Below are 71,668 nucleotides of genomic sequence, written 5' to 3' on the forward strand. Positions count from 1 at the left end.
GCTAGCAGCGAAAGGCAACAGAAAAACTATTTGAGTCTGTTTGTGATGAAACAACAAGAGGCTGAAACTCTGCGGGAGTTTGTCCAGCGCTTCAAGAGTGCAGCGCTGGAAATACCAGCGGCTACCCCTGACATCATGATAAGTGCCTTTACACAAGGACTGAGGGGAGGAGAGTTTTTTAGGTCGTTGGTCAAGAAGCCTCCGTCGAGCTATGATGATCTGTTGGCTCGAGCTGAGAAATATGTAAACTTGGAAGATGCTCAACGGTGCAGAAGGATGGAGAACCGGCCTGGGGGAAGTAGAGTGGAGGGAGCGGAGAGAGGAGGAAGGAAGAGGGGTACGGGGGAAAGAGAGGAGGATAGAACTAGAAGTAGAGGACAATTATCGTCACATGTTCTTTGAAATAGGAATCGGGATAAAGTGATGGAGGTGAGGGAGTCAAGGGAGAGGGGGGATTAGTCGCAAAGGGTTGAGAGCAGTGCTCGGTCTCCGTCGTCAGGGAAGGAACTGAGATCTCGCCCGTATTCTAAGCAAGGTCGAGGCCCTCCGTGGATAAATCAGAGGTTCGAGGAGTCGAGGAGAGAAGGTCGAGGTCAGGATGTCCCTCGGGAGCCCATTGAACCGAGGAGGAGAACGAATGAGGATAACCACCATACAAGAGGAATTATTCATATGATCTCGGGGGGTGCTACTGATGGAGATTCTGGGCGAGCTCGGAAAGTGCGTGGGAGGAAGTTGGAAAGTTTTGAAATATCTAGGGGTGCGGACTTACCCTAGGATCCTGTTATCAGTTTTGGGCCCGGAAGACGTCCGAGGCATTGTGGCTCCCCATAATTATGCCTTTGTGGTGACGGACACAATTGCCAATTATGATGTGGCACGAATCTTTATTGACAATGGAAGCTTTGTAAATATCTTGTCCAAGAGCACTTTGGATCAGATGAATGTGGAAGGATTTGAGTTCGAACCGATCTCTACTCCTCTATATGGGTTCACGGGACATGCCACTCTACCGCTGGGTCAGATTACTCATCCCCTATCTTTGGGATGCGACCCTCGACGGATAACAAAGATGATAACATTTACCATGGTGGATACCCCCTCATCATATAATGGAATCCTGGGACGGCCAGCCTTGAAAGATTTCAGAGCCGTAGCTTTCACGTATCATCAAAATTGAAGTTTCCTGTGGGGAAGGAGGTGGGAGTCTTGTGTGGAGAGCAGAAAGTTGCGCGACGATGTTATGAAGTAATAGTGAAAGAAGAGGGAAAGAAGGTGCATGATCGAGCAAAACTTGCACTGTGAATTCCCCAATAAAATATGATTTTGTATGCTCAAAAAGTAATCGCAAGTGCACGATGTCAAGTAATAATATAGTGTATGTGAATACGAGTATCGTTCCGCTGAAGACTGTATTTAACAATTATTATTTTAGTTATTAAAACTTTAGCGACGAAAGGTGATTGGTTGTGTTATGACTAATAAAATGCAAGAAAATTAAATAAACAAGTTCAAAGACTAAATGATAAAATATGATTGCTAAATCGATTGATTAAATTTCAAATGATAAAAGAATTTGTTGGGAATTCTGGTTCACCTACCCCTTATTAATTAATTAATTCGTTCGATTGTGTTCTACGCTTCCGACAGGATTTCCTATTCAATTGAACACACTCTCTCGAGCTATGCCAAACTAATTCACTCAATGAAGTAATTAAATGTCTTTAATTATTTATCAAGAATGAATCGCATTTCGATTGATGAAATCCCCTAGTTTTCGACCCTAAGGACTATGACTATCGGCACGTATCCAATTTCATATATCTATGCAAATTGTAGATCCGCGAATTATACTACTAGTTTTTATCACAAGTTATTCTCTCGAACTCACTCGCGATATAAAAACGGTGTTAAAGTTAGCTACGCTCTAACAACACAATAAAACAATAGTATAACCAAGAACAAATCACAAATCGAAATATGAATTAATCAGATCAAAGTTTTGGGGTAGGATCCCCTTTAATCCCAACAAATATGAAAGTTTAGCTACTAGAATTCATAATTAAAATAAGCAAAACAATATTTAAATAAAGGAAAATAAACTAGAAATACGAGACGTGACGAAATTTGCGAAGAACGATGCCCGGAAACCGTCGAATCTTCAATCCAAGTGCCAAAGCTCTCTCCAAACTCGATCCCCGCTGCCAAAAATCCTGAATGATCCTCAAAAGTCGACCAATAATCTTTCCATAGCAGCCACACTCCCAAATTAAGGTAAGAAATCGCGCACAATAATCTTCCAAAAGTAGGCGGCGCTCGGGCGGTAGAAAAGTACCGCTCGAGCGCCACACTCTCTGTAACTTCCCTCGGCTGGTGCGGCATTCGCGCTCGGGCGGTAGAAAAGCACCGCTCGAGCGCCAACTTCCTGTCTTGGCACTTCAACTTCTCGTGCTCGAGCGGTATAAAAGTACCGCTCGGGCGCCAACTTTCTGTAAGGATGACTTCGGAGGCATTTTCTCGCGCTCGGGCGGTAGAAAAGCACCGCCCGAGCGCCAACTTTCTGTCTTGGTCCTTCAGTTATTCACTTCTCGCGCCCGGGCGGTAGAAATGTACCGCTCGGGCGCCGCTTGTTCTGTCCAAATTCTTGAGTCTTCCACCTTTCGCTTTGATTTTCGTTCTCCAACCATTTTTTCCTGCAGATTCATCACACACAAGTGAGACATGATAAAATGCAAATAATTACTATAAAATGAACAAAATGTAAATGAAATGCATGCATGCACAATGTAAACACAACTAAAACTAATGCAATAAACACGTAAAAACACCACCTATCAACCCCCTCATACTAACCTTTTGCTTGCCCTCAAGCAAAATAGGTTACAAACCATAACCAATCATTACGAAACAGACTCAAAACGAAGGTATGAAGATAACGAAAGTGATGGTGAATTATCAAACTGACATCCTGCCTCAGCTGGTTTGTGAACCACATACAATTAGTCAAATCACAACATTCATCAACGCCCCTTTCAAAGCACCTTATAGCAATTTGATTTTGACCAGAAAGTGTGGTCGTGTGTGTGCTGTGGGTCTCACTAGCTCGTGCTTCAGACAGTTTCATTTGCAAATCATGCGAGCCACCAAATCAACAGTTCAATGCAAGTTTCCCTATCCCGAGTTCTGTTTCTAGTCGTGACCAACAAGTGAACACAAAGCGGCTGATTTTCAAGGTTGTACACCAGGAATTGGGAATTCAATTTCATGAGGTTTCGAACGGCTAAAGAAGATGGGACGTACACTGATCATTTTCATTATGCACTTGTCAGAATTTTTATCTGACATTCCTCAACGCCTTACTTCTCCATCTATTTAGCCTTGGGATATGATTTCATCCCTTTTTGGCTCCCCCACACCTTACATCCCCTTTTTTCATTTACAACACTCTTGTTGTAATACTTCTCATTTTTTTTTTTTTTGGTGCATAATTTTCTCAAGTGTACTCCCTAACTTTTGAGTATATGGAATGCTTGTTTAGTTGGCTTAGGGATAACTCTTGAGGTAGTATGCACAATTGGGACGAAAGTTATTCCGGTGGGTTCAAATGATCTACGCTATTTCATGTTACTGGTCGGTCGCTACTGTCAACACAATTCATTCAAGTTCGACTTGCATCTCATGTTATTTCAGTTCCTACCACAGATTCTTAAACTCGACTATCGTGTACACTACTAATAATACCCACAATGTACGCATATAAAATAAACATTTCATTTCACTGGGGTATTCATAACGTGTGATACGACTAAGTAACATGCAGTTCATTCATCCCACAATCATCATCGGCTACCAATTTACTAATGTCACCATCACTGCTACTCATGCAAGACACAGACGAATGCAAACAACGAAGAAGACGTATAACGACCCCCTCATACTAGACGTGTGCAATGTCCCCATTGCACAAAAGACTAAAACATAGACATGCAAACACAAATGCAGACTAATAAACATGAAAGCGAATAAACATGCTAGACGGAAACAACGAAAAGAAAGAAAAAACAGGAAACAGCTAAAAGGAAAAAAATAAATGTGCAAAAGAGGGGAAACAGTAAACTCCCCTGATCAAGTGTCATCCTCATCGTGCTCCGGCGGTGGCACTCCTGCGGCCTCCCCATGTTGAGAATAATCATACTGGAACTGGAATGGGGGGGGGGGAGGTAGCGGAGTCGGTGGAATGGTCGACGGGTCAACGCCCCCGTGCACAAGCATCGAGCGCATCATGTAGTCCAGATGAGGCAAATGGTCTGCGACGTATGAATCGAACTGGCCCTGATGAGCTTGGAAGGCTAGATTTTCATCCATTTTATCATTTGTCGTTCGCCTGCGGGGTTGTGATGGGCGGCGGCGTGGAGCGGCGGCGCTAGAGCCACCTAAATTTTCCTCCTCAGTGGGGAAGTCAATCTGTCGCTTGGCATGCTTTCGCTTATCGTTTTCGATGGAAATCGGCTTCATGGGTTGAATCCACTCCTCGTCGTCCCGGAATAGAACTCCCGCACGGGCACACAACTCGGATATAATTGTCGGGAAGAACAGACCGACGTGACTGTTGCGAGCACACAACATGATTTGAGAGTGGATAAGTGTGCCCACATTCACGTCGTAGCCGTGAGTTAACGCAAAAAGGAGAACTGCTCGTTCCTTTTGGACCTCGCTCTTATGCGAGACCGGCATCATCCGTCGGGCCACAAATAAGTACCACATGGCAGCGTCAACGGTCAAGAATTTCTCGTCGAAACAGCTCGGCGGTCCGCCCACTGGTTTCCACATCGCACCCGCACCCGGATGGCATAGCGCGGTGATAATCAAGTCATAGTCCGGGTCAGCAGCTAAAGCCTCAAAACGAGAGTTGTCGACCTCCGCCGTTTCCAACAGTGCATTGATAGTTGCCGAGTCACACGGGACATGTACACCCCGAACAAACACCGTCCCATTTCTCCCCTCCATAGCATTCGCGTAAAATTCACGCACCACCGAAACTACCGCCACCTTAGGTTGATTGGAAAAAGTTTCCCATCCACGCCGTTCCAATTCTATCCGAGTTCCTATGTGCCTATCGGCAGATTCTTTTCGGAATCCCCTCTCTACTATCGGATTTCTATTTATCTTGGCATGCTCATACCTAACCCGAGCTCCCTCACTAATAAAGCGATGCCTATCAAAAGTCGAAGAAGAGGAAGAAGCGGAAGTACCTCTTTGTTTCTTCTTTGGAGTCATGGTAGTGGATGAGAGAGATTTTGGGGGAATCGGAGAAGATGACGCTTGAATTCCGAAGGAGGAGCTTGCCCACGATGCTTGAGTCTTGATGGTAGGAGAGATTGCCTGCAAAAATTTGAGAGTAGAGTGGAAGAGGGTTAGGGATTTGGGGAGAAATTGGGGGAGATGTGCGCACAGAATGAAGAAAAGGAAAGGAAATCGCGCATATAAAGTAATCGCGCTCGAGCGGTAAAAAATTACCGCTCGAGCGCCAACCTCTATGGACGTAAAAGTCAGAGGTAAGCGGGCGCGCTCGAGCGGTAGGAAATCACCGCCCGAGCACCAACTTTCTGTAAGCCAAGGGAAGTTTCGCGCTCGAGCGGTATAAAAATGCCGCCCGAGCGCCAACATTCTGCCAGAATCGAGATTTTTTTTTTTTGAAACAAAATTGAAGAACAAGAAACGAGATTAACAATAAATACGAATAAAGATGACAATAATCGAAATTGAATTAAATGCAAGATAAGGGAAAAAGAAGAGTTCTCAATTTATAGTCGAGAGCTTGACTGTCGGTCCGTCTCAGTTCGGATTCTCTTGGAACCGTGTGATTCCAAGTTGTGGCTCAACTGTGCCACCCATGTAGTGCTTTAGGCGCTGGGCATTGACCGTAAATGTCCCATCTTTTCCATCTTTCAATTCCACAGCTCCCGATGGATAAACTTTCGAGATCACGAATGGACCGGACCATCGCGGCTTCAATTTACCGGGAAACAAGCGCAACCGGGAGTTGTAGAGCAGAACACTTTCACCCTCCTTAAATTCTCTCTCGATGATTCTTTTGTCATGAGCCTTTTTGGTTTTCTCCTTGTAAGACAGTGCAAGATCGTAAGCCAAATTGCGGAACTCCTCCAACTGGTCCAATTGAAGCAAACGCTGTTCACCTGCATCAGTAAAATTAAAGTTCAGCTCTTTTGTTGCCCAATATGCCCGATGCTCCAACTCGACAGGTAAATGACATGCTTTACCAAATAACAACCTATACGGTGTAGTGCCTAAAGGTGTTTTAAAAGCAGTCCTATATGCCCATAGAGCATCATCTAACCTCACCGACCAGTCTTTCCTACTGACGCCTACCACTTTCTCCAGAATTCTCTTTATCTCTCGGTTCGACACTTCCACTTGACCACTCGTCTGGGGGTGATAAGGGGTAGAGATCTTATGTGTGACACCATATTTGCTTAAAAGTTTTTCAAAGAGTTTGTTGCAAAAATGAGTGCCACCATCACTAATGATTGCTCGTGGTGTTCCAAAGCGGTTAAAAATGTTTTTCTTCAAAAATTTTAGAACCACTTGAGCATCATTAGTGGCGTATGCTTCCGCCTCTACCCAATTAGACACATAATCCACCGCCACCAAAATGTATTTTTTCGTGAAAGAGCTGGGAAACGGTCCCATGAAATCTATTCCCCACACATCAAAAACCTCACACTCAATGATATTATTTAAAGGCATTTCGTGACGGTTAGAGATGTTACCTGTCCGTTGGCATTTATCACATGCTAGCACATAAGAACGAGCATCTTTAAAGAGGGTTGGCCAATAAAAGCCACATTCGAGTACCTTAGATGCCGTCCTCGTTGGTCCAAAGTGACCACCTACCTCACGGTCATGGCAATGAGTAAGAATCGATCCCATCTCTTCCTCCGCCACACATCTCCGAATCATAGAATCTGCACAAATCTTAAACAAGAAAGGTTCCTCCCAAAAATAATATTTCACGTCCGAAAAGAATTTCTTTCTTTGGTGAAATGTTAGATTTGGGGGAGGTGAGCCTGTAACAAGAAAATTCGCAAGATTTGCATACCATGGACAATTTTTTATCTCAAACAACTGCTCATCCGGAAACCAATCATTAATCGCATCAGTCACACAATCATTACTGATAAATTCTAATCTAGACAAATGATCTGCAACCACATTCTCAACACCCTTCTTATCTTTTATTTCCACATCAAATTCTTGCAATAATAAAATCCACCGAAGTAAGCGTGGCTTTGCATCTTTCTTTGCAAGTAAATATTTAAGGGCAGAGTGATCAGTAAACACAATTACTTTCGACAAAACAAGATAAGCATGAAACTTGTCAAGTGAAAACACTACTGCAAGTAACTCTTTTTCGGTGGTGGCATAATTCAATTGTGCTTCATCTAGAGTCCTACTTGCATAGTATATGGTGTGAAATACCTTGTTTTGTCTTTGTCTGAGGACAGCACCTACCGCAGTATCGCTAGCATCGCACATGATCTCGAAGGGTAGATCCCAATCCGGTGCCACCAAGACAGGAGCCGTCACTAAGCGCTCTTTCAACTTCTCTTATGCCTGCAAACAATCAGAATTGAAATCAAAAGGCACATCTTTCATGAGTAAAGAAGATAAAGGTTTTGCAATTTTAGAAAAATCTTTGATGAAACGTCGGTAAAAACCGGCGTGGCCTAGAAAACTTCTAACTCCCTTTATGGACGCCGGAGGTGGTAAGTTCTTGATAACTTCAACTTTCGCCTTATCCACCTCTATTCCGTGCCCCGAAACCTTGTGCCCTAGGACAATTTCCTCTTGTACCATAAAGTGGCATTTTTCCCAATTAAGCACCAAGTTTGTCTCCTCACATCTCCTCAACACTACCTGCAAGTTCTGCAAACAATCATTAAAAGACGAGCCAAAAATCGAGAAGTCATCCATAAATATCTCAAGAAAAGTTTCAATCATATCATGGAATATAGCAGTCATGCATCGCTGAAAAGTGGCAGGGGCGTTACACAAACCAAATGGCATCCGTCTAAAAGCAAAAGTGCCATAAGGACAAGTGAAAGTGGTTTTCTCTTGGTCCTCGGGCGCAATCATGATTTGGTTATACCCAGAATACCCATCTAAAAAACAATAGAACTCATGACCCGCTAACCTCTCAAGCATTTGATCAATAAAGGGAAGGGGAAAGTGGTCTTTACGGGTAGCATCATTCAATTTCCTATAATCAATGCACACACGCCATCCCGTAACAGTCCTAGTGGGTATTAATTCATTATTTTCATTTGTGATAACAGTAATCCCACCTTTATTTGGCACACACTAAACAGGACTTACCCATGCACTATCAGATATAGGATAGATAATACCTGCGTCGAGAAGCTTAATTGTTTCAGCCTTTACTACCTCTTGCATCTTTGGATTTAATCGTCTTTGAGGTTGCACAAGAGGTGAGTACTTCTCTTCCATCAAGATCTTGTGCATGCAGACGGATGGATTTATTCCTTTGATATCTGCCACCTTCCACGCAAATGCACCCTTGTGCGCTTTCAAAACTTCCAACAGCTTGTCCTCCATCACATCTGTCAAAGCAGCAGAAATAATGACAGGTAAAGTGTTATTCTCACCTAAGTATACGTACTTGAGGTGTGGAGGCAACGGCTTTAGCTCAAGCGTTGGTGGATCCTCGATGCTTGACCTTTGAGGGGTCAAATCTCTTCGTTCCCCTAGATCCTCCAATCGCATCCTCATTGGCCTTCTCCATGGTTGGTTGGCATTAAAGTGTGCCACAATTTCAGCTCTTTCTTCGTCTAACTCCTCTTCTCCCAATTCAGTATTGATAGTGGCCTCCAAAGGGTCCCTAAGAGCATCCTGCACATAGTTGGATACAAGAGAGTCAAAAGCATCAATTATAAAACAACTATCAGAATGCAGTGTGTGCTTAAGTGCATTAAAAACATCAAATGTAATCTCTTCTTCGCCCACTCTCAATCTCAACTTTCCCTCTTGCACATCAATAAGTGCCTTGTCAGTCGCAAGGAATGGTCTCCCCAAAATGAGAGGCATCTCGGTATCCTCCTCCATGTCGAGCACCACGAAATCGGCCGGAAAAATGAATTTGTCCACCTTCACTAGCACATCCTCAACCACTCCGCGGGGGTACTTGACAGATCTGTCAGCCAGTTGCAAGGACATCCTCGTCGGCTTAGGCTCTCCCAACCCAAGTTTCCTAAACACAGAAAATGGCATCAGATTAATACTTGCACCAAGATCACATAGTGCTTTATGAAAAACAACATCACCAATCATGCAAGGAATAGAGAAACTCCTTGGGTCTTTTAGCTTAGGTGGGATTTTGTTTTGCACCAAAGCGGAGCAATTTTCAGTTAAGTTGACTGTCATATGATCCTCCAACTTCCTCTTATTTGCTAAGATATCCTTCAAAAATTTAGCATAACTAGGCATTTGCATTAGAGCATCGGCAAAGGGAATATTGATATGCAACTTTTTAAACACCTCGAGAAACTTACCAAATTGTGCATCTAGTTTTGCTTTTTTCAATGCAGCAGGAAAAGGAGGAGGTATAACAATTTTTGGTTGTGTAGTGGGTGCTAGTGTAGGGTTAGAAGACTTACCTTTAGATGTCGCCTCTTGTTCATCCGGCACTTGGCTTTTCTCTTTTTCTCTAGGCTCCAAAACTTTCCCGCTCTTCAACTCAATGGCCTTCACTTGCTCTTTTGGATTAGTCTCGGTATTACTTGGCAAGGTGCCCGGCTCTCTACTTGCTATCATCTTGGCCAACTGTCCAATTTGATTCTCGAGCCCCTTTATCGATGCATCTTGGTTTTGGAGTCGAGTTTCAGTAGAAGAAATAAACTTAGACATCATTTGCTCCAAGTTGGACTTTTCTTCTCTAGGAGAATCGGATCTGTATATCGGTTGTTTGCCATATTGTTGTCCTCCTTGCGGTCTATTCTGGCTGTTTTGACCGCCCCACGAGAAGTTGGGATGTTGCCTCCACCCAGGATTGTATGTGTTCGAATAAGGGTCATTCCTTGGGCGGTTTTGGACTCCCACTTGATTCACCGGTGCCTCATTTTGCACATAGAAGGGATTTCCATCTTGACAGTCTTTCACATAGTTCTCACAGAATATCTCTTGAAGACGCATAGCCGTGCCACCCATATTCAAGCCGTCTATTTTCCTGTTTAAAGCATCAAGTTGTGCAGTAATAACAGAAAAATCAGTTACCTGGTGAACTCCGGCACTTCTCCGCTGGTTGTTCCTGTCAGATTGAGGATGATAGCTGCTAGCAGCCATCTCCTCCAACAACTCATACCCTTCTTCTGCAGTCTTCCTCAAAAGGTTCCCACACGCAGCAGCATCTATCATAGTACGATTAGGAGTAAGTAAGCAAGGTTTGAACGACTAACCCAAGTGGCAACTCGTGATGTGGGCATCTTCGTAATAGATCTTTGAAACGCTCCCACGCCCCATATAGTGACTCTTGATCGAACTGAGCAAATGTTGTGATGTCTGCCCGCAGCTTCATGGTCTTCGATGGAGGAAAGTATTTGATGAGAAACGCCTTCGCCATGTTCTCCCATGTAGCGATCGAACCTACAGGTAAACAATTCAACCAAGCTTTAGCTTTATCACGCAAAGAGAAAGGAAATAAACGCAGTCTAACAGCATCATCAGAAACTCCATTAAATTTAAAAGTATCGCAAATCTCAAGAAAATCCGCGATGTGTGTGTTTGGATCGTCCACAGCAGTTCCTCCAAATTGGACGGTGTTCTGAATCATCTGGATAATGGCTGGTTTGATTTCAAATTGGTTTGCCCGCACAATCGGCCTCACAATGCTGGGGCGTGCACCATCCAAAGAAGGCTGGGCATACTCTAACATGGGTATGCGGCGTGGCATCTCAATTCGTCTCTCGTTTTGGCGCTCCGCCTCCTGCTCTTGTTCGTGCCTCTCCATCAGTTCCTTAAGTCTTTGCTGTTGTCTTCGCCTGCGGAAAGTCCTTCAATTTCAGGGTCACACTCAAGCTCCAAGTCAAGTGACTTTGGCATGCACCGGAAAAGATATCTGAATTAAAATATGGAGTGTTAGTTCAATAGAAATAAAATACACTAAAGAAAATAACTAAAAATATAATTGTAGATTAACAGTCCCCGGCAACGGTGCCAAAAACTTGATCGAGCAAAACTTGCACTGTGAATTCCCCAATAAAATATGATTTTGTATGCTCAAAAAGTAATCGCAAGTGCACGATGTCAAGTAATAATATAGTGTATGTGAATACGAGTATCGTTCCGCTGAAGACTGTATTTAACAATTATTATTTTAGTTATTAAAACTTTAGCGACGAAAGGTGATTGGTTGTGTTATGACTAATAAAATGCAAGAAAATTAAATAAACAAGTTCAAAGACTAAATGATAAAATATGATTGCTAAATCGATTGATTAAATTTCAAATGATAAAAGAATTTGTTGGGAATTCTGGTTCACCTACCCCTTATTAATTAATTAATTCGTTCGATTGTGTTCTACGCTTCCGACAGGATTTCCTATTCAATTGAACACACTCTCTCGAGCTATGCCAAACTAATTCACTCAATGAAGTAATTAAATGTCTTTAATTATTTATCAAGAATGAATCGCATTTCGATTGATGAAATCCCCTAGTTTTCGACCCTAAGGACTATGACTATCGGCACGTATCCAATTTCATATATCTATGCAAATTGTAGATCCGCGAATTATACTACTAGTTCTTATCACAAGTTATTCTCTCGAACTCACTCGCGATATAAAAACGGTGTTAAAGTTAGCTACGCTCTAACAACACAATAAAACAATAGTATAACCAAGAACAAATCACAAATCGAAATATGAATTAATTAGATCAAAGTTTTGGGGTAGGATCCCCTTTAATCCCAACAAATATGAAAGTTTAGCTACTAGAATTCATAATTAAAATAAGCAAAACAATATTTAAATAAAGGAAAATAAACTAGAAATACGAGACGTGACGAAATCTGCGAAAAACGATGCCCGGAAACCGTCGAATCTTCAATCCAAGTGCCAAAGCTCTCTCCAAACTCGATCCCCGCTGCCAAAAATCCTGAATGATCCTCAAAAGTTGACCAATAATCTTTCCATAGCAGCCACACTCCCAAATTAAGGTAAGAAATCGCGCACAATAATATTCCAAAAATAGGCGGCGCTCGGGCGGTAGAAAAGTACCGCTCGAGCGCCACACTCTCTGTAACTTCCCTCGGCTGGTGCGGCATTCGCGCTCGGGCGGTAGAAAAGCACCGCCCGAGCGCCAACTTCCTGTCTTGGCACTTCAACTTCTCGCGCTCGAGCGGTATAAAAGTACCGCTCGGGCGCCAACTTTCTGTAAGGATGACTTCGGAGGCATTTTCTCGCGCTCGGGCGGTAGAAAAGCACCGCCCGAGCGCCAACTTTCTGTTTTGGTCCTTCAGTTATTCACATATCGCGCCCGGGCGGTAGAAATGTACCGCTCGGACGCCGCTTGTTCTGTCCAAATTCTTGAGTCTTCCACCTTTCGCTCCGATTTTCGTTCTCCGACCATTTTTTCCTGCAGATTCATCACACACAAGTGAGACATGATAAAATGCAAATAATTACTATAAAATGAACAAAATGTAAATGAAATGCATGCATGCACAATGTAAACACAACTAAAACTAATGCAATAAACACGTAAAAACACCACCTATCAGTGCATGTGGAGGTCAATATGATTAGAAGGGGGCAAAGCGGGTTGCCCGTGGTAAGGAACGAGGTTCCAGAAGTGATGGAAGAAGAACCGGAGGTCATAGCACTGGGACCCAAGAAGAAGATGCTCAGAATAGCCCCTGAACTTGACCCAAGGGTTAGGGAGGAACTCATTAATTGCTTACATACCAATCTCACCGTGTTCACTTGGTCAGCTCAAGAGCTCACCGGGACGACCCCAGGTGTGGCAGAGCATCGGTTGCACATCTTGCCGAATGCTCGCCCTGTAAAGCAGAAAAAGAGACATTTCGAGCCCGAGAAGGACAGAGTTATAAAGAAAGAGGTGGGAGAATTTCTAAATGCTGGGCACATTCGAGAGGTACAATTTCCTATTTAGCTCTCGAATGTCATCCTTGTTCCGTAGAGTTCAAGGAAATGGAGGATGTGTGTGGACTTTAGAGATCTCAACAAGACATGTCCTAAAGATTGTTATCGTTTGTCCCGGATAGATCAATTGTTGGACTCCATAGCTGGACATCAATACTTGTGCATGCTGGACGCTTATCAGGGGTACCATCAAATTCCCTTGGCTGTGGAAGACCAAGATAAAGTGAGTTTCATCACCTCTGAAGGAACTTTCTTCTACGTGGTTATGCACTTCGGACTCAAAAATGCCGGAGCCACGTATCAACGATTGATGGATAAAGTATTTTCTGAGCAGGTGGGAAGGAACATCGATGTGTATGTAGACGACATCATGGTAAAGTATAAAAACTCAGCTCAGCTTGTACCTGATTTGGTCGAAACCTTTGCCACCCTCAGATCCTACGAGCTGAAGCTGAATCCTCAGAAGTGTGTCTTCGGGGTGAAGAATGGAAAGTTTTTGGGTTATATGGTGACAGAGAGGGGGATTGAGGCCAACCCCGAGAAATTTCAAGCTATCCAAGATATGGTCTCTCCCCAGGGACCTAAAGATGTTCAGCAGTTGACAGGGAGGATTGCTGCTCTGGCACGTTTTATCTCGAGGTCCGCTCACAGAAGCTTACCATTCTTCCGGACCTTGCGTAAGGCAAAAAAATTTGAATGGGGTCTGGATTGCGAGAAAGCTTTCACAGAATTGAAGGAGTACCTATCTCATCCAAGCCAGGTGAGCCTTTGTGGGTATATTTATCTGCAACAGAAGGGGCTGTGAGTTCAGTCCTTGTCAAGCCAGAAGGATCAGTTCAGCAGCCGGTTTACTATGTTTCGCATGCACTCAAGGGGAAGAGATCAGATACTCAGGGTTGGAAAAATTGGCTTTGGCTTTGGTGATGACAGGGAGGCGTTTTAGGCCCTACTTCCTATCTCATCCAATTGTGGTACTCACCAATAGTCCATTGGACGGAATCTTAACTCATTCCGACATGTCTGGCCGTTTGGTAAAATGGACTACTGAGCTGGGAGAGTATGACATCCAGTATGAGCCAAGAACAACTATTAAAGCACAAGCATTAGCCGATTTTCTGGCTGAGACCGTGCATCATGAAAATGAAGACCCTTGAAAAGTGTATGTTGATGGTTCGTCTTCTAAGGATGGAAGTGGAGTGGGGGTAGTACTGGTTTCGCCAATGAGAGAGGAAGTTAAGTTAGCGGTTAGGTTGGATTTTCGAGCATCCAACAATGAGGCAGAATATGAGGCTGTGTTGGCAGGACTTCAAGCAGCCAGAAATGTGGGAGCTACCCGAGTACATGTTTTTTCTGATTCACAGTTGGTAGCGCAGCAGATAATTGGATTGTATTATGTGAAAGATGAAAAACTTATTGAGTATGATCAAGAATTGAACAGAGTTAGAGAAAAATTCATAGAGGTCACGTTCGAACAGATTCCCAGAGAAGAAAATTAGAAGGCAGACACTCTAGCCAATATGGCTGGGACAATAGGAAGTTGGAAGACTAGAGACGTGGTCTTTCAAGTCGAACTCACACCTCACACGAGTTCACCTGCAGTTGAGCAAGAAGAAGAGGATTGGAGAACCGCTATAACTAATTATTTGAAGGAGAGAAAACTTCCTGTCGACCCTATGAAAGATCGTAAGTTGAAGATAAAATGTTCACGCTATGTGCTAATCGGAGAAGTGCTGTTTAGAACGTCTTTTGCAAGGCCGCTTCTTCGGTGCTTGAGTTATCAAGAGGCTGATTATGTGCTCCGAGAAGTTCATGAGGGATGTTGTGTTGAGAGAGAAAATTTCTTGTGATAGTTGTCAACGTCATGCCCGGTTGCATCACCAGCCGGCCGCGATGATGAAGGCTATCACGGCCGCCTGTCCTTTTGACCAGTGGGGAATGGATATTGTGGGACCTTTTCCTATAGCTCCTTCTCAGAAAGAAGTTTCTATTGGTAGCAGTTGACTATTTTTCAAATGGGTGGAAGCAGAACCTTTGGCCAGAATCATTGAGAATGACGTCCTGAAGTTCTTTTTGAAGAGTATATATGCAGATACGGGGTACCTAGGAGACCGATATCGGATAATGGGAGACAATTCCAAATGGACAAGATCCAAGCTTGGTGTAAATAGATGAAGATCCAACAAGTCTTTACTTCTGTAGCATACCCGCAGAGTAATGGTCGGGTGGAGGTGACTAATCGGACGCTGGTGCAGGGTCTAAATGTTCGACTTGGCAAAGCTAAGAGCAATTGGGTGGATGAGTTACCAAGTGTCTTATGGGCATACGGAACCAATCCGAGAGAAGGAACCAAAGAAACTCCTTTCAGTTTGGTCTATGGTAATGAAGCAGTGCTCCCGGCTGAGATTGGGTTGGAATCGGCAAGGGTAGTGTTTTATGACGAGGACAATGGTGCGAGACGCGCTACTGACCTTGATCTTTTGAGAGAAAAAATAGAGGCTGCCATCATTCACATGGAAGTTTATAAGAACCGCATTGCACAGTCTTATAATCGGAGGGTCATTTTAGAAAAACTTCCAGGTAGGTGACTTGGTCCTGAGGAAGGTGCAAAAAGAGCATAGAGGAAAGCTGGACCCAAAGTGGGAGGGTCCCTTCAAAGTGATCGAGAGGCTGAGCTCTGGAGCCTATTACTTGGAGAATGCGCAAGGCAAGGCTTTGAAGAGGCCTTGGAATGATTATTACCTTAGGAAGTATTATTCTTGACTCTATCATCAATGTATTTTATTTTCTCAATTTTCCTATGTAATCCATTGGAATTCGATAAAATCAAATTCTTCTTTTCAGTTCATGAATGTTGTTGTATAGTGAGATTGATAAAGAAAAATTTTATTTTCCTACTAAGGCATCGCCTAGTAGAGGAGTAAAGTACAGGAGAAAAATTAAATTTTCCTACCAAGACATCGCCTAGTAGAGGCGCAGAGTGTTGGAGAAAATTAAATTGTCCTACTAAGACATCGCCTAGTAGAGGAGCGGCGTGTAGAAAAAAATTAAATTCTCCTACTAAGGCATTGCCTAGTAGAGGAGCTTAAATTCTCCTACTAAGGCATCGCCTAGTAAAGGAGCAGAGCGCAAGAAAAAATTAAATTTTCCTACAAATACATTGCCTAGTAGAGGAGCAGCGTGTAGAAGAAAAATTAAATTTTCCTACTAAGGCATCGCCAGTAGAGGAGCAGAGTACTGGAGAAAAATTAAATTTTCCTACTAAGGCATTGCCTAGTAGAGGAGCAGAGTGCAAGAGAAAAAATTTTATTTTCCTGCTAAGGTATCACCTAGCAGAGGAGTTAGAGAGCGAGTGTGTTGAATTTTTATTTTCCTCACCTAGCAGAGGAGTTAGAGAGCGAGTGTGTTGAATTTTTATTTTCCTGCCTAAGGTATCACCTAGCAAAGAAGTTAGGGGGCGGGGGTATTAAATTTTTATTTTCCTGCTAAGACATTGCCTAGCAGAGGAGTTAGAGAGCGAGGGCGTTGAATTTTATTTTCATACTAAGGCGTCGCCTAGCAGAGCGGTTCGCACTCTGTCGATTTTTTTCACCCTAGTGGTTTAAAAGCATCAGAGATAAATTCAGAAGAAGTAGTGAATGCAAACTCAAAATACTCAATATGACAGAAAACGAGTTCGTACATACCAAAAGTGCACAAAAACGAGAGATGTAAACGTCATAAATCCATAGTCGCATAATAATATGAAAAGTAAAGCAGTGCAGAAAATAACAGAATATGGCCCGAAGGCATACAATGTCTGCGTAAATGAAAAATAACATATGTAAAGGAGCTCGGTCTAAGAATAGGGTGGGGGGGGGAGACTCGCTATGAAACCATCAAGGTCGATGAAGTCAGTTGGGGCGTCTGGCGGAGGATAGCCCTGAGCCTTGAATAGGCAGACTGCACCCTCGAAACCCACCTCCAGGAAATGATAAGCTTTGGGGGCGTAGATATCGTTGAACTCCTCGGACTTGAGGAATTCTTCCTTGAATGCAGAGGCTTCGGAAGCATGTTGCGCTTTGGCATCCTTGAGTTCCCTACGGATTTGTGCTGCTTCAGCTTGAGCATTCTTGGACTCTTCCTTCAGCCTCTAGTTCTCCTTCGCGTGGTCTTCTGTTAGTCGCTGAAGCTCCCGTTTCTCTTTTAGAAGCTCCTGTTTCTCCTTCAAAAGTTCGTCACTTTGAGCTTGGGACTCCGAAAGCTCCTTAGCGTGCGTCACTTTCGTCTCATCGATGGTAGCCTGGAGCTGTTCAAGAAGAGCCTTGCCCTCGCGTAATTCTTGGCAGACGCTAGATCGAGTGTCATTAGCGTGCTCCACAAACTTCCCTACGTACATCGTGCCCTGGATAAGTAGCCTAGAGTGAAATGACGACAAGAAAATCATACATGTATTGGACACCAATCTAGAGACTGGAGGGAGAAATATACCTCAGTGATACTGCTGCATGTCCGGCGAGTGAGTTCAGACCAACCCAGTGAACTCATCAACGCTGCATCCGCATTGGAAGGAAGCTGATACATTATCTTCTGAGTCAGTTGAGTAGGACCCCGCCCCACGATGGCCGAATCTGAGGTGTAAGAGGATGTACCCCCGATTCAGGGGGAGGCCCCCTCATCCGACCCTGACCGTTCTGCAGAAGAGACCGACACGTCTGAGATCTCAGAAATCTTGCGCTTACCGTGATGCGGAACTAACAGACTAGGATCACTGGACTCCTTCTTCTTGCTAGACGGAGGAGGGGACTTGTAGGATCAGTGGACTCCTTCTTCTTGCTAGACGGAGGAGGGGACTTGGCTTGAGGAGGTGGAGAGGAGGCTCGCTTTGGGGCAGAGGAGGATGAGCCTGCCTTCTTCTTCACAGCAGTAGGGGAGCTAGCAGGTCTCTTCGCAGTAGTAGAGCAAGAACATGTTTTCTTCTTCTCAGCAGCATAACAATCTCCCTTTGCAGTCATCGTGACTGCTGGAACAACCGACTTCTGGGGGGGCGGATGATGAACTCCCAGCCTTTTTTTTTCGCAGCCTCGCGAAGCAATGCAAAATTCATGACTCTAACACCTGCAAATAAAAACAGTGAATCGAATGAGAATATTATCAAATAAAGCAAACAAAAGAGAAACAGAAGGGGTGAAGAGAATATAATATCTACCGGAGTCCTCCTTTAGCTTAATTTTCGCGGGACTTAACCCGGCATGGCACAAGAGATCTTCAGATAGAAGTTGGGGAATGCTAAAGCATCGGTCTCCTAGTGCACTCAATATCTCCAGATACTCCTTATCCTTCTTGTAACCCTTGGAAGGTTCAGGCTTGGTGAAAGTATGGTACCAATCGGTATAACAAGTCAATTCTTGGGGTGGCTGGATAAAGAAGAAGTATTTTTTCTAGCCCTTAACATGACTAGGAGCCCACTCAAAAACCTTGTGGCTAGACCGCGAAGTCACATAAAATGGTCTTTTTTTTTATCTGGACAGAACTAAAAAGTAGGAGAAAGTGGTGCAATTCAAAGGGAGGCCTAGGGCCGGAATAACACAGCGAAACAACTTATCAAGCGGAGAGCATTGGGATTGAGCAAACCTAGATGTACCTGATAGTACTTTCTCAATTATTGGAAGAAATCGCAAAGGGGAAAACGAAGATTGGCATCAAGGTGGTGTTGAAAGAAGGTGTAGTATCCCTTAGGAGCTAGGTAAGGTCGGTCCTTAGAGGTAGGGATGATGATCTGATGGGAGAGAGGAATGTGCCACAAAGTTCTAATTTTGACTCGCTACCAGGAGGGATGTGGGATGACAAATGACCGTACCATAAGTTATCTGCTTCAAATATGTTCATTTGTTGGGTCACGTGACGAACTTCCTTACCAGGACGACTGTGGTTGGTGACTTCCTCCTCACGGGAATCAAGGGTAAATTCAAGATCAACTAGGGAAGTCCTACTCTGGCTAGACTTGCTAGACCCGCTGGACCTCTCCGAACCACTAGAGGAACTAGACTCGGAATCGGAAGAAGACATAAGTGTTATGGATAATCAAACAGTAAAAGGAGAGAACTTATTCGGAAGAGACGTGAAGGAATACTCAAAAAGCGGCAAGGATGAGCCAGTGACGAGCACAAGTGTGGTGCACGCTCGTGCGGGGCGAGGGCGCGCCGAGCGAGCGTGCGCTATCGAGGCACTCGGCGAGCGTGGTGAGGGTGAGGGGAGAGCTGGTGCTCGGACGCTGGGCGAGGGTGAAACACTCGGGTGTTTGACGACGATATGGCGCTCGGGCAAGCGTGGCGAGCAAGGCGGGCTGAACTGGGAGAGGGTGAGGCGCTCGGGCGAGCGTGGCGAGCAAGGGGTCTGAGGCGCTCGTGCGGGGCGAGGGTGCACCGGGCAAGCGAAGTGCGTGCAGACGGTGATTGTGTGCTGAGAGGCGATCTGGGCGAGTGTGCAGGGGGTGCTCGTGCGGGGAGAAGGCGCGCCGGGCGAGCGTGATGCGCGCTGGTGCAAGCGCTTCGGCAGGAGGATGTCGTTCGTGCGTACGGGCAGTGGCAGGCGCTCAGTGAACTCGCCGAGGGTGTGCTCGGCGTGGGGCGAGCCCCCGATGGAGGCGAAAAAGATGCTGGGCGAGCTGGATGGGCATGACTGCACGGCGAGGGCGTGGCCTGGAACGCGCAAGCGCCGAGCGAGGAGGGGCGGCGCTGCAAAGGGGTGGGGAGTGCGTGAGGGTCACGTGTGGTGGAGTGGTGATGGTGAAGTGGTGCTAGGGTTAACGCGCAGGTAGAGCGTAGAAGGGAGAGAGCTGATGAACGAATTGTAGAGAAAAATTATGTAGGGGAGAAGTGAAATTGAAATGAGGAGATGACTGCTATTTATAGGGGAGCTCAGACCAAATCTTACCATTCAGAACAAGATTGCGATTTGATTTGATAACTTTCCCTTCATAGCAGGATTACGATTTGATTTGTTTCCAAATCTTTGGAGACTGATGAACGGCTGGAAGAAAATGTACAACTCGCAACGGGTAACCCGAGGACATCACAATTAATCGAACTTGAAACCTGCGATTCAGTTCGACTCGGGAGGAAGAGACTGGTGATACCCCATGGATGAGCCCATTACCCCTTGCCCATCAAATACCCATGTATTCTCCTATAAATATCAGGTTTGAACGTTCAGTTAATTAATTCAATATATTGTGGTCAGCAGCACCCTTAGCTGCTCTCCCCATATATCCTCAGTCTCTGACTTGAGCGTCAGAGGGGCTACGCCAGGACATCCTCTTGGCCCCCTTCTAACGATCTTATTTGTGATTTTAGGCTCAGGGTAATTTCAAAACATGCGTCTAGATTAGTAACACTTATTGGAAGTGGATCCTAAATTTCCCGTGAGTATCAACTCTAAACATCTTATATATAGATTTGAATCATACGACGTCATAGTCTTGTTCTAAATGTCAAAGCTAAAAATTTAAAATTCTATTGAGTCTTGGATGCGAGAATAATGTACTCCAACAAGTAGATCAGCTGGTTAATAAGTGGGCCAACAAAGGAGTCCTGAGGAGGATCAAGTTCAATAGCAGGTCATAATCGACTACGCAATAAACCGACACGGATGAGCGATCATTTGTTTCGTTGATTTAACAAATAAATGAGTAGGGATTTAACAAATAAATGAGTAGGAAGACATATATAAAAAGTTATAGAGTAGGTCTCTTGTGAGACCGTCTCACGGATCTTAATCCGTGAGACGGGTCAATCCATCTCTCACAATTGACCCGGTTTGTTTAAATTAGGATCTTTCTCAATTTTGCCCTCAATTTATATAGCAGTGCCCGTTTGCTTAAATTTCTCAATTAAATATTAATCAAACCAGGATCTTTCTCTCCACTCTTCACTATTGTGACCGACGTCTCTCCTTCTCGCTCCCGATTGAAAAATCCCACAAGATTTAGCAATTGGTTTCCAACGGTTCTCGATATATTCTGGGCGATTGTACATGGAATCAACGTTTCTATCCCCTCAAAGTGTCGTTGTAATCTTCGCATTGCCGGTTATTTTTTTCCTTTAATTTGATTCTGGATTTTTTCTTCAAATTTGTTTGTGTGTTTTGGGAATTTTCCTTCATTTATTGTTTTCTGGGTTTCATGGACTACTCAACAACTGGGATGAGGATTCTTGTATCTATTCTATTAAATTCTGTAATTGAGAATGAATTTTGTACAGGGGAGCTCCTAGCCAGGGTTCTTTATCAAGGGAGTAGCAAACCTAAAAAAAGTGTAAGCAAATTGTTGAGAAATATTCATAATAAAGCTGCTGGAAAAGAGATTTTTGAATATATTTCTTACAATTCCCATGCCACATTCATATTTCGCTCGTATAAGTTGAGCCAGCACTTGGCCAAGGTAAGTAATCTTTGAATACATTGCTTCTTTTTTATGTTTATTTTTAAATTACAGTTAAAAAATATTGTTATTGAAGTATCCATCAATAAGTTGGTGTAACTGTAATGGAGAATAACAGCATAGAGCTAGTTTCTTGCAAGGTAAATTACTGGGAAAAAAAGATTAAAAAATAACATTGCATAATTCCTTCTAATGTATTTTTGCATTGTGGTTAAACTTGTAATTGTGTATAGTATCAATTAATCCCAATATATTTCAGCAGCTTTAATGAAATTTTTCTGTAAATTCTGATATCTGTTCTCCTTGATAGTGTACTGCTTCCAAAATGCAGTTGGTATCATTATATTTAGCATTTGTTTCAACATGTTCATCATATGAGGTTGAGAATTTGTTGAATTTGTCGTGCAACAATCTTAGGGTTGTCCTATATTTCCTTGTTTCGACCAATTTGACGACTACAATCTACAATGGAGAATGAAGCTCAAACTGGTATTGAGGAAGGTAATTATTTTTTTTAAGTTAACGATACTATGACTTATCTATGTAAACATATTACTTTATATTGAGAAGGTGGTAATTTACTTGTTAATTTCTAAATGACATAACCAAAATGTTTGAAATTATTACTTTTCATTAAAAAGTGTAATTTCTCCATACCAACTCCTATAAATTTCTATACCTACTGTATAGATTATATGACATTTTATTTTCTATTTTGATGTAATTTAATTTTAATCTGTTTTTGTAGGTCAAAATTTAAATTCAATTGTCATTGTTTGTATCGATGAAGATGATATAGAAATTAATCAAGGTAAGAATAATATGATTTGATTACCTACATTTTAATCATTTTGAAATTTTTGTGATCTTTATTTGTTTGCATATGAACTTTTTTAATTTCTTATAGATAAAACACCGGATGCAGTAGCTATCATTGAACAAAATGTACCTGTACCAGCCAATGAGGGTAAAGTTTCTAAATATCGTGAAAAGTATTAGTTTTTTCTCCAAAGGGTTAGGTTTTTACCCAAAAAATATTACTTGTTTCTGAAATATTTGCAGAAGACACTATGGATTGTGTTGATGTATCTGGTTTTCTTGTTGGTATGACAAGAGAAACAATTGATGATATGCATCAGTTGTACTGTAAACATGCTCGTGCACTAGGTTTTAGTGTCCGTAAATCAACCACTAGATGCTATAGCAATGAAGTTGTGGTAGAGAAATATTTTGTATGTTCTTGTGCTGGAGTAAAGAACTCAGGAAATGCAGATATCTTCAGTGATGCATCATCATCTAGAAAAAGATCAAATTCTTGTCTTACACGAACAGGATGTAAGGCTTCTTTGAGGGTGAAACTGAATGACGACGGTGTTTATGAAGTCCTAAGTCACGTGATGGAACACAATCATCCATTCACTAGGACAGAGTGGGGCCACCTTCACCGTTCAGAAAGAACAATTACAAAGGAGAAGGGTAAAGCTATTGAGGATATGATCACTTCTGGTATGAGATCAAGTGATTCTTTCCGTTATATGGTACAAGATGCAAGGGGGGAAGAAAATGTTGGTCATACCATGAAAGACCACATGAATTTTGTGAACCGTATGAAGATGAATGCGATAGAAGGTGGTGATGCACAGACGGTAATTGAAATGTTGCAAGAAGAAGATACTAAAGAGGAGGACTTTTATTTCAAAGTCAAATTAGATGATGAAGGAAGATTGTGTAATGTGTATTGGAGGGATTCGATGATGAAAGAAGATTATAGGATATATGGTGATGTCATGGTCTTTGACACGACATATCGCACTAATAAGTATAATCTGATATGTGCTCCATTCATTGGTATCAATAATCATTGGAATAATGCGATGTTTGGTTGTGCATTCTTAGCTAATGAGAAATATGAATCGTTTCAATGGTTGTTTGAAGTTTTTAAGAAATCAATGGGAGGAAAATGTCCAATCACTTTGTTCACTGACCAAGATCAAGCAATTGCAACTGCAATAGAGAAGGTATATAAATATTGAAATGTAGTTTACTGTTTTTTTAGATAATTGTCATAGTTTCTTTCTTATTTTGCATGTGAAACTTTTAAGAGATAATTTAAAACCTTGAAAGAGTTTATTTGTTGCTTCTGTGATGGTGCAGATTATTGGCTGCCCTTTGTTGTTATACATAATCCAATATTTAGTAAGTACTGAAATTATGTACATTATCAATGTTTGATGCAGGTTTTCCCACAAACAAGGCATAGGCTGTGCTTATGGCACCTTCAACAAAATGCTGTCAGTAGATTTGCACAATTGAAAAGTGAGAATTCCTTTAAAGTGGCCTTTAAGAAATGCTTGTCAGGTTGTGCTAATGAAAATGAATTTGAAAGCTGCTGGAAATCCATGATTTCAGAATATAATTTAGAAGATCATTCTTGGTTTTGTCGCTTGTATGGATTGAGGGAAAAATGGTGTACTGCTTTAAGCAAGGATTTTTTTTCTGCTGGTATTCTTTCTTCACAAAGAAGTGAAAGCACAAATCATGCCATTGGATTTAATGCAAAGAAAAGCACCAGTTTAGCTGAATTTTATGGTATTTTGAAGGCAACAATAAAGCATTGGAGGATCAAAGAACAAAATAATGAATTCCAATGCTCAAAGTCGGTTCCCGAATCCGTCCTACCAATGACTGGGATGTTGAAGCATGCTTCTGAGGTATATACACTAACACTTTTCAGAGAATTTGAGTCTGAGTTTCTGAAATCAATTTCTACTTGTTCTACTATTGTTTTGGTTGAAGATAGTATGATGGTTTATGACGTTTCATCTCATGATGCCAATGCATGTACCCATCGTGTTGTGTTTGATTGTCTTAGAAATATGATCACGTGCTCTTGCAAGAAATTTGAGGAGTGTGGTTTCCTATGCTATCATTGTTTAAGGGTCCTGCACATAAATTCTGTTGTTAGTATACCAGAATTTTATATTCAAAAAAGATGGACCAAGTTTGCCAAATCTGAAATATGGGATAGGTTAAACAATAGAATTGAGAGATCAGAGAAGGCTGAGGACTGCATTCCTTGGCGTCATGAAATGGCACGCAAGTATTATAATTTGGTGTTGAAATCCCAAGGAAATGAGGAAGCAAGAAGAATTGTTGAGGAAGGATACAACAGAGATACATTATCTGTCGATACTTTGATGACTTCATTGTCTTCCACCGAGCAATCAGAGACTTCTGTGCATTCATATTCATCTAATGTTGTTCGAGATCCTGCTCGTTCTATTACAAAAGGAAGAAGTCAAAGGATAAAAGGACATTTCCATAAAAAGAAGAAGAAGAGAACTGTTGAATCAAATTTAATTCCAGCAAAGGAATTTGGTTCCAAAACTCCAAATGTTCATTTATTTTAGTGTATTTTTATTATTTGAATTCTGAAATTTGGATATTGTTTAATTTTGGGATATAAACTACTTCATTTTTAAATTGTAATTCTTGATATTTTATTAGTTCTTAAAGATATGCTTGTTCCAGTAATGGTACAACGAAAAAAACTTATTGATTATGGTCCCTCATGCAAAGTCTGACTTTTCCAGACATTTAGTCAAGTATTCGAATGAATTGAGTTTAATTACTGCTCTTTTGTTAATGTAATAATGCATTTGTTTTGATTTTAAGCTATGTTTTCTTTCGAGTTTTCAAAAACATGATTGTTTTGCTTTATATATACATCAAATTCTACATCACGTTTGATTGACCGTTTTTATATATACATCAAATTTTAGAATGACCGTTTTTTTATATATACAAATTCTACATCACGTTTGAAAAACGGTCATAATTCAGAATGTCACCTCTTAAATTTCAATTCTAGAGATATGTTAATTTATATATACATCTGACATAGTGTTTTACATAGAAGACGAGAAATGTAGAAGCAAAGAGGGTAAGCAACTCAGCATAACTTCTATTTTTATGTTTGCACATTAGGAAGGAGTTTTAAACTGGGGATAATAGGATCTACAGAAAACACAAACTGCAGCAAAATAAAATGTATTTGCAGCACATTCACAAATCAGTTTTCCTTAGAAGGTTGATTTTGTTCACCAAACAAGTCAAAATTCAGAATGTCGCCTCTTAAATGGCTAAAAAGTTAAAAATATCACAACCCAATATGTTGCAAAATGTTTTGTTTCTTTTTCTTCTTGATCTCTGCTGCATCTCTCTTTAAGGCCATTTTTTCAGCTTTCTTCTTGTAGAAATCAAACACTTTACTCAAAACATCGGATCTCAATTCATTTACCTCACTAAGCACAATGGTTGTACATATTTCAGCTCTAATACCACGTCTTATATCAGCCTACAATAAGTCAAACAAAAAATCAATTATAACTTTAAGATTAAAAGAAGAAAGTTAGTTAATACACCATAAGTCAAATTACCATACCTTGAACAAATTTGGAGATGAGTATACTACACCTTCAAAATACTTCATGTGATGCATCAGATATACACCACTATCAACGTCCCTCTTTTTTGTTTTCCAATTGAAGGCCACATTTTCAATCTCATATTTCAAAATTCCATCAGCTCCTTTAACATAATTGTTTGCTTTCAAGAACATAACCATTTCATTATACTACAAATTGAAAAACAGGAAATAAGACTGCATCATTTAAAAAAAATAATAATAATAATGCATCACATCAAAATAATGAAATTCAAGTATTTTAGGCAGTATACCACTATGTGTGCAGACTGAAAGAAGGAATTTTCAGATTCATCATACTTCCAATTGTCTAGATACTGAATTTTTTGTTCACGAAAGTTGATAACAACTGCAGCGACATGGTTATTGAAACGAAATGGCAGAAAAATCTACATTTTCAAAATAAAGATAATTGTTAGTGAAATATTATTATTTAATAGCAATAAATTTCGAATAAAATCTAAAACAAGAATAATAAATATTTCCACGGTTTCTTACCATCTCAACCAAGCTCAAATCATAACTATTTTGGCTCAACCAATCATTCCAACAACTCCTCATACCAATTTTAGCAATGTCGACATCATGATCCACATAAACAAGCTTTTCCAAAGAATCAAAAACAATTCAGATTTCAACAACACTAATAACAATTCTAAAAAAAAAAAAGAAACACATGATAATTTTAAATCTTACACTTTGGGTGAGGTTGAAGCAAAAACGTTTGTGTTTCTTTTCAATTGCTTCTTCATCATTGATTGATAGAGACCATGCATCAATGACGGAAAAAAATATTTCGTTCAATGGACTCAATGATAAGATGTTCTCTTTTGAAACAGTACAAATACGTCCACAACGAAACAGCATCTCCCTGAAAATTGAAAATATATAAAAAAATTAGAATACTTTTTGCACAAAAAATGATACGTTTTTCACAAAAAGTAATACTTTGCATAAAATACTCGAATTATAGATTCATTAATAACTTACTCTTTACTCAATGTGTCGTCAACAAATAGACAATAATCAACCAATTCTTTCTGTTGTCGATCAAAACCAGACAGGACATTTTTGTTGCTATTTATGAATTTTGAAAGATATCCAATCTCTTCATTATTAAGCCAAAAATCATCTGATCCAACATCAGATGAATTTGCTCCAACCCCTTCATTATAAAATCCATTGTCAGTTTCCTCCTCCCCAACACCATTTCCATTTTCAGCTTCAGCAACTTGTCCTTGATCCGGTGTCAGGAGATCAAATGTGGGCATCCCTTCAGTCAACTTTTTAACAATTTCAAATTTTTCAACTACTTCATCAACATATTTCTGAACTCTAGGATCAGAAAAGAAGTTTTGACTATCTGACAAAACATGTGATTGAGAACTTCCAACATTCTTCTTTTCCATTGTCTTCATTTGTTTCAACAAATTCATCATGTGATAGTCTGAAACCACTGAAATGTCCCTCTTCAGCAAAAGCAAAGTCTCATGTACTTCCTAAAGTTGTACAAGAAATAAATTGATTAATAATCAAGGAACGTAAAGAAAAGCATGCAGTAATAAAACATGAAAAATATCTTACATCTTTAGCAATCTTTCGGATCTCAAAATTATCAAGTTTGTCGGCAGGAAGCTTATATTTAATGAATCTGGATCCAGAATCATTAAATCCATCAGAAACCAATGGAATTTCATTCATTTCCTCCACCAAAACACTTGAGCGATGTTCTTTTTCCTCCACCGTTGTCTTACCATTCAAACTGACAGGGTATGTGCCAATAACCCATTCTCCTTGCCCGTATTCCCCTGCAGCTGACTCTTCTTTGATTCTTATGCGAATCCTCTCATTGGTCCAATGTTGAATGAGAGGTAAAGTACATCGTTCAGCAATGCCATGCCACTTCAGCTTGTGGAAATATAAAATTTGTAAAAGTAAAACACAACCATTCACATTCTTCTGAAGTGGATTGATATTGTACTTGTGCACACCGTTACAAAGCTTTTTCAAGACATACGTACACCAGTCGTAATCTGAAATCCTCTCCACCTGAACCAATGATTTCACAACACCGAAACTGACCAAACGATTTGAACTAGGATTTAAAAATGAACACAAACTGTAAAGGATGAAAAATCTCTTAAAATCATCCCCTCCATCTGTCAACCTTGTCTGAATAACATCCTTCAACGAGCTCAATGGTGACCGGGCATGTATACCATAATCATCCTTTAGTTTCACCAACAAATCTAAATGCTCATTACGTCCCAACTTCAAAACATCAATTCCATTACTCCGTGGCAATAAGAAGACATCATGAACATCATCCGCAGTGACAACAAAGCTTCTGTTGTTGTCAATTTTCAACATTCGGCTGGCTCCATTAAAATTTTTAATCAACCATTTCAACATTTTTTTAGGGTAGGACGTAATAGACAAATGGAGCAAGCCACCAAAACCAATGCTCCTTACTGCATCTCTTTGTTGGTCATTAAAATTTTGTATGAGCTTGTATAGACCTTGTGGTCTGCATTGTGTAACAAAACCTCTGGCACACAAACAAAAGCAAATCACCATATATTAGAAAAGCAAAAAAAAAAAACACAATAAAACCTAACAAATAAAAATATATAAGTAATTATTTATTCAGAAATATCAAACCAGAAATGACATGCCAAAAGTGATACTTTTGCTGAAACAATTAATACATTTAAATTAAAAAGTAATATAAGCAAACCACAAAAAAAATTAAGAAAACAAAATCAGCATATATATTAGAAAATAATGTCGAAGAAGCAATAACTAAATAGAAGTGAGACTTTTGAGCTAAAAAATAATACATTTGAGGAAAAAGGTGATACCTTTTACCATCTGGTTTGATAGGAGGTTCCTCCTCAAAATGGGAGAGCTTGCTGTTCTTTGCAACGTTTTTTCTTTAAGAAATAAAAAAGTTAAGAAAAGAAAATCAGTATAGATATTAGTAAGCAAATCAAATAATAATATCATCTTTTAAAACATCAATATGAAAGCAGAACTGTGAAACCAAAAGTGATACTTGAGCTGTAAAAAGTGATGCCTTTGATTAAAAAATTAATACTTTCTGAAACAACGATAAGTAAGACACACTCTAAACATCAATATGAAGCAGAATTGGGAAACCAAAAGTGATACTTGAGCTATAAAAAGTAATACGTTGGAGTAAAAAATTAATACTTTTTGAAACAACGATAAGTTAGACACACTCTAAACATCAATATGAAAGCAGAACTGTGAAACCAAAAGTGATACTTGAGCTGTAAAAAGTGATACCTTTGATTAAAAAATTAATACTTTCTGAAACAACGATAAGTAAGACACACTCTAAACATCAATATGAAAGCAGAATTGGGAAACCAAAAGTGATACTTGAGCTATAAAAAGTAATACATTGGAGTAAAAAATTAATACTTTTTGAAACAACGATAAGTTAGACACACTCTAAACATCAATATGAAAGCAGAACTGTGAAACCAAAAGTGATACTTGAGCTGTAAAAAGTGATACCTTTGATTAAAAAATTAATACTTTCTGAAACAACGATAAGTAAGACACACTCTAAACATCAATATGAAAGCAGAATTGGGAAACCAAAAGTGATACTTGAGCTATAAAAAGTAATACGTTGGAGTAAAAAATTAATACTTTTTGAAACAACGATAAGTTAGACACACTCTAAACATCAATATGAAAGCAGAATTGGGAAACCAAATGTGATACTTGAGCTGTAAAAAGTGATACCTTTGAGTAAAAAATTAATACTTTTTGAAACAACGAAAAGTTAGACACACTCTAAACATCAATATGAAAGCATAATTGTGAAACCAAATGTGATACTTGAGGTGTAAAAAGTAATACTTTTGAGGAAAAAAGTATTACTTTTGAGGAAAAAAGTAATACTTTTGAGGACTTTTGAGGAAAAAAGTAATACTTTTTGAAAAAACGATAAGTAAGACACACTCTAAACATCAATATGAAAGCAGAATTGTGAAACCAAATGTGATACTTGAGCTGTAAAAAAGTAATACTTTTGAGTAAAAAAGTAATACTTTTGAGTAAAAAAATAATACTTTTTTAAGCTGTAAAAAGTAATACCTTTGAGTAAAAAATTAATACTTTATTTAATGACCAAATTCATGCAAAAATTAACCAACAAAAACAATATCAAAGAAGCACTAACTAACAAAAAGTGATACTGTATAGGTAAAAAATAATACATTTGAGGAAAATGGTGATACTTTTTACCTTTTAGCAATTAGTGTGATAGAAGGTTCATCCTCGTGAAGGCAAAGCTCGTTGTTCTTGGTAACTTGTTTCCTTTTAAGAAAGAAAAGGAAAAGAAAGTAATAGTTTTCTAAACATCAATATGAAAGCAGAATTGGGAAACCAAAAGTGATACTTGAGCTGTAAAAAGTAATACTTGATTAAAAAATTAATACTTTATTTAATGACCAAATTCATGCAAAAATTAACCAACAAAAACAATATCAAAGAAGCACTAACTAACAAAAAGTGATACTGTATAGGTAAAAAATAATACATTTGAGGAAAAAGGTGATACTTTTTACCTTTTAGCAATTAGTGTGATAGAAGGTTCATCCTCGTGAGGACAAAGCTCGTTGTTCTTGGTAACTTGTTTCCTTTTCAAAAAAGAAAAGTAAAGAAAGTAATAGTTTTTTAAACAGCAATATGAAAGCAGAACTGTGAAACCAATAGTGATACTTTTGGCTAAAACTAAAAAATGATATGAAAAGTGATACTTTTGAGATAAAAACTAATGCATTTCAGAGAAAAAGTAATACCCCTTGTCAGTTGGCTCGATAGAAGTGTAAACCTCAGTATGGGAAAGCTTCCTTTTCTTTGCAACTTTTTTGGATTTCATATTTGCAAATTACCTTGCATATTATTCAAACAATCATCAAGTTGGTGTTATAATTAAAAAATTTCAATTTGTATAAACATAAATGGAAACAAACATATCAATAGAACAACACCATAACCACATATCCAACAAAAAAGCAAAGTTAAACAGTGAAAAAGCTTCCACCACATAGCTTTCTGAAGCTCCATTAAGTTTCTAAAATTCAAGCAAGTGATTTAGATTGACTTCGTGTGTAATCCAAACGTATTTTACGTAAAGGCCTTTTCTACACACCAAAAGTATCACCACATGACATGAATCGATTAATTAATCTAACACAACAGGGAGATGGAGTACCAAATAATCTGATACACATACAAGGCAGTCCTGGCATTGAGGCAAACATTGGCTTCATGGTTAGGCGCCAGATTGCGTTAAAAGACTGTGCCTGGACAGGTCTCAAGCCTAGACCACAGATTCCAGAATTCTAATAATTGTGATCCAAGCAAATTGTATACATATAGCCTAGATAGGAATTCCAGGCGTATAATCCCAAGTCAGAAACTGAAATGCATACAAAATTGAATTGAAAACATCTAACGATATGCATGAATCATTTACAAATTTATCTCATCCGTATATTCATCATTCTCAATTCCACAATTCAGTCCAATAAAAACAAGATGAAATTTAGTTTCAATGCTTATCCTCCTCTCAGCACATCCAAACGGGAGTAGAAGATAAAAATAATCTCAGTTTGAGCAACACCAATTTAATGTAATGTTGGAATTGCGGGAAGAGGTTACTACCGAAATAACTCATAGCTGCCACCATGATTAAAACAGAAGATGCATAAATACTAAAATCATTGTATGAAACTACAGGAAGTAATATTAATTCTTTAATGAGTCACATTTAAATAACAGTGCGGCAGTCACAATAATCAGTAACCCATGGTAAAAATGAAAGCTATTATCTAAAGATGCAATTCTGGAAAAACATATCCTGCACGATTCGTACTGCAGCAGAGATTCCCTGTTTGGACTGGACCAGGCAGCGCTCGAAACTCAGTGTATTGAAAAAAATCAAGGAATTTAACAGGTGTGGACGGGTTAGAAAACGAACCGGGTTAAAAAGATCCGTCTCACGGATTAAGATCCGTGAGACGGTCTCACACAAGTTTTTGCCAAAGTTATAACAGAAGGACTATTTTTTTCCTTATTCAGAAATTTTAATGCATTGTGTTGATTTTGAATTAGCACAAACAAGAATTTGACATTAATATACTATAAACACAAATAAGCTACCTCTAATATTTATGTGGGAATGACACTAGAGTGTCATCGTTACTGTCACTGTTCACAAAATGTACATAAAAACGACACTTGCGAAGTAATTGGAATAAAAGAAAATAACACAAGACTGTTACAAATAAATTTATATGAATTTCATAGCAGTGGAACTTTGGTTAGACCTTATTTAACTTCAAGTAAATTTACTCAGCTTTCAATTGAAAAACTACTAAATATCATTTTATTGTTATTGAACAATGACTCTGATCCAATGCTATCCTAATTAATCCTCGACTTTCAAGCATAATTCTATATTTTCCGGCGGATTCGTCGTCTTCATCTCGATTCTTGGAGGATTCATCGTGTTATTCTCGGACATTACACGTACACCGATCTCCTTATTTTGAGTTGTACTAGTATCCTTGAGATTTGATTTGGTTGGGGCACCCTTTGGGTGTTTCTTGTAAATGAAGTACAATATCATTTGAAGAACTCCGAGTAAAAATCCCAAAACATTTGGAAACTGGATTTACAAGAAAATAATAATAAATTAATTATTGGATGCAATTTAATTAAAAGCAAAAAAAGAAAAACAAATAAAAGACCTTTTTTATTTTTATTTTTGTACTTACTGCAATGTAGTAGTCTTTCACGAAAAACCCATAGAAGAACCACATTGTAGCACTAAGGGTGAGGAAGAATGATAGAGTGAATGGCATAAACTCTACGCTTTTTGTTTGTATCACTCGTTTCTGCCCAAAAAAATTATATCAACATATTATAAATCATTTAAAATAAAAAATAAATAACTTTCACCTTAAATAATAAGTTATTAATTAATTATTTCATTTTTTAAAATATGTTTTTTTTAAAAAAATGAGACATGTTAACTTGTATAGTCTTTTGAAAAACGACAAACGCTCGATTTTACAGATTTTTAATAATAAAAAAAATTTCATTGGTTTTTGGATCCGAAATGGATTTTTTTTCTAAATTGTAAGAAAATGTATAGCATATTACCATGATGCTTAAAGGAGCTGCGAATACAGCTACATTAACTGCGGCACATGTCCATCCTACGAGAGAGACCCTATTCGATCCTTTAAATACAAAGAAAGAAATTGCCACCACCAACCCTATTACTCCCACATTGAGTATTAGAATCAACCGTATGGTAAATATCTGCAAATATAATCAATTATAAAGTAGAATGTGATATGTGATAATTAATATTAATAAAATTAAATTAACTATATATATATATATATATATATATATATATATATATATATATATATATATATATATATAGATCAAGTAAGATGTAAGCAAAAATAAAAGAGGAGATATGGAATAAAGGAATAATGCTCGAGCTGGAATGTTAAATTTCGATTCATAAAAATGTTCCTAAGGTTTTTAAATTATGTAAATGAAATTGACAAATAAATATATCGAACTCGACCCTCAACAGACAGACAAAGCTAAGTTTGTGCTCGATCAAACATAAACAATTGGAGATTGAATCGAAACTCCTTTTTTTAGACTTCGCAGTCGTACTTAAGTTCATACATCACCAATATGAATTCAGAAAAGGAAAAGAAAATCTTTCAATCTCATAATTTGGCCTGGTTGCTACATGATGTTCGTTGATTCTGCCCCTTAATTCAAGAAATTTTTTCATGGCTTTGGTCCTATGACAAATCAAAATTGGTCTTAGAATAATAAATTGTTATACATACTTTCAGTCATTTGTCACGAGGAAATAAAGATATATCAGTCATATCCGGCTTAATGCCACAAAAATCAATTTATTGCATTAATTTCAGATTTTAATTCTTTAAAAATACAATTTTTTCGGGATAGAAAAAATTTAGAAAAATAAAGTATTACCTTAGCCTTTTTCTGTGCATATATAAAATATATGAAGAGATAAATGGACTCGATAACGCATCCGATGCAATTAACGGAAACAATCAAGATCGCATTTGTCTTGAGAATCGCATAGTATAACAATAAGGATGCACTCATAAGTGCCACTGAATATGGTATTGATTGAAACCCTTCCGACGATTTCCTCTTGCAAATTGTGTAAAATGTAGGCCTGTTCAAACAAAAAATACAAATTTTTTCATGGACGAGCTAAATAGAAATATAAAGGTTAATAACTTATTTTTTCGCGATCCATGTCGTTCGTGATGCGCCAAAAACTTTCCGCGTCTTATAGATTTTGATGCATTTGGTCCCCGATGCTCATTCAAATTTTTTGCAAGGACTTTTCGGACAAAATGCAAACAATTGGGAATCAATCGCAAAAAGTTATTATCCAAAAATATAATTTTAACAGTAACCAAGTATTTTAAAAATATGATTATCTTTAAAAAAAATTAATCGGATAAAATTTGTTTTTTGGACCGATAATGCTTTGTAACATTGGTTAGTTGTCTTACACTGGTGCCAAGAAGACGAGAAACCCGATAATATTCCCTGTGGAAATTGAAAATTAAGCCCAAAATATCAAAAGTATTCCAAGTGTAGCCAAATTATAAAGTAAAAGTTATAAAATGTAAAATAAAGCAGCAAAATTGAGAATTACGTTAGGGGTGAAATGAAATGAAATCAAAGTGAAGAGTAGCCGCCATTTTACATATTCGAGCTCGAGCATGTATTTTTTTTGGTTGTTTCAGTTCATTTAGTAACTTTCTTATTAATTGGGCACTATTATGTAAAAATGCTCAATTTCAGCTTGCAGTTTTGAATTTGAATATATCTAAAAAATGAACATGTTCAACCTTATACCAGCCTGATAATTGAAATTTAGAGTCGAACAATAACCGCTGATCATGTGTTAAAAATAAAACATTTGAGGTTCAAATTTGGCTCAAGAAAAATAATGAATGAATATACACGAGTCCAATAATTTCAGTAAGAATCGAATAATAATCAAACGACATAAAAAATTTGAGTGTCGATTCAATTCATTTGCACCCCTGATCCTCATATCTTTTATTGATAGTTGTTTGATACATACCCAAAAGGCCAAATCCTAAAGCCAACTGATCGGAAGAAGGTATTGCCATTGTAAGAACACCGGCCAAAAAATGTTGTACTTAGAAAGAGATTTGAGGTGGTTGCTACATTTAACTTTGATTGAAAGTATATATAGCTAAAATTTAACCAGAATTATATGTACGTAGTTGGGCAGAAGTATGATCTTTAATAAATAAATATATGGCCATTGGCTAAATGATGAAACATTTGTTTTTTCACAGTAAATCAGTCGCCAAACACTTTGAGTGGTCTTTAATCTTTAATACGCTTTATCTGCCAACCAAGGCAAGTGAAATTTGTTTGCATATTAAAACTTTTATTTTGTTATGTTTATTTTTTTAATAAAATTAATGGTAAACTTTTAGGAAAATAATTAATATGTGTGTTTTGAAGACCAAAAGTATGGACATCTAATATTGTTTTAAATACCACCGAGCGATTATCCGTAAAAAAAATAGATTACCATTATTTTTAAAATAGAACTTATTCTGTATATATTTGTTTGCATTTACAAAACACAATTTATATTAGAATATATATACATAATCCTAAATTTTGAAAATTATCACATTATAAGATACATCTATTTCATATATAAAAATTAGAATATTGTTATTAACACTTAGAAATCAATGCATTGTTTTCGAGGATTCACCGCACTCACACGAGTAAAGATATCCTATGGGATCTAATGAATTTGATAGTGTAAGACATATCTATATATCCATATTAAAACATGCGCGTTTTGGAAAAAGGTTTTCTCAGTTGCACATACCTTGTCACTCTTATTACTGAAAGACACAACACAACACATCGTCATCGAATTCATTTAATAACACATCATCATAGAAGTCATTTGTAACTCTCAATATACCAATTGTTGCATATTTGATCAGGATATATATGAGTTGAAGGGAACATATTATATGCTAACCATAACTTAATGTTCTTGTAGGCAGTATCAGTGTTACCTGTGGGATCATGAGACGATGCTACTAAACGCAATTACCATGATCTAGTGGGTGCAATCATACTTGAGTTCTGACGTTCTTGATCAAGGGACTGAAGAAATAAATCTGGTTAATTAAAGTAAGATTGAATAGGAACAAATGTTGTTCTGAATCACATGAAGTTGTGAACTCACGGCTAGCTGTATCCCTGAACAATTTAGGGTCACACAATTATTGGATTTTGTGTTCCCATTGAGATAGTAAGGTTCAAAAAGTTGAATTTGACGACTGAAACAACTCGTGCTATTAAAATACCATTAGAATTTTTTTTGTTGTAAACTATTTTTCGAAAATTTCATTTAAGCGTATGCATGGAATAACAGTTGTCAATTAAATATTATAAAACAAAAGTATTGAACTACTGATAAAAATACTACAATTAAAAAGAATATTTGATCATCAAACCTTAGACTATTATTTAAAATAATTCAAATATGCGACATACAAAGTCCTGTCATCCATCAACATATAAAAGCGAATGTGTATAAAAATATCCATTTTTACTCCTAACTCATAAACATAATGTGCGGAAAAATATGGTCATCAGATTAGAGTGCGCACATCTAGCCCCGCCTACTCAATTTTCGGCTCCTCCAGTCTCCATATCAATATGCTTACCTGCATCATTCACATCTAGTTAGTCTAAAGACTCAACACGCCTGAATCTTAATAGAAAGTACATATACAAAACATGCAACAATGAAAAATATTTTAATTAAAATATATTTCATGCTCTCAAAAGCACAAGCATAAACATGACATGTCAATGCATAAGTGTGTCCATATGACATCATATCAACATATATGTTTTCAATTTTCTTTATTTGAATTTCGTTCATTACCCATCCATTGAGCCTTGGCCTTACATGTTCCTGTTCGTGCTCGTATTAATAACAACCAAATCCATTCCTTCAAAACATGTCATCGTATTTATTCAAACTAAGCATGCAATGTATTTTTCGTATTTGCATAAAAATTCGTGATCATAACATCATATACATTTTAAAAATGCAATTTTAGTGTTCAGAACGCTGCTAGGACCGCTTACTCCATTCGGTGCAAAATGAACATTTTTTTTACATTTTGCCTGTCACGCCCCGAGACCGAAGCGTAGGTGACATCCGGCATTGTTTAACAATTAGATTGAAAAAAAAATAAAGTATCGTATCAAATCAAACCAGTCTTTTTCATAAATAAAGTATTGTCTTACGATGACAATGAAATAAAATACATCAGAGTTTCAAATAGCGGAAACGAAAGGAAAGCAAAATCTTGAGTTCTGATCTTGATCTTCGATTCACCAAACCCAGAAAACATCTTGCTCTTCTTCATTCATTTGCTCCTCATTTTTATCTGAAATTTGTAAGGTGAGTGTTTTGGGAAACACTAAGCAAGTGGGGGTCGTTTGATTTCCAATAATACATATAGAACTTAATCTTTAAAACATTTCTTTAACAAACTTTCAAATCTTGTTACTTTTAACTCATCATAACGGAAACGAAACAAATATGAGACAGAGGTTATCAGACGATTCAGAGCAGTTCAGAAACAGATCGATTCAGAACAAAACATATCAGAACAGACAGAACACTGTTACGTATCTCATTTCCATAGTCAAATTGTCCCCAATATGTTGGTCCTCTAAGGGGTGAGGCCAGAACATGGTTTTATACCCACCAATGGGGGCTAGAACAGAACATGGTTTTATACCCACCAATGGGAGCCAGTATAGAACATGGGTTTATACCCACCAATGGGGGCCAGACAGAACATGGTTTTATACCCACCAATGGGGGCCAGACAGATTACAATTCTCGTCTCATTTCAAATTCGAATCGTAACAGTGCAACAGAATTCAGAGGTAACAGACAGAACTTTTCAGATTTTCAGATTTCAGAGTTTTCATACGGATTTTGCGGAATCAAAGAATTTCGAAGCATAGAATAAAACACATAATCGATCAAAATTTTAAACAGAACAGATAGAAATTTTCGAAAATGAAGACACACATACATTCATGTCATGATATACATATTGAAGTTTAAAAATACAAACGAATATATATCAAAAGCCCACTTACCGTATTTTGAAGGTAGATTCGAAAATGCAGACTTTGGCACGAACTTGTCACTTGAAAATTTGGCAGCACTTCGACATAATTTTAACAATTACTGTCTTCACTTCGGCAGCACCTTGAATTAGAAATTTATCACTCGAACCGCACGAGCTCCTCCTTCCCTTGGACGAAAATTTGGGACGATTTTTGTGGAAGAAGTGGCCGAAAGTTGAGAGGCTTTTTGGAGTGTTTTTCTTCAACCCTTGTGTCCTATTTATAGATGCCAAAATGTCTCCTCACCTAGCCATGGCCGAAATCTTGATGCCCAAGAATACATTGATTGTGATTATAATTGTGGTCAAGCTCCATCTTAAGCACCAAGGGTCATTTCCTGCATCATTAATCTGTCCTGGTCGCTTAGATCCTCTCTTAGCTCCTTCATGGATTATCTCAAAGGTCATTTCTTGCATACTTAATTTGTCTTAACCTTTAGCTCATCCCTTAGCTTCTTCTTTGGTTATCTCAAAGGTTGCTTCTTGCACATAACTTGTCCAAGCTTTAGTTCCTCCTTTAGCTGCCTTTTTGGTCATGTTAGGACAAGCTTGGTTGAGCTGCTTTGAGCTGAAAGATCGAGTCCTTGAGCTGGGGTTTTACTCCTCCCGTGACAATACTTTGATGGATGTGGTTACTTGTATCTTGGCCTCCCGATGAACTATTCATCGAGCTTAGAATCTACTTTCTCGAGTTAAATTTGATGAAATTTAAGTTATTATTCAAGTTGTTTAGTTGAAACGAAAATTGTTGAACTTATTCTAAGTAATTTTCATATTACTTACTTGATTTGCTTCGGTCGAAATTTCCGGGTTCTCACATCCCTCCCTCCTTATTGAAAGTTTCGTCCTCGAAACTTGCATTAACTTGATATTTCAAACAAATGAGGGTATTGTGATCGCATCTTCTCCTCGAGTTCCCAAGTTGCCTCTCTTTCAGTATGATTTGACCATTGTACCTTAACATAAGGTATTGTCCGATTCCTCAAAACTTGATCTTTTGTGTCCACTATTCGGATAGGGACTTCTTCATATTTGAGTTCTTCGTTGAGGTTTCCCTCAATCATCAGTGGTGCAACCTTAAGTACATGGCTCGAGTCTGGGACATACCTCCTCAGCTGTGAGATGTGGAAAACTTCATGTATTTTGGACATATCGGGTGGTAGCGCCAATCGGTAGGCTAAGGTTCCTACCTTCTCTAGTATCTCAAACGGTCCAACATATCTCGAATTCAACTTTCCGGATTTACTGAACCGAACTTCTCCTTTCATGGGAGAGACCTTAACGTAAGCTTTTTTGCCAATCTCTAATTCTAACAGTCTTCTCTTCAAATGGCCCAACTCTTTTGCCTATCTTGGGCTGCCTTAAGTCTTTCCTTGATTATGACTACTTTATCAACGGTTAACTGAATGAGTTCCGGTCCGGTAACAGCTTTTTCTCCGACCTCGTCCCAATATAGAGGCGACCTACACTTCCTTCCATACAATGCCTCATATATGGAGCCATCTCGATACTACTATGATAGCTGTTGTTATAAGCGAATTCGATCAGGGGTAACTGTTCACTCCAATTCCCAGAAAAATCCAGTGCACATGCCCTCAGCATATCTTCGAGGGTTTGAATTGTCCTTTTGGTTTGGCTATCAGTCTGGGGATGATAGGCCGTGCTGAGAATAACCTTGGTTCCCATAGCCTTTTGGAAACTTTTCCAAAATCTTGATACAAATCTTAGAGCTCTGTCAGACAAAATACTTGCTGGAACTCCATGTAGCCTCACTATGTTGTTGTTGGAACTTTTCAAGTTCGCAATCTTGATTTTGATGTTAATGAAACTTGTTATTGTGTTTCTAACATATTTACTCAAGTGTGAAGTTGCAAACACAAGAAGCAAGCTGAAACTGAATTTTGCACAAACTAAATTTCTGGCAAGCTTCGGTGTTTTGAAGATATCTCTCAACTGGATGATCCAAATGACAATCCGCGAATTAGAGTGATTAGAAAACTCAATTTGGAACAAATCGTATTTCACGTCAGTTGGGCAAAATCGGATGTTATCAAGTGCTAACTGATCGCTGAAGTGACGAACTGATTGCACGAAAACAACAATCAGTTGGCTTTGAGCAGCTGTGGTATTTTGGTCATATCTCTCAGCTCGGTTATCGAAACGAAGCGATTCAGTATGCGTTGGAAAGATAAGACAAAGATCTACAAATCATTCTTCTAAGTCAAAGTCTGAATCGAAGCTTACGATGCTGATAAATGACGATGAAGCTACTGGTTCTGCACCAACTGAAATCAGTTAGGCTGATTTCAGCAAACCAGTTGAAACTCAACTGAACCAGACCTGCTGAACTGAACCAGCTGCTGACCTGCTGACCAGTTGAACTGAACGATCAGTTGAGTTGACCAGAGTTGACCAGTCGGGAAAATTGCTGAATTTGACCGTTGCAATTCCCGAAACAGCACAGAAACTTTCCAAACGGTCATATTCTTGTGTCTAACGTATATATCAATGTTGGGGCTTATAAATACAATATATTGAAGATCAAACAATAGCTTTGGAAGGGGATTCAAAGCATGGGCAGTTAGCATGAAGAAATCAGCTAGTTGAGAGCACAAGCCGTTGTGTGAGGATACATTTGAGATGTGCACTGTAAAAGATAAATTCCTCACACACACACAATCACTCACACATATATGAGAGAGTTGAGTTTACAAGTTTAGTTGAGTGGGTCTTGCACAAAGACGTAAAACTTGTGTATGTAGTCTTTGCATATGAGACATTAAACAATATGCTGATTGTGAGGTGCTGCCTACAATCTTGAGTGCTAGGAGTTCTAGTTGGGTGCTGCCCTTCCGGATCGGGTTTGTACAAAGAGTTGTATGAATCAAAGTCTTCTAGTGAATCCTTCCCAAGGGGAAGAAGGGGTGACGTAGGAGTGTTTGAAATCTCCGAACATCCATAAACAAATTCGTGTCTATTTGTTTATTGCATTTACTTATCATTTCCATTAGTTTTAAAGATGCATTGTTGAAGCATTTTATGTGTTCTTCAAATACCAAAATATTGCATACCAAGTGTTTGATAAAATGCTTCAACCGAAAATCTTTTTACTCATTCAACTTGCATATATCTTAAATGGTTTATAAAATATTTATTCGGTTTCTACGAAGGATTATTTTGAGTGTTTTTCGCTTGATTTCATATCAAACTCGATTTAATTCATCGGTGTTCAATATTTCAAGAACCGAGCTATTATAGCTCAACGATGTTACCCCAATAACCGATCCCAACAAGTGGTATCAGAGCGGGTTGTTCTTGAAAGAGCATTGAAACTGATTTTGATGTTTAAAATTCGAAATTTCAGATTTTTTACACATATATATATGCAAAACTGAATTTTCGCGCAGCTTGTAGCGACCGTGGGAAAAATGACATATCTCCTTGCTCGAGTGTCCAAATGACGAACCGTTTTTTGCGTTGTAAACTAGACTTGAGGTTCGCAGAGGTATAAAATTTTCATCCTAGTTATGCTCCAAAAAATACAGTTTATTCATTGAAGGCAAAGCATATGTGCTGCAGCAGAAAATGAGCCATGAAGAAAATTGGTGAGTTATCTCTCTTCTTTTACATTTTTCAAAATTTCAAAAATATAGGGGGAGACCTCATTAAGATTTTAATGGAGTTATTATTTTTAAATATTGAGGGGGAGAAAATTTTGTTTAAAATGTTTTAAAAATATGACTTTTTGATTCACACAAAAAGGGGGAGAAATATGTTAGTTGAGTTGATTATTTATCCAAGTTTTGTGATCATCAAAAAGGGGGAGATTGTTGGAACTTTTCAAGTTCGTAATCTTGATTTTGATGTTAACAAAACTTGTTATTGTGTTTCTAACATATTTACTCAAGTGTGAAGTTGCAAACACAAGAAGCAAGCTGAAACTGAATTTTGCACAAACTAAATTTCTGGCGAGCTTCGGTGTTTTGAAGATATATCTCAACTGGATAATCCAAATGACAATCCGCGAATTGGAGTGATTAGAAAACTCAATTTGGAACAAATCGTATTACACGTCAGTTGGGCAAAATCGGATGTTATCAAGTGCTAACTGATCGCTGAAGTGACGAACTGATTGCACGAAAACAGCAATCAGTTGGCTTTGAGCAGCTGTGGTATTTTGGTCATATCTCTCAGATCGGTTATCGAAACGAAGCGATTCAGTATGCGTTGGAAAGATAAGACAAAGATCTACAAATCATTCTTCTAAGTCAAAGTCTGAATCGAAGCTTACGATGCTGATAAATGACGATGAAGCTACTGGTTCTGCACCAACTGAAATCAGTTAGGCTGATTTCAGCAAACCAGTTGAAACTCAACTGAACCAGACCTGCTGAACTGAACCAGCTGCTGGCCTGCTGAACTGAACCAGCTGCTGACCTGCTGACCAGTTGAACTGAACGATCAGTTGAGTTGACCAGAGTTGACCAGTTGACCAGAGTTGACCAGTCGGGAAAATTGCTGAATTTGACCGTTGCAATTCCCGAAACAGCACAGAAACTGCTCTATAACAACTTACTGTTGTGGAATACTCTCAGAAGGGAAAGGGAGAAAAAGTCCCTATTGAAGAATTTTCTCCTTAAAACCACTCGACGCTGATTTAATGTTGGAGTTCATAGTTTCAGAACTAAGCAATCTTGGTTCAAGCATCGGTCAGATCAAATCTACTCAACTGCTGCATTCTTTAAGTATGGATTCCTTGAAAGAACATATAATGAAGGACTTAAAGAAACTTCCCAAGGATGGGGTGTTCTTTTTGATTCAATCGAAAAAATCAAGATAGAATTGGTTACAATTCCTGTTCTGTTTACTTCTTAAGACCAACTCAGAAACCGCATTGATTTTTATCATACAAGTCTCTCAAAGAATATTGACTCAATGCAAAAAAAAACTTGCTGAAATGTCTGCTCAAGTAAGTTTAGCATTCCTACTCTTCACAAGAGTGGCCGGTTTGACGAAAAAGGGGAAGAATAGCAGACAAAAGGCAGTAGGAGCAAGCAGCAAGAAAAAAAATGAACCAGACAAACCAACTGATAAAGGACTAGGTGAGTAGAAGTCAAAGAAATAATTTCTGAAGTGTCTCAAATCAATTGATTAATCTAGTAGCTTAAATTTTATTTGAAATGTTTGTAAAAATCTATACTTACCTCTTTCAAATCAATAAAAATTTTAAATGATGAATATGTAAAAATCTATACATTATCTTATTTACAATCAGTTTTTCTATCATCAATTCAGGAAATCTAAGTTTTTTCAAACACCGAAAATGGGGAAATTGTTGGAATATTATAGGTTTCGGAGTTTGACAAATTAATATTAAAGGAACTGAAGTATCCAGCTGATTGAACAGACGCAACTGATGATTTCACTTTGAACTGATCTGAAAAACCTTATCAGTCGATCAGTCGATCAGTTGATCTCTAATTAGTAGGCATCTACATAAGTTGAACTGAACTGATAATGCGCAACTGAACTGATCAGTCGATCAGTTGATCTCTAATTAGTAGGCATCTACATAAGTTAAATGACCAACAGGATAGTCTGACATGTCGTACCAAAGAAGAACAGCTATATCAGAACAAGACAGTATGAAAATCTTGTACTATTTTCAGATAAAGCTACTACACGATGAATCAATGGATATTTGTCATTAAATGAACGTTAAATGAATTTTTTAATATGACCGTTGAGATCAAAGACTATATTTAGCTGAACGAATCTGTTGAAAGAAGGTGCTAGTCGAGCTTTTAGAAGCGAATATTCAAAGTGATCAAATCAATCAGTTGCGATACACTATATTCTCAAGATTTCTGATCGCATACTCAAGCTCTACATTCATTGTATTTATCAGTAGCAATTAGGCTACAAATTACAGCATATTTCAGTTTTACACTTAACCAACCCAAACTTTCCAACTAATGACGTCCAAGTAAATATGATTTCAACAACAGACAAAATAAAACAAGATAGTCTAAATAATGCAGACTTGTGGTATGTTAGGTTATGACATATTTCCCAAAGAAAAATGCACAAATTAGCGGAGATGCGTGTTTGATATGTCAAACATAAAATTTCTTGAATCGTGTAAGTTGTTGGAATCTCGGTTTTCTCGTGCCCAAATGCAGCGGAAGTTTTAAAAATTTTAGATCTTGACATTCAAGATATTTTTTTGGGCACTTGTATGGTTTAAATTAAATTAACATTCATAGGGTGTTAGAAGTTATACATTTAGTGAATTGATTCACTCGGCTCCAACTATTCTGGTATTGGCGGATATAGCTCTTTTTGAATTTCCCTACGAACTTTATTCGATCTCCGAATCAGGTCCACAACTGGAATATTTGTTCTTCTTCTAACTTGTACTAGAAAGTGTAGAAGATTTTGTATTTGAGATCAAGAAAGAAAAAAATGGTTCAAAACTCTTTTGAGAGTAAAAACTTTTCTTACAAGTTGGAAGAGCCGATGGAATTTTGAGAATAAAATAGAATTATTATCGATGGAGATTTCCCCTTTTTTTATTCTTCAAAAGCTTCAGTCAAATCTCTTACAGTCAATAATCAAAAGTAATACATATATTTTATTATTTTGACTAATGATTATTTCTTTAATTAATCATATTAATTAAGTTAATGATTTAAATAAATCTACATCTCTCGAAATTACCACACCACCATCATGCACATTTCAAAAATATGCATGTATATATTATTTAATTTTGTGTGCAAGTTTTTGAAATTATGGTATCATGAATATTTTCATATTACCTAAATCAATACCATATTTTATAAAACTTAATGGGTTATATTTTAACTTAATTAAAATATAATTATTAAAGCCCATTTTAGCTTTAAGAAATTAGCATGATGAACTTATACTCTTACAAGCCCATGATCCATGCTCCCATTATATTAATACCACCATAATCCCGATCGACGATCCAACATCATTGATGTGACAATTTCAATTTATTTATTATTATGAACACTTTAATTTCGAGATCACCAATGTCTGAATAAAAAAGATGTAACGTACCGTACTTTTCATAATCAAAATTTGAGGAAAAAATATAAAAATTTTCTTAAACATAAAATAACATTCAAGTTTGCCATAAAATATCTCAACCAAGTCCCCCATAAGACATGGTTGTTCAAATTAACTACAATGAAATTGCTCACAAAAGATTTGCTCAAAGTTTTTCCCTCAAATCATGAAATCAGAGTAATTTAAATTTGCATAAAAATATAAACATTGCGGTCCTCAGGTTAGCCTCCCGCTCAGTCCAAGCCTGCCCCTTGGTCGCCACCTCCTATCTCTTCATCAACATACTCACCTGCATCGATCAAGTCTAGTGAGTCTAAAGACTCAACACGTATAAACTGGGAAATAGCGAGTACTACATAATAAAACCGCATGCAACTTTAAAATAGAATATACATACTTGAACTTGAATTTGCGTACTAAAACTTGAACATACGTACATAAGATAGACGTGCCATAACGTGAAAACTTGTCATAAACATACTGCATACTAGAACATACATAACTTCATCATTTTGCGTAGAGGATGTTTCAAGGCAAGTGACCCATACATAATAAACGCTTGATCAGACAAACCACAGTACTGGGCTGACAGGGACGTATCCACTGCCACATACATGAGATCTCCGTTCATAATTTAACGGGCTGGTTGGTCCCCGTTCATAATTTAACGCTTTCCAACCATGATCTAACCCGTTCATAATTTAACGGGGGGAGAGGTCCTCGGCCACGTTCACCGACTTTCAAACCCATTCATAATTTGGTCACGAGACAATTAGCATACCTCAAAAACTTAAAATATTTTCTTGCACGTCGACATACTTATTTGGTATTGAGGGATTCGTTGGACTTCGATCGGGGCCGTCGCTGCACAATTCTAACATGGATTCGAATGCTTAACTGATACACTTAGACATAATAATCAAGCTTACTCACGAGCTCATTTAATCCCTTAGGACGTTCTACAATTCCCATGACTCGACCTTGTAAACCATTGTACTAAACCAAGACATCGAACCTCCAAGCATAGTATAAGATTTTTCCCAAATTTGTGAAGGACACGGACCCCGTGCCTACCTCCGTGTAGGGGTCCGTGTAGACTCGGGTGAGAAGACTCGAAAGGAAAGGTGGACACGGACCCCGTGTCAGGGGTCGTGTGGGTGTCCGTGTAGACTCTGGAAACAAACACCGAAAAGTAAAAAAGGCACGGACCTCGTGCCAGGGTCCGTCCCCGGGTCCGTGTACCTGCAGGACGTGCCAACACGCGAAAATTCTGAACTTGATATGCTTAACACCTAAACTCAATCGTACGGTCTACGAATAGACACCACGAGACACTTCTTAGAACACTAAGGAATTATGTCAAACCCAAGTGAACAATAAAAATAACCCCAAGAGTAACAATCCACAACCAACAACACAATTCGGATTTCGACACCAGCTTTCTTCCTACGACGCTTAATTCAACTTGGTGCCTAACGACGCGAAACCACGAGTTAATAACCATCCCAACATCAAAAAAAAGTACCTATACGCAGCAGCGATCACCCATCGATTTCCAACGAAGCCTGCAACACAAAAACTTCAAGAACACATCAATGCATAATTTTCTGAAAACGCAGTTTGAGCAGTCCCACGAAAAACGCCATAACTCACTCAATTTGCGTCCAAAAATTTGGAATTTTATATCAAAACGAAGGTATCAAAATGTTCTACATTTTGTACGTTGAAAGTTTTCCCAAAATCCCGATTAAAAAATCGCAGTTTTCAACAGAACAGTAAGTGTCGAGATTTCAGATCTAAAAAGTATTTCAAAACGGGTTCAAACTATTTTCCGCTCAAACGACGAATGTCACACATGAATTTTTACACATAAAAATAACACAACACATAATATGACAGGATCGATGCAGAAAGAACAGGATATACGTGCCTTTTGATGATAAACTTTACCGACACGGCGATACCGAAGCGGAGAACGTAGCGAGGTTGATCCGGGACGATCGTGGCTCGATTGTCTTGCAATAAAATCCACCAAAAACTTGAGGGAAAAGTAAGGGGAAGGGGGCTGCTGCTTGAAGGAGTAAGAACCCTAGGTTTCTTTCTTTTAAATTCTGAAACGTGAAGTGAGTGTGTGTGTTTAGTCGTGTACAGGTGTGTGTAAAAGTGTGCGTGAGGTAGAAAACGTGTGTGTGTTTTTAATTAGGAGAAATTAGTGCTAAATTAATTAATTAAAAATGCTAATTAAAGGGTAACCCACACCAATTTAATCAAACTCTACAATTAAAATAATTAACACCAATTTTAAAAGTTTTAAACTCTTAAATCACTCAATACATAAATAAGGCTTTAAAATACTAGAACTATATAATTTATTTAAAATGCTCCAACTTCAACTTAAAATAAAATACCACATTTAAAATTTCCAAATTCGTCACCGGTCTCTTCCTCGATCCCGTTTCGAATAAACGCCTGAAATATGAGACTTGAAAAATATACTAACATGCATCACATAAACATGGATAATTAAAATAATGCAGTTAAATAAATCATGCAATACTAAGACTCGCTTTAAAATTAATTAAAATGCTTAAATGATTAAACAAGTGCATGTATTATACGCGTACTGAATTTGGGCACTACAGTTCCTCTCCCACTTATAAAAATTTCGTCCTCGAAATTAAGTCTTACCGAACAACTCCGGGTAGCGAAGTCTCATATCTGCCTTTGACTCTCAAGTGGCCTCTTCCACTGATTGGTTTAGCCATCGAACTTTGACTAGCTTAGTCACTTTGTTCCGGAGCCTACGCTCTTGCCTGTTTAGGATTTGGACTGGTCTCTCCTCCAAGTTCTGCTCTCTCACCAACTTCCTCCCAATGAATTGGTGATCTGCACTTCCTCCCATACAACGCCTCATAGGGAGCCATACCAATTGATGATTGGAAGCTGTTGTTGTATGTGAACTCCACTAGAGGTAGTCTAGACTCCCATGTTCCTTGAAAATCAATCATGCAAGCTCTCAGCAAATCCTCTAAAATCTGAATCACTCGCTCAGACTGACCATCTGTCTGTGGGTGAAAAGGTGTACTGAAAATCAACTTCGTTCCCATGGTTGCATGTAAGCTCTTCCAGAAGAACGATGTGAATCTCGGGTCCCTGTCGGACACAATTGAAACTGGGAATCCATGTAGACGGACTATCTCCCTGATATAAAGCTCCGCATACTGCGTCATGGAGAATGTCGTCTTCACTGTTAGAAAATGCGCTGACTTAGTGAGTCGGTCCACTATAACCCAAATAGCATTAAATCCTCTAACTGATCTAGGCAACCCAATGACGAAGTCCATAGTGATGTTCTCCCATTTCCACTCTGGGATGGGGAGTGGCTTATCCAATCCCGCTGGCCTCTGTTGTTCTGGCTTCACCTGCTGACAAGTGAGGCATTCAGACACAAACCTGCGGATGTCTCTCTTCATCCCTGGCCACCAATACAGAATCAATAAGTCCTTATACATCTTGGTACCTTCTGGATGGATAGAATACGGAGATGCGTGTGCCTCGAACCACCACTAGGCACCCACATTCTACCCCTCCATCTCACAATGCCGTCTGAAACTGTATACAAAGCACTGCCCTTGGCTTCATCTTTCAGTCTCCATTTCAGTAACTGCTCATCTGAGGACTGACCTGCTCGGATACGGTCTAGTAAATCAGATTTGACTATCAGATTAGACAGCCTAGTGGCTCTGCCCTCACGATAAATCTCTAGACCAAACTTCTGAATCTCAGACTGAAGAGGTCTCCGTGCTGATAACTGAGCTATGACGGCAACCTTTCTGCTCAAAGCGTCTGCGACAACATTAGCCTTTCCGGATGGTAGCTAATTTCGCAGTCGTAATCTTTCACAAGTTCCAACCACCGTCTCTGTCTCATGTTCAACTCTTTCTGCTTGAATAAATATTTGAGACTCTTATGATCGGTGAAAATCTGGCATTTCTCGCCGTATAGGTAGTGTCTCAAATTTTCAGTGCGAAGACAACGGCGGCTAACTCAAGATCGTGCGTCGGGTAGTTCTTCTCGTGCACCTTCAACTGCCTGGAAGCATAAGCTATGACCCGACCCTGCTGTATCAGTACTGCGCCTAACCCGAGCTTAGATGCATCGGTGTATAGCACAAAATCACCTTGTCCTGTCGGCATGGCTAGCACTGGCGCCGAAATGAAAGCTTGCTTCAACGTATCGAAGCTCTTCTGACATTCATCACTCCACACAAATTTGGCATTTTTCTTGGTTAGTGAAGTGAGTGGCACTGCCATGGATGAAAATCCCTTAATAAACTTACGGTAGTAACCAACTAAACCCAAAAAGCTGCGGATTTCTGATGCATTCTTCGGCTCAACCCATTCCTTGACAGCTGCTACTTTCGCTGGATCCACCTCGATTCCACTGCTAGATATAATATGCCCCAAAAACGCTACTTTCTGCAACCAAAACTCACACTTACTGAACTTCGCAAACAACTTGCGACTCTGCAGAACCTGTAAGACTGTCCTCAAGTGTTGGCTATGCTCCTCCTGGCTCTTCGAGTATATGAGAATGTCGTCGATAAACACGATGACGAACTGATCCAGGTAGGGCTGAAATACTCGGTTCATGAGGTCCATGAAAATTGCTGGAGCATTTGTCAATCCAAATGGCATTACTAAGAACTCGTAATGCCCATATCTGGTTCTGAAGGCTGTTTTGTGGACATCTGCATCCTTCACTTTCAGCTGATGATAACCTGATCGAAGATCTATCTTAGAGAACACTACGGCTCCCTGCAATTGATCAAACAAGTCTTCGATTCTAGGAAGTGGGTATTTGTTCTTGATTGCTATCTTGTTCAACTCATGGTAATCGATGCATAGTCTCATGCTCCCATCCTTCTTTTTCACAAAGAGTACTGGTGCGCCCCACGGTGAGAAACTCGGGCTGATAAACTCCTTGTCTAGGAGCTCCTGGATCTGTTGCTTAAGTTCTAACATCTCTGCTGGAGCTAATCTGTACGGTGCCTTAGAGATTGGCACTGTGCCTGGCATGAGATCGATTGCAAACTCCACCTCTCTCTCTGGTGGAAGGCCTGTGACGTCGTCAGGAAAGACGTCTAGATAGTCTCTGACTACTGGCACATTTGGTAGCGATGGAGTGGGCATGTCAGGTGCTGCGATGATGCTGGCCAAGAAAGCCTGACACCCCTTAGAAATTAGTCTCCTCGCCTGCATGCACGAAATCATGCGAGGGAAGATTCTCCATCTGTCTGGCTCAAATAGAAATTGTTCCATGCCCAACGGCCTAACCAATACTGATCTTCTCTGGAAGTCAATCAGGACCCTGTTCTTTGTCAGCCAGTCCGTTCCCAAAATAATGTCGAACTCTGGCATCGGCAGAATAATCAAATCTGCATACACGAGGTGGCCATGCAGTTCTAGATCGATATCTCTGAACAAACTGGTAGCTAACAGCTCTTCTCCTGATGGGACTGTCACTGAAAAGTTCACGTCTAGGCCTATGGACTTAAGGTCCAAATGATTAGCAAAAGTCTCCGATATGAAGGAGTGAGTGGCTTCTGAATCTATCAGCCCCGTCGTGGCTAATCTCTTTATGAAAATATTCCTTGAGATGCGTTAGCGCAACAAACCAACTTATATCCCATAAATTCTACCATAAACCTCAAGCAACAAAAGACACCCACAATTCCAACTAAAACACTAATATTCCTAATTATAATTAAACATGCAAGGCAAAGAATTCAATACTGTACTGAATTAAATAAATTACCAGTCAAAAGGGTAGTGTCTGGGTTCGCCTCTTGAGCATGCATGGCGAATACTCTCCCTTGGGTTGGCTGCTTCCACTGATGGCATTCCTTCAACACGTGGTCACTAGCTCCACATTTAAAACATTCCCGATCCCCATAAGCACTGACCGGGATGCTGGCGATTGCATTTCAGACATACTGGAAAATTACCGGGCTTCTGAGGCGCCCCCTGCTGCTGAACTGGACCCTTGCCCTTTGGGGGTCCCTGATATGGCTTCTTCCCTGGTGGCCCCTGATACTTCTTCTTAAACTGGGGCCTCTGATGCTGCTACTGCTGGTGTTGTGGTGGTGCCTGATAGGGCCTCTTGCCCTGTCTGTCCGCCTCTATATCCCTCAGATCTTGTTCTGCCGCCAATGCTCTAGATACGGCGACCGCATAGCTAGTAGGGCCAGCTACTCTCACATCACGGCGCAGGATCGGCCGCAATCTATTCAGAAAATGCCTCAACTTTTCCTGTACATCATTTGCAATGAGGGGCACAAAGTGACACCCTCTCTCAAACTTCCTAACAAATTCCGCCACGCTACTATCTCCCTGTCGCAGCGTCATAAACTCGCTGGTGAGTCTGGATCGTACCTCCTCAGTGAAGTACTTGGAGTAAAAGACCTCCTTGAAACCATTCCATTGCAGTGCCTGCAAGTTAACTGCCACAGATGCACTCTCTCACCATAATCTCGCATCCCTTGTCAGAAGGAACGTGGCACATCTGACCCTATCTGCATCGGTCAGTTCCATAAAGTCAAAGATTACCTCTATGGACTTAATCCATCCCTCGGCTACCATCGGGTCAGTGGTACCCGAAAACTACTTAGGACTCATCCTCCTAAACCTCTCGTACACTGCTTCCGGTTAGGGGTCTCGCCCATGCACCTGCTGCTGTAGCCTGGTTCCCCGCAAACTGCGCGAAGAACTGCGTCATGCCTGCAAGCATCTGTGCCTGCATGTCTGGCGGTGGAGATGGAGGTGGAGGAGCGTCCCTTCTCTCCCCTCGAGGCTCTCTGTCCTCATTTCTTGTTTCACGGTCGATCACACGTCTAAGAGGCATATTGTTCCAATAAATTACCCAACACGTAAACCCAATATGCATGAACATATATCAATATTTTATGATGCACGAAAATGAAACTTAAAACATGCACATAATGAAATCATAACTTGATGCTTACTACGTAACATAATGCAAAACTTTAAACTTACAGACTTGAGGTGTGACTTCGTGAGCATCTTGCTACTGGCAGTAGGCGTAACCCTTTACAAGAACACCACTCTGATACCAACTATAACGTACCGTACTTTTCATACTCAAAATTTGCGGAAAAATTTAAAAATTTTCTTAAACATAAAATAACATTCAAGTTTGCCATAAAATATCTCAACCAAGTCCCCCATAAGACATGGTTGTTCAAATTAACTACAATGAAATTGCTCACAAAAGGTTTGCACAAAGTTTTTCCCTCAAAACATGAAATCAGAGTAATTTAACATTTGCATAAAAACATAAACATTGCGGTCCTCGGGTTAGCCTCCCGCTCAGTCCAAGTCTGCCCCTTGGTCGCCACCTCCTGTCTCCTCATCAACATATTCACCTACATCGATCAAGTCTAGTGAGTCTAAAGACTCAACACGTATAAAATGGGAAATAGCGAGTACTACATTATAAAACCGCATGCAACTTTAAAATAGAACATACATACTTGAACTTGAATTTGCGTACTAAAACTTGAACATACGTACATAACATAGACATGCCATAACGTGAAAACTTGTCATAAACATACTGCATACTAGAACATACATAAATTCATCATTTTGCGTAGAGGATGCTTCAAGGCAAGTGACCCATACATAATAAACGCCTAATCAGACAAACCACAGTACTGGGCTGACAGGGACGTATCCACTGCCACATACATGAGATCCCCGTTCATAATTTAATGGGCTGGTTGGTCCCCGTTCATAATTTAACGCTTTCCAACCACGATCTAACCCGTTCATAATTTAACGGGGCGGAGAGGTCCTCGGCCACGTTCACCGACTTCCAAACCCATTCATAATTTGGTCACAAGACAATTAGCATACCTCAAAAACTTAAAATATTTTCTTGCACGTCGACATACTTACTTGGCATTGAGGGATTCGTTGGAATTCGATCGGGGCCGTCGCTGCACATTCTAACATGGATTCGAATGCTTAACTGATACACTTAGACATAATAATCAAGCTTACTCACGAGCTCATTTAATCCCTTAGGACGTTCTAAAATTCCCATGACTCGACCTTGTAAACCATTGTACTAAACCAAGACATCGAACCTCCAAGCATAGTATAAGATTTTTCCCAAATTTGTGAAGGACACGGAACCCGTGCCTACCTCCGTGTAGGGGTCCGTGTAGACTCGGGTGAGAAGACTCGAAAGGAAAGGTAGACACGGACCCCGTGTCAGGGTGCGTGTGGGGGTCCGTGTAGACTCTGGAAACAAACACCGAAAAGTAACAAAGGCACGGACCCCGTGCCAGGGTCCGTCCCCGAGTCCGTGTACCTGCGAGACGTGCCAACACGTGAAAATTCTGAACCTGATATGCTTAAAACCTAAACTCAATCGTACGGTCTACGAATAGACACCACGAGACACTTCTTAGAACACTAAGGCATTATGTCAAACCCAAGTGAACATTAAAAATAACCCAAGAGTAACAATCCACAACCAACAACACAATTCGGATTTCGACACCAACTTTCTTCCTACGAAGCTTAATTCAACTTGGTGCCTAACGACGCGAAACCACGCGGTAATAACCATCCAAACATCATATACAAAGTACCTATACGCAGCAGCGATCACCCATCGATTTCCAACGAAGCCTGCAACACAAAAACTTCAAGAACACATCAATACATAATTTTCTGAAAACGCAGTTTGAGCAGTCCCACGAAAAGCGCCATAACTCACTCAATTTTCGTCCAAAATTTTTTAATTTTTATATCAAAACGAAGGTATCAAAAAGTTCTACATTTTTTACGTTGAAAGTTTTCCCAAAATCCCGACCGAAAAATCGCAGTGTTCAACAGAACAGTAAGTTACGAGATTTCAGATCTAAAAAGTATTTCAAAACGCATTCAAACCATTTTCCGCTCAAACGACGAATGTCACACATGAATTTTTACACATAAAAATAACACAACACATAATATGACAGGATCGATGCAGAAAGAACATGATAGTGCCTTTTGATGATAAACTTTACCGACACGGAGATACCGAAGCGGAGGACGAAGCGAGGTTGATCCGGGACGATCGTGGCTCTTGCAATAAAATCCACCAAAAACTTGATGGAAAAGTATGGGGAAGGGGGCGGCTGCTTGAAGGAGTAAGAACCCTAGGTTTCTTTTTTTTAAAATCTGAAAATTCTGAAACGTGAAGTGAGTGTGTGTGTTTAGTCGTGTACAGGTGTGTGTAAAAGTGTGTGTGAGGTAGAAAACATGTGTGTGTTTTTAATTAGGAGAAATTAGTGCTAAATTAATTAATTAAAAATGCTAATTAAAGGGTAACCCACACCAATTTAATCAAACTCTACAATTAAAATAATTAACACCAATTTTAAAAGTTTTAAACTCTTAAATCACTCAATACATAAATAAGGCTTTAAAATAGTAGAACTCTATAATTTATTTAAAATGCTCCAACTTCAACTTAAAATAAAATACCACGTTTAATATTTCCAAATTCGTCACCGGTCTCTTACTCGATCCCGTCTCGAATAAACGCCTGAAATATGAGACTTGAAAAACATACTAACGTGCATCACATAAACATGGATAATTAAAATAATGCAGTTAAATAAATCATGCAATACTAAGACTCGCTTTAAAATTAATTAAAATGCGTAAATAATTAAACAAGTGCATGGGTTATACGCGTACTGAATTTGGACACTACAAAAGATGTACTCCTTTTTGACAGTTTTAGCAGTCATGGTCTCAAAATTTCTATAAGCTTTTATAAACTTTATTTATAAGCTTATCGATTGATCATATAAAAATTATTTCTTATAAATTCAACTCATTGAATTTATTATCTCAACGGGAACAAGTAAACCAGTGCTTGTGTGACCCCCAATGGTTCAAAGATACAACTAGTTGTGGGTTCAGAACTCTTTGTGATTCAGGAAACAATCCTTTATTCAGGCTTACCCAAATTTGCCCCATTCCATCCACCAACATTTGATCATGAGAATTTCAGAAACTATTTTCTGATTAAACCCATCGAATCATGTTAAGAGCATCTAGTAGCGTCACCCCATGATTTGCAAGGTATCACTGATAGTGCCTGCAAGAACCAGTCGATTATGATTAACGTACAGTACGGTCCCTTTATCTCATATATCCCGATCGAATCTACAAACATTGGTTGATTGAGGGTTACATAATAATTCGATAACTATGTGACACATCTTTGAGAATAAATAGTTGCATCACATATACATTTGGATAAATCCTTCTCTAACGTACATCTCATAATCTGACCAGAGATTTCATGAACTATTATTTCATCAGATCACATAGGATATCCACACCCGTAGGTGAAGGGTAAATTCCCAACTACAATGCACTGGCTCCTACATTTGTCGCAATTGTACACAATCTCTCCACCTGATGACTCTCCTGGAGTCAGTAAACGAGTCAAAGCACAACCCTAGCATATTGAACCTCAGTGTTGTCTTGGGTCGTAAGGACTAATGGTGTATAATCATAACCACATACTTATCCTCTCGAGGAATGATAACCACTTGGAAAGTCCGGGGGAGGGTGGTTCGGTATAATCATCATATGACTACCCATCTGTATGTTTGGACATCTCCATGCGCTTACCAAAAAACGCGGTACAGAACATCACAGATGATAATCTCGAGCTCAAGCGACCTTTATCCATGTTTTAGGCGGCTGAATCGGTTAGGAACAAATTTAGATTATACAATGTTTACAAATGAGTTTCAACATCGAAATACGATTCATTTGTAGTAAAGTATAATCAAGGTCTTTATCTATGTTGATCACATGGGTATATAGATAAAGAACTAACAAACAATGAAATAATGAATTATATTAAAATAAAGATTGTTTATTACAACTGAGTCAATAAATTCGCTAGCCAATAGTTGGATTACATGGAATCTACTTTAAAAATCTACCACTTGCCCTAGAGCCAACTACCCATAAAATTTAATCACAATTGATCGTGATGCTTCTCAAACAATGGTCCTGGCAAGGGCTTTGTAAGTGGATGAGCAACATTATCTGTAGAGGGGACTCTTTCGACTGATATATCTCCTCTTCCCACAATCTCCTGCATGATGTGGAACTTCCTCAGTATAGGTTTGGATCTTTGATGAGACCTTGGTTCTTTTGCTTGCACAACGGCACCAATGTTGTCGCAGTACACCGGGACTAGATCAACTCCATTAGGAAGGTCGCCCAAATCGTGGACAAAATTCCTCATCCAAACTGACTCTTCGGCTGCAGCAGATGCAATAATGTATTCAGCTTCGGTAGTGGAATCCGCAACGGTGTCTTGTTTGGAACTTTTCCAAGAGGCAGTCGCACCATTTAGCATGATTACAAAACCAGAGGTCGATTCCGAATAATCTACGTCACATTGGAAGCTAGAATCAGTGTAGTCTTTCAATTTCAATTCTCCACCTCCATAGACCATGAACAAATTCTTAGTCCTTCTTAAGTACTTAAGAATATATTTCACGGCCTTCCAATGCATTGGACCAGGGTTGGCCTGATATCTGCTTGTAACAATCAAAGCATAAGCAACATCAGGGCGCGTTAATATCATACCATACGGCTGACGCATATAGAATATGTGTCATCATCTCTATCTCTTCATCAGTCTTGGGGCACATTGCCTTAGATAGAGTAACACTATGACACATTTGTAAGTATCCTCTCTTGGAATATTCCATAGAGAATATTTTCAGGATGGTACGATATAAGTCGCTTGGGTGAGCCCAAGCATCCTCTTTGATCTATCTCTATAGATTTGTATTCCCAATACGTAGGATGCTTCACCCATATCTTCCATGGAGAATTTACTTCCCAACCATACTTTAGTTGATTGTAGTAATCCTACATCATTCTCAATGAGTAAGATGTCATGAACATAAAGTACTAGGAGTTAATCCGCTAATGAAGGTTACAGATTCGGCCGCATGGTTCCTCATGATTTTTAGCAAAACCAAATTCCTTGATAGTGCTATCAAATCTGAGGTTCCAACTCCTTGACGCCTGCTTGAGACCATATATTGATCTTTGAAGTTTGTATACCTTATGCTTACTTCCTACTGATGTGTATCCCTCATGTTGAGACATATAAATATCTTCTTTGATGTCTCCATTGAGGAATGCAGTCTTTATATTCATTTGCCATATCTCATAGTCTTACCATGCTGCTATGGCTATTACTATTCTAATGGACTTAAACATAGCAACTGGTGAAATTTTTTCCTCATAGTCAATTCCTTGCCTTTGAGTATAACATTTTGCAACCAGTCTTGCTTTGAAGGTCAATACCTTCCCATCCGCCCCAAGCTTTCTTTTGTAGATCCATTTGCATCCTATGGGAACGATTCCCTCATGTCCAGACTTGGTTTGAATACATAGAGTCCATTTCATACTGCATGGCTTCAAGCCATTTTGTTGAATCAGTATCATATATTGCTTCTTTGAAGTTCATTGGATCACATCCAACACAATGCTCATCATGGCCTTGTTCATGAATAAGTGTATATCTTGTAGATGGTCTAATAACTCTATCAGACCTTCTAGGAGCTTGGATTTCAACTACTGGTTTTTGGAGAATAGGTTCAACTTCTACAGTTGAGGGAATATCTTGAATTTCTTCAAGTTCTATCATCTTGTCTTTTCTATCTAATAGAAATTCCTTTTCTAAACAGGTGGCATTTCTTGAAACAAACACTTTTGCTTAATTGGGATAATAGAAATAATATCCAACAGAGTTCTTTGGATATCCTACAAAGTAGCACAAAGTGGATCTACTATCCAATTTGTCTCCCACTGTCTGCTTTACGTAAGCAGAACATCCCCATATTCTCATATGAGAATATTTGGGAGTTTTTTCTCATCTATATCTCATATGGTGTTTTATCTACTGCTTAAGTATGGACATTATTGAACAACATTGCCGCAATTTCAAGCGCAAAGCCTCAAAACGACGTAGGCAATTCAGTGAATCCCATCATAGATCGAACCAAGTCCATCAAGGTTCGATTATGACGTTAAGAAACACCATTCAATTTTGGTGTTGCTGGTGGAGTCCACTGTTAGACAATCTCATCTCTTTTAGATAACCCAAAAATTAAGCATTCAAGTATTATCCACCTCGATCAGATCGAAGTGTCTTAATATTCCTGTCTAGCTGTTTTTCTACTTCAGATATGAATTCTTTGAACATTTCAAATGCTTCAAATTTGTGTTTCATCAAATAAATATACACATACCTCCAATGGTCATTAGTAAAGGTAATGAAGTAGGATTGCCCATATTTTGTGCTAACATTTAGCGGGCACAAACGTCTGTGTGGATCAAATCCAGTAGACCATGCGCATGTTCTACGTTTCCATTGAATGGAGTCTTGGTTATTTTTCCTTTAAGACAGGACTTACAAGTAGGTAGAGAATTTATGTCTGTAAAGTCAAAAATTCCTTCTCCCACTAGTTTGTGCATCATTCTTTGTAAAATGTGATATAGTGTAGCGTGACATATTTTTGCGGGATTTGGATCATCTAACTTTCTTTTTTTTTGTTGCAATCCTGTTTACTTTGGACATTCAATTATCATTGGACATTCAATTATCATTTCCAGAACATTTCTGGCGCATATAATTTCTTATGTCCGGGTTTCTAGCAGTGAACTAAATATGTTCTGACTTATAGGGCTTTGTAGGCCCTTTAAGTGTCTTTCAGAGTTTGCCTCTTATCGGATTTGTTTTTCTTGTGAGGGGTAGAACATTTCTTTCCCTTACCTTGTGAGCCATTTTTGGTCCTGACGAGAGGCCCATTAGGAAAACAACATTTTCCTGTTATATGGTGATCTCATAAGTCATAAGCGTATTTACTAGCTCTTCAAGGCTATCATGTATCTTATTCAAATTGAAGTTCATCATAACCCCGTTAAATGAGGAAGAGAAAGACGTCAATTTGATGTCATCAAGTAACTCTTTAGGAATCACATATTCCAAGTACACCACTTTCTCAATAAGCCTAGTGATATGTACACCACGCTCATGGGCCAAAACCCCATCTTGCATGCGTGTAGTCATGATCTCCTTGAAATGTTGTGCATCATTTTATGAGTTTCATGAAACATGAAACTCTTGCATGTGAATTCGAATGTCAGCAGCATTCATCATTTACTTAAACTGTCTCTACAGTTCATTTGACATAAAAGAGAGCATGTTACACTTTAGCTTGCATACTATGGTCTTACCATCTTGCATGCTTTGTCAGTTTAGCAGGACTTATATTTTCTCTGAATTCAGAACAATTTTCCCAACCAGTCTTGAAAATTAGATTCGGTTAGCTTGTTAATAATAAAAATGGATTACGTGATGAAATCGAAAATGTACTGATATGGAAACAGAACAATGGTTGATGATTATTTTAAAATAATTCTAAGATATAAAATATGGATTTTATTTTATAAATTTTCCTCCCATTATTTTGAAATTTCCACCAAGCTTTGATGAGAAAGGGAAATCGTATTTCCTTTGTGGGCATATAGAGCCCAATTAGCCAATTATAATCACGAATAATATCAGCCAATTATAATTTATAAAACGTAGAATCCAATTGCATCCCTTTGCAATCTTAGCGTGTTTTTCCTGACGTTTAATATGGACCAAATAATATGACGCCGTTTATTTCACGTGTCATACCGACCCATCAATATTGAACTGTAGTGGATGGTCACCATTAGTTCCCCTAATAATATGAGCCGAAGTCATGGGAGTTTCACTCAATTCACATCATATGTCCAGTGGAAGTCACAGCTTTCCGTCGTCCAGACCTTCGCAATAATATGAGCCAGACACCGTCCGCAGGTAGCGATCAACATGCAACCACGGTTGATGGAGGGCAAGAATAAATTAAACTCTTTTAATTTTTACTTTTGTGGTTTGATATAAATTTGGAATCTTATTCAAAATGAGGGATTTTAATTTTAAAATTGTCTCATCATTTTAATTTAAAATCGTGTGCCACGAGATTGTATATTTGCCGGATTCATGGAACTATATTATCTACTAATATACATACATTCATACTACTATATATATCGCAAATATATCATAACATGACAAAAACAATAAACAAGGATGATCGATCACCAACACTAACTAAGAAGTGGGTGTGTGACCTATGAAGGTGGTGCAAAAGGGAGAATTGCAGGTAAATGGACTTTGAATGTGGATGGACTACCAGAACTCCACAATGTGTTACATGCTGAGGGATTCAACTCAAACCTAATAAGCATTAGTCAACTTTCTGATGATGACTTGCATGTTATGTTTGATAAGAATAATCGTGAAATTTTTGACAAAGATAATGTTTATGTCATGTCAGTTACAAGATCTGCTGATAATTGCTACCAAATTGGTGAAAATCATGCCTGCAGACATACCAAATTAAGTGAACTAAATTTGTGGCATACAAAACTGGAACATGCGAAACTTCAAGACATTGAAGAACCTTTGTAATTATGATGTTGTACGAGGTATGTCAAATTTAAGCTTAGGAACTACATATGTTTGTGGATCATGCCAGAAAGGTAAGCAAACCTGTGTTCCACACCATGTTTTGCAACACTTTTGGACAACACGGTGCTAGAACTTCTACACTTGGATTTTGTGGGTCCAATGGAAGTGAAAAGCCTAGGTGGTAAAATTATTCATTTGTTTGTGTTGATGATTTCTAACGTTTTACATGGTTAAGCTTTCTTAGAGAGAAATCAGACACATTTGATCTTTTTAAGAAACTCCAAGTCAGGATTTCTAATCTACATAACTTGAGGGTTGGTAAGATCAGAACTGATTATGGTAAGGAATTTGAGAATTTACTTTTTGCATCTCTGTGTGATAAGAAGTGCATAACTCGTGAATTTTCAGCCCCGAAGACTCCTCAATGGAATGGAATAGCCTAGATAAAGAATGAAACCCTGCAACAAATGGCTCGGGTCATGTTAAGTTCTAAAAATAATACAAAATGATTTTTGACTGAGGCCTTAAACACATCATATCATATCTCAAATCGTGTGTATTTAAGGAGTGGTTCCACTATGACCTCTTATGAAATTCTCATAGAATGAAACCTAACCTTAAGTATTTTCATGACTTTGGATGTGTATGCTACGTGTTAAACGACCGCGATCATCTTGCTAAGTTTGGATTCTAAAAGTGACAAATGTTTCTTTCTTGGATATTCTACCAATACTCATGCTTCTCGAATGTTTAATTTAAGAACTAGGATGATTGTAGAATCTATTAATCTTGTGTTTGATGATCTTGTAGATCTAGCTGGTAAGACAATTGAGGATTACATAGATGGACTACTGGATACATCTGATTCACTAGGTAGAACAAATGTTGAGTAGGATGTTGAAACATTCATCTTAACACTGCCTTTGATTGAGACAAAAACATAAGAAGACGAACAAGATGATGATACCATGATTAGTGATGGGAAAGATATTCCAAGTAAAATTCATAAAAAATTATCCATCATTACAGATCATTGGAGAAATACATGGAGACATGAAGACTAGAAGAAATGAGAAAGTTGACTACAAAAAATGGTTGGTTTAGTATGCATTATACTGTCACGTAAGACACTGTTGCTTTGTGTCACATATTGAACCAAAAAATATTAATGATGCATTGGAAGAGGAATCTTGGGTCAGTGCTATGCATTAAGAACTTGACCAATTTGTCTGTAATGATGTGTGGGATTTAGTTCCAAAACCTGAAAACATAAATGTAATTGGAACTAAATGGATTTTTAATGACAAACTGATGAATCTGGGAATATAGTGAGAAACAAAGCACGGTTGGTTGCTCAATGGTATACACAGGTTGAGGGGATGGATTTTCATGAAACATTTGATCATGTATCCTGAATTGAGTCTTTTCGACTGTTACTTTCAATCGCTTGTCACATGAGAATTAGATTATATCAAATGGATGTGAAAAATGTGTTTTTAAATGGAATTTTGAATTAAAAATCTTATGTAAGTCAACCAAAATGGATCCACATCACTTGGACCATGTTTACAACCTGAAGAAATCATTTTATGGACTGAAATAGGCTCACGGGCACCGTATGACAGATTGCCTGAATAGTTGCTTAATATTAGCTTCAAATGACGTGAAGTTGATAAAACCATTTTTATTCAAAGTTCAAAACATGATATTGTAATTTGTCAAATCTATGTGGATGACATAATCTTTAGTGCTTCTTCACAAAAGCATGTAGATAATTTTGTTGAAAGGATGTCTTCAAAATTTGAAATGAGCATGGTAGGCGAATTAAGTTTCTTTTTTGGATTGCAAATAAAACAATTGCATGATGGTATCTTTCTGTGTCAATCCAAGTATGCAAAGAATCTGGTCAATAAATTTTCAAACGAGAACACTAAGCACATGAAAACTCACATGGGTCTAGTGAAAAACTGTCCGGAGATGATGTTGTCGAAGGTGTCGGAAACAGTTTGTATCACAGAAACATTGGTAGTATTATCCACGTAAGTGCTAGTCGCCCTGATATAATATTCAGTGCATGTTTATGTACTAGATATAAAGCAAATCTAAGATCACTCATCTAAAGTTTGTCAAGAAAATTATGAGATATATTGAAGGGACCATTGAATTAGGTTTGTGGTACACCAAAGTAACAAATGCCAATTTTGTATGATTTATTGACGCTGTCTGGGATGACGACCTAGATGATAGGAAGAGTACAAGTTGGGGTTATTTCTATCTAGGAAATAATCTGGTGTCATGGTACAATAAAAAACAAAATTATGTGTCCTTGTCTACTGCTGAATCTGAATATGTTGCAACTGGTAGTTGTTTTTCACAGTTTTTTTGGATGAACCAAATGATTGAGCACTATGGCTTTCATAGTGATACCTTGATAGTTTAGTGTGACAACTCAAGTGCTATTGGTATTTCAAAAAATCTAATACAACAATCTCTAACAAAACACATTGAAATCATATATCATTTTATTCTAGATTTGGTTGAGAGGTGTATAATTCAAATGGAATTTTTTGGAATTGAGATCCAAATAGCTGATATTTTCACAAAACCAAGAGATTTCAAGGGATTTTCCAAACTTCGGAAGTCTCTAAGTGTGTGTGCATAATGATCACACACACATGTTATTGTAATGATTATGGGCCATTTGGGTGAACCAATATGAGCATCGGCCCATACCCATGCACCACTACAGGTCATGGGTCGTTAAGATGGTCTAGCATGAGCCGTAGCCTATGCCCATGCACCGTCAGTCATAGAATATCACCCCTGGATAGTGGTTTCTTTCGCCTCCCCCAACACTTGAACCCAGGACCTCCAGTATTAAGTACCTAGATTCTTAAAGTGTTGGTACCAATTGGGATACTTTTCTATGAGTGACATTTCATAGGCATCAGCTACGGATCATGATGGATCATCCTAACGACCCATGACAAGTAGTGGTGCATGGCTATGGGCCGAGGCTCATGTTGGTAACAATCATGGGTCATTAGGATGGCCATGCACTTTAACTCATAGAATATCCCACCCCTAGAAGTGGTTTCTTTTGCCTTCCCCAACACTTCAACCCAGGACCTCCGAGCATAAGTACATATATTCTTAAAGTGTTGGCACCAGTTGCACTTCTAGCAGTGGTACAAGATTCGACTGACATATGCTTGCCACACTCAGTGCATATGCAACATCATGCCGAGTAGATATCATACCATACATAATACTGCCTATAACAGACGCATATGAAATGCGGCTCATGGTTTCTATCTCTTCATCACTCTTAGGGCACATAGACTTATATAGAGTCACACCACGGGACATTGGGAGATATCCTCTTTTAGACTTCTCCATAGAGAATCTCTCAATATGGTATCAATATATGTGGATTGGACATTGTAGGAATAGATAAAAAGTGCACACGAAGCCAAGTAAATGCAAGAAAACAGAGCCGGGCACCATGAATAATAGCCGAGAACATGGTATTGGATAGAATTGCGCGCGCGGCCGCCCCACTTAATGCGCAGTCGCTCGCACAGGAACATAGGCGAGAAACCAGAAGTTTGCGTGTGGCCACACGACAACACGTGCGACCACGTACGCAAAGAAGCAACATGAAGACCCGATAGGTGGGCGAGGCCGCGCCACATCACGCTCAACCGCGCGCGTGCAGTAACAAGCCATACAGTAGAGTGGTGCGCGCAGCCGCACCACTTCTCGCGTAACCGCGCGCACGGCATCTAGAAAAAATATAAATTGACGTGAATCTTAGGTTCAAAGGAATTCAGCCGCCTCTAGAGAAGAAATATACGAATCAGCCGCTGTGAGAGAAATTTACACGCGAGAGCCACAGAGCACACACACAAATTGGAAAGAAGCACAGATAGAGATCAAGAAGACGAAGAACAACGAATCTGGGGACGGAAACGCCAATTCTAATTTGTCATCTCTTCTTTCGCTTTCTATATTTTATTGTGTTGCGATGTCTAAAATTTTGAACATGTCTTGTTTTCACTTGGATTTCGTGTTGAACTAATTCTGCAGTCTAGATAATGATGTAGCTTTGTGGATACGATAATTTGACGTGGTTATTTTATATGATTGAATTCCATTTTTATTTCATTGTTTTTCTCTGTATTTATTTCTATTGCAATTTACTGGGCATAAATTGTGTGTTGTCTGATTAATTCTACAACTCGGGAGTGGGATTAGGATTATAGATCATTTTAGACACATCGTTTAATGTTTATATAGTTCGGAAGACGTATAACTTTAGCGAGGCTTAGGTAAAAACATCATTTGCACTTATCAATGAAACTTAGATTTTATTAGGAATAATTGAATCGAAGTTTGATTGATACAATTTGTTCTTCACTTGGGAAGCCATTAAACAACTGAAATTCATGAATATAAATTAAATTGAGAATAATTAGCGTGGAAACTTTGTGAAATCATTTTTCTATATATTTTATCTCTTTGTTATTTCTCAAATTGGTGATTAGATTATTTATTTGTTTTCAATTAGTTTAAGTAAACCAAATCTCTTTTACTTTTTCTAAATAAATTTGAGACTATTTTAATTACAAGCATTGATATTTTTAGTTTATACTCCTCGTGGGATCGACACTCGTACTTAAAACTTCATTTTACTATAACTTGACATCGTGCGCTTGCAAGCAATCAAGAAAACACGAAACAAGTATTTGTGAATTCAGCCGCCTTTGGAGAAGAAACATACGAGTCAACCGCCGTGAGAGAAATTGACACGCGAGAGCCGCAGAGCACACACACAAAACGGAAAGAAGCATGAATAGAGATGAAGAAGACGAAGAACAACGAATCTGGGGACGGAGACGCAACTTCTGATTTGTCATCTCTTCTTTCTCTTTCTATATTTTATTGTGTTGTGATGTCTATAATGTTGAACATGTCTTGTTTTCACTTGGATTTCGTGATGAACTAATTCTGCAGTCTAGATAATGATGTAGCCTTGTGGATACGATAATTTGATGTGGTTATTTTATATGATTGAATTCCATTTTTATTTCATTGTTTTTCTCTGTATTTATTTCTATTGCAATTTACTGGCCTTGTCTGATTAATTCTACAACTCGGGAGTGGGATTAGGATTATAGATCATTATAGACACATCGTTTAATGTTTATATAGTTCGGAAGGCGTATAACTTTAGCGAGGCTTAGGTAAAAACATCATTTGCACTTATCAATGAAACTTAGATTTTATTAGGAATAATTAAATCGAAGCTTGATTGATACAATTTATTCGTCACTTGGGAAAGAGGTAATGAAATAATTAAGTGTTCTTGGCCATTAAACAACTGGAATTCATGAATATAAATTAAATTGGAAATAATTAGCGTGGAAACTTGGTGAAATTATTTCTCTAGATATTTTCTCTCTTTGTTATTTCTCAACTCGGTGATTAGATTATTTATTGTTTTCAATTAATTCGTTTAAGTAAACCAAATCTCTTTTAATTTTTCTAAATAAATTTGAGACTATTTTAATTACAAGCATTGATTTAATTTTAGTTTACATTCCTCATGGGATCGGCACTCGTACTTAAAACTTCATTTTAACTTGACATCCTGCGCTTGCGAGCAATCAAGAAAACACGCAACAAGTTTTTGTCACCGTTACCGGGGAATGTCAAAATTTGATTTTATAACAATATTGTTACCAATTAGTCTAGATTTTGATTTAGAGTTTATTTTATTTTATTTTTTTTATTGATTGAGTTTTTAATTTTCTCTGCTTGAAGAGTCGCAAATTCCTGAAGAAGTGCAATACATCAACAACAAGAATTTTGGAGGCTATGGAGGATATCGAGGTAACCCTCCCCCTAACACTTATCATCCTGGTTTGAGAAACCATGAAAATTTTTCATACGCAAATAATAAGAATGTGTTGAATCCACCACCGGGGTTCAATACATCAAATGGGGAAGGGAAGCTGTCATTTGAGGATTTAGTTGGGACATTCTTCACTAAATCTGGCAAGAGGATGGCTAGGACTGAGTCGAGACATGACAACCTTGAGACACACATGGAAAATATTGGTGCTTCCTTGAAAATCCTTGAGTCGCAAGTGAGGCAGATAACAAAGCAACTCACATCTCAATAGTCAGGCGTGGTACAAAAGACTGCAGACCCAAATCTGAGAGAGGTGAATGTCGTTTTTATACGGCACAAGGAAATTGGAGTGGTAAGCAGAGAAGAGATAGAGGTTAAACACACACATGTCCGGGATGAAAAGTCAACTCCAATCAAAAGAGTCTGAGGTAAGAAATGTGAGAGGTATGATTCAAATCCATGCATTCATATTTCTTTACTTCCCTACCCCAAAGATTTTTACAATTACAAGCTGAATTTCAAAAGAAAAAAGGTCTTAAAGATCTCAAGAACCTACACACTGATATTGAATCTGCAGATAATGAGAAAGTGGAATTTCCAGAAGGAACACGAAGAAATCTTTCTCAGAAGCTGCAAGATCCCGGGGAATTTATTGTACCATGTGAAATAGGGGGTCATTTGGTGGAAAAGACTATCTGTGACTCAGGGGCGTGCATTAATATAATGCCAAGTCCTCTTTACGAGAAACTTAGATTGAGCAGGATGAAGCCCACAGGACTAAGCTTACAGATGGCAGATAAATCGATCAGGACACCATTGGGTATTGTGGAAGATGTTGAACTTCGGATCGATAAACTGAAGATTCTAGCAGAATTTGTGGTACTTGACATGGAGAATAGTCAGAACGTTCACGTCATTCTAGGTCCACCATTATTGGCTACTGTTGGAGCCATCATTGACATGAAACAAGGAAAGTTTACCATGGAAGTTGAAGGTCAAATGGTGGCAATAAAAGCATCCATGAAATCATACGACCCACCATGAACATGATTAGTGAAAGTCGGGCTGATGATGTTAAACTAAGCGCTGTGAGGGAGGCAACCCACAATTATTTTTTAGCATTCGTTTTGTTTTTATTATTTTATTTCATTTTTCTCCCTTAGTTTTTAATTTAACCCATCACCGGATCTACCGCCGCAGCCCATGGACGAGGATGATGAAGATGCTGCAGACGAAAACTTGAGCAATGAGTTCTGACACTCGTGCATGAGGTATGTGTTGTCAAATTTATCGGTTAAATTATACATTGAGGACAATTCATACTGTAAGTTTGGAGGGGTCAATTGCTTTGCGTATTGATTGTTTGAGTAGTTAATTCATTGTTAGTTTGTTGTTAATTCATTGTTAGTTTTGTTATTTTCTGCACAGTAGCTAGAATTTTCATATTGCGCAGTAGCAAAAAAAAAAAAAATTATGTTTAGTTATTTATTGCTTGCTAGTGTTGTTAGGAAGAGTCAAGGATACATCATTGTGTGGCTGATGATGAAAATGAAATTGTGGGTCTGAAACATATATGTGTTCAGATAACTTGGGAGTCACATTTTCATCACTGTCATGTTTATTTATTCTATTGATGCTTAGAGACAAGTTGCATGCTTCTGATGCTAAATAGACGATGGAGATCTGATTTTTAGTAATTCTTGCATGACATTGATTGACATATTTGCAAACACAAAAAGGACCTAGGCAATCTTTCTCAATGTCTTTGGGCCTATTTCATTGTTATTATCATTCGTTAGCCCATTGAGCCTCGAGTATATTGAGATGCTTGATTTTTCTTTGTACACCTATCTCATAAATCTTTTTTTGTTGAAAAATGCATGTGATTGGGTTGTATGAGTTAACCTATGGATTGACGGAAATCTAGAACTTGCTTGAAAATTTTTCGAGATGAAATACAGATAACATGTGACATAGGAATGATTTAGGCAATCTTTGAAACCGTTTGAGCATACAAAATCAACATAAAATATCCCTAGTGTCTCATTTTGAGCCTATCTAAAAAAATCAAGTGGTGTGTGACTATGACATACAATTAGCCTCCACTTGTATCTATTCCTCATCCCACAACAACTACCTAATGAAGCTTATACACTTATATCCTACCTAAATTTTGAGAGAAATAAGTTCATTGGTGTTGTAATGATTCCAATACTTCTTGAAAAGAAATAGAAAAACTAAATGTATATAAGGAGTTGGCAAGGAGAAGAAGAAGAAAAACAATGAAAAGAATGAATCAAAAGTAATGAAAAAGAAAGAAAATATGGGAAATGGAGGATATGACTGGAAAGAAAACAATAAAGGGATGGTGAATAAAATGAAAGTGAAAATGATGAAAATTCGATTATTTCTCTCAATTTTGATTTCCATACTTTCTATTGTAACCAAGAGCCATAGCCTAACGTTACAAGCTTACAAGACCTATTAACCTTGTCACATTTATCCAATATACTAGTGGAGAAAAGTTGTTCAAATCAAGCCTATGGATACATGAAAAACATTGTTAGCAAGTATGGACCTTAATCATTGGCATGTAACCAACTCATTGTGTGACATCATCTTTTGGTACTTTTGTTGAATATCTTTTGAACCAATTAATCACCAATAAAGCCCTTTGAGATCTGTGTAAGTGAAATTGTGTATTAATGGAGTGTGAGTTAAACTGAACTGAAGATCTCTTTAGTTTATAAGGCTAGTGGGTGTTGTAAATTTATTTGAGCATTTGATTGAGTAAATGAATATTGACATATCACACACGCACGTGACTCTTGAGTGATTATGAATTACATAAATTGGATTAGACGGAGGCCAAGATCAAAGCTTGCATATCCATGACTGTTAGTCGTTATCATTACTTTTTGATTAAGTTCTTGTTCTTACTTTAATTTTGCTCGGGACTAGCAAAAGTTCAAGTTTGGGAGGTTTGATAAGTGCAAGATTTGCACTTAATTTGTACAAGAATCCATTTTGAATTATGTTAGTTTCGAACGGAATTATGCGTTCTTTGGTCGTTTTGGATGTCATTGCAAGAATAGATAAAAGTGAAAACGAAGCCAAGTAAATGCAAGAAAACAGAGCCATGCACCATGAAGAATAGCCGAGAGAATGGTATTGGACAGAAGAGCGTGCGCGACAGCGCTACTTCACGGGCAGTCGCACGCACAGGAACATAGGCGAGAGACTAGAAGCTTGCGCGCGGCCAAGCGACATCACGTGCGACCACGCACGCAAAGAAGCAACATGAAGACCCGAGAGGCGCGTGCGGCCGTGCCACATCACGTGCAACCATCTGCGCGCAGCAACAAGCAGTACGGCAGAATGGTGCGCGCAGCCGCGCCACTTCTCGCGCAACCGCGCGCACGGCGTCCAGAAAAAATATAAATTGACGTGAATCTTAGGTTAGAAGGAATTCAGCAAAAACATACGAGTCAGCCGCCGTGAGAAAAATTTACATGCGAGAGCTGCAGAGCACACACACAAAACGGAAATAAGCACGAATATAGATCAAGAAGACGAAGAACAACGAATCAAGGGACGGAGACGCCACTTCTGATTTGTCATCTCTTCTTTCACTTTCTATATTTTATTGTGTTGCGATGTCTAATATGTTTAACATGTCTTGTTTTCACTTTGATTTCGCGATGAACTAATTTTGCAGTCTAGAGAATGATGTAGCCTTGTGGATACGATAATTTGACGTGGTTATTTTATTTGATTGAATTGCATTGTTATTTAATTGTCTTTCTCTGTATTTATTTCTACTGCAATTTACTGGCCATAAATTGTGTATTGTCTGATTAATTCTACTCGGGATATAGAATAGGATTATAGATCATTAGAGGCACATCGTTGAATGTTTATATCGTTCGGAAGACGTATAACTTTAGCGAGGCTTAGGTAAGAACATCATTTTCACTTATCATTGAAACTTAGATTTTAGGAATAATTGAATCGAAGTTTGATTGATACAATTTATTCGTCACTTGGGAAATGGGGAATAAAATAATTAAGTGTTCTTGGCCCTTAAACAACTGGAATTCATGAATATAAATTAAATTGGGAATAATTAGCGTGGAAACTTGGTGAAATCATTTCTCTGGATATTTTCTCTCATTGTTATGTCTCAACTCGGTGATTAGATTATTATTTGTTTTCAATTAATTTGTTTAAGTAAACCAAATCTCTTTTAATTTTTCTAAATAAAGTTGAGACTATTTTAATTACAAGCGTTGATATAATTTTAGTTTACACTCCTCGTGGGATTGACACTCGTATTTAGAACTTTATTTTACTATAGCTTGACATCGTGCGCTTGCGAGCAATCAAGAAAACACGCAACTTGCGTCATTCGTATCCTTCATTGAGAACATTACAGCTAACCATACTGTAGTTGACTGAAACATGCGTACATCATTCCAATGATTAGTATGTCATCAACATAAAGAACCATGAATGTTACTTCACTCCCACTAATCATCTTGTACAGACAAGGTTCTTCGG

General features: G+C 38.5%; 5 protein-coding genes and 1 non-coding gene across 20 annotated transcripts; 4 read left to right on the forward strand and 2 right to left on the reverse strand.

Moving 5' to 3' along the window:
* The first annotated feature begins 694 nt into the window (after nucleotides 1-694).
* Nucleotides 695-1,180, forward strand: LOC140835719 (uncharacterized). Its single transcript, XM_073201125.1, has one exon. It carries the CDS (start codon nucleotides 695-697, stop codon nucleotides 1,178-1,180), a length of 486 nt encoding a protein of 161 aa, XP_073057226.1.
* Nucleotides 1,181-10,502: 9,322 nt separating this feature from the next.
* On the forward strand, nucleotides 10,503-10,608 carry LOC140837541 (small nucleolar RNA R71). The gene has a single exon (XR_012119371.1). It is a non-coding gene; the product is annotated as a small nucleolar RNA R71 (small nucleolar RNA).
* A 4,481-nt stretch (nucleotides 10,609-15,089) lies between these two features.
* On the forward strand, nucleotides 15,090-15,784 carry LOC140835720 (uncharacterized). Its single transcript, XM_073201126.1, has 2 exons — nucleotides 15,090-15,189; nucleotides 15,399-15,784. The coding sequence occupies exons 1-2, from the start codon at nucleotides 15,090-15,092 to the stop codon at nucleotides 15,782-15,784; spliced, it is 486 nt and encodes a 161-aa protein (XP_073057227.1).
* Nucleotides 15,785-20,912: 5,128 nt separating this feature from the next.
* Nucleotides 20,913-25,114, forward strand: LOC140837264 (protein FAR1-RELATED SEQUENCE 5-like). Of its 11 annotated transcripts, XR_012119257.1 has the most exons (7): nucleotides 20,913-22,116; nucleotides 22,364-22,426; nucleotides 22,523-22,582; nucleotides 22,678-23,633; nucleotides 23,853-23,931; nucleotides 24,216-24,326; nucleotides 24,656-24,816. XR_012119257.1 is itself a non-coding variant. In XM_073203367.1 (6 exons), the coding sequence occupies exons 1-6, from the start codon at nucleotides 22,083-22,085 to the stop codon at nucleotides 25,023-25,025; spliced, it is 1,977 nt and encodes a 658-aa protein (XP_073059468.1). In that variant the 5' UTR covers nucleotides 20,913-22,082; the 3' UTR covers nucleotides 25,026-25,114. The 11 variants fall into 11 exon arrangements, 10 of the variants coding, with proteins under 10 accessions (XP_073059468.1, XP_073059469.1, XP_073059467.1 ...); XM_073203367.1 differs by having other exon boundaries at nucleotides 23,853-23,906; nucleotides 24,216-25,114; XM_073203368.1 differs by having other exon boundaries at nucleotides 23,853-23,906; nucleotides 24,228-25,114.
* LOC140837263 (uncharacterized) lies at nucleotides 24,460-31,393 on the reverse strand. 5 transcript variants are annotated; one of them, XM_073203360.1, is made up of 12 exons: nucleotides 30,940-31,072; nucleotides 30,706-30,777; nucleotides 30,383-30,454; nucleotides 28,963-29,034; nucleotides 27,686-28,649; nucleotides 27,092-27,600; nucleotides 26,798-26,972; nucleotides 26,600-26,704; nucleotides 26,356-26,490; nucleotides 26,060-26,251; nucleotides 25,916-25,972; nucleotides 24,460-24,557 (listed from the first exon to the last, which is right to left on the reverse strand). In XM_073203360.1, the coding sequence occupies exons 1-12, from the start codon at nucleotides 31,017-31,019 to the stop codon at nucleotides 24,549-24,551; spliced, it is 2,442 nt and encodes an 813-aa protein (XP_073059461.1). In that variant the 5' UTR covers nucleotides 31,020-31,072; the 3' UTR covers nucleotides 24,460-24,548. The 5 variants fall into 5 exon arrangements, with proteins under 5 accessions (XP_073059461.1, XP_073059458.1, XP_073059460.1 ...); XM_073203357.1 differs by lacking the exon at nucleotides 24,460-24,557 and having other exon boundaries at nucleotides 25,625-25,972; XM_073203359.1 differs by lacking the exons at nucleotides 24,460-24,557; nucleotides 28,963-29,034 and having other exon boundaries at nucleotides 25,626-25,972.
* Nucleotides 31,394-32,421: 1,028 nt separating this feature from the next.
* On the reverse strand, nucleotides 32,422-35,457 carry LOC140836161 (bidirectional sugar transporter NEC1-like). The gene is made up of 6 exons (XM_073201569.1): nucleotides 35,319-35,457; nucleotides 34,738-34,774; nucleotides 34,181-34,391; nucleotides 33,311-33,472; nucleotides 32,923-33,042; nucleotides 32,422-32,813 (listed from the first exon to the last, which is right to left on the reverse strand). Exons 1-6 carry the CDS (start codon nucleotides 35,365-35,367, stop codon nucleotides 32,574-32,576), a joined length of 819 nt encoding a protein of 272 aa, XP_073057670.1. The 5' UTR covers nucleotides 35,368-35,457; the 3' UTR covers nucleotides 32,422-32,573.
* Nucleotides 35,458-71,668: the final 36,211 nt, after the last annotated feature.

Source organism: Primulina eburnea, chromosome 7 (assembly GCF_022965805.1).
Source record: "Primulina eburnea isolate SZY01 chromosome 7, ASM2296580v1, whole genome shotgun sequence".
NCBI lineage: Eukaryota > Viridiplantae > Streptophyta > Magnoliopsida > Lamiales > Gesneriaceae > Primulina > Primulina eburnea.

What these genes read in the sequence shown, in the direction of transcription:
- LOC140835719 (XM_073201125.1), top strand. Translation starts at nt 695, where the DNA reads ATGGAGATTCTGGGCGAGCTCGGAAAGTGCGTGGGAGGAAGTTGGAAA.
- LOC140835720 (XM_073201126.1), top strand. Translation starts at nt 15,090, where the DNA reads ATGATGAAGGCTATCACGGCCGCCTGTCCTTTTGACCAGTGGGGAATG. An exon ending in TCAGAAAGAAGTTTCTATTG is followed by an intron (nt 15,190 to 15,398) that starts GTAGCAGTTGAC and finishes TTACTTCTGTAG; the next exon opens with CATACCCGCAGAGTAATGGT.
- LOC140837264 (XM_073203365.1), top strand. Translation starts at nt 22,083, where the DNA reads ATGGAGAATGAAGCTCAAACTGGTATTGAGGAAG. An exon ending in TCAAACTGGTATTGAGGAAG is followed by an intron (nt 22,117 to 22,363) that starts GTAATTATTTTT and finishes CTGTTTTTGTAG; the next exon opens with GTCAAAATTTAAATTCAATT. An exon ending in TTGCAACTGCAATAGAGAAG is followed by an intron (nt 23,634 to 23,852) that starts GTATATAAATAT and finishes TGTTTGATGCAG; the next exon opens with GTTTTCCCACAAACAAGGCA.
- LOC140837263 (XM_073203357.1), bottom strand. Translation starts at nt 31,019, where the DNA reads ATGAAATCCAAAAAAGTTGCAAAGAAAAGGAAGCTTTCCCATACTGAG. An exon ending in TCCGAAAGATTGCTAAAGAT is followed by an intron (nt 27,601 to 27,685) that starts GTAAGATATTTT and finishes GTACAACTTTAG; the next exon opens with GAAGTACATGAGACTTTGCT. An exon ending in CATCTCCAAATTTGTTCAAG is followed by an intron (nt 25,973 to 26,059) that starts GTATGGTAATTT and finishes GACTTATTGTAG; the next exon opens with GCTGATATAAGACGTGGTAT.
- LOC140836161 (XM_073201569.1), bottom strand. Translation starts at nt 35,367, where the DNA reads ATGGCAATACCTTCTTCCGATCAGTTGGCTTTAGGATTTGGCCTTTTG. An exon ending in CTCGTCTTCTTGGCACCAGT is followed by an intron (nt 34,392 to 34,737) that starts GTAAGACAACTA and finishes TTGTTTGAACAG; the next exon opens with GCCTACATTTTACACAATTT. An exon ending in TGAAAGACTACTACATTGCA is followed by an intron (nt 32,814 to 32,922) that starts GTAAGTACAAAA and finishes TTGTAAATCCAG; the next exon opens with TTTCCAAATGTTTTGGGATT.